At 32.5% G+C, this 72,089-nt stretch overlaps 6 protein-coding genes across 11 annotated transcripts in view; 2 read left to right on the plus strand and 4 right to left on the minus strand.

Moving 5' to 3' along the window:
- The window catches only part of LOC123006851 (FERM domain-containing protein 5), a 3,474-nt gene extending 1,967 nt beyond the window's left edge, over positions 1-1,507 (minus strand). The window contains exons 1-6 of the mRNA XM_044401706.1: positions 1,241-1,507; positions 1,086-1,190; positions 594-1,025; positions 390-542; positions 256-344; positions 1-205 (exon numbers count right to left, since the gene is read on the minus strand). The exon at positions 1-205 is cut by the window's left edge and continues 10 nt beyond it. Of these exons, the coding sequence (XP_044257641.1) occupies positions 1-205; positions 256-344; positions 390-542; positions 594-1,025; positions 1,086-1,190; positions 1,241-1,336 (1,080 nt within the window). The 5' untranslated portion in view covers positions 1,337-1,507. The remainder of the gene's footprint in view (positions 206-255; positions 345-389; positions 543-593; positions 1,026-1,085; positions 1,191-1,240) is intronic.
- A 2,103-nt stretch (positions 1,508-3,610) lies between these two features.
- Positions 3,611-18,264, plus strand: LOC123006761 (sodium channel protein para-like). Of its 5 annotated transcripts, none has more exons than XM_044401508.1 (28): positions 3,611-3,870; positions 4,838-5,014; positions 6,171-6,203; positions 7,127-7,282; positions 7,338-7,543; positions 7,601-7,729; positions 8,300-8,391; positions 8,443-8,655; positions 8,707-8,915; positions 8,963-9,127; positions 9,184-9,468; positions 9,895-10,135; positions 10,188-10,387; positions 10,452-10,548; positions 10,597-10,659; positions 11,326-11,618; positions 11,674-11,847; positions 11,903-12,065; positions 12,125-12,312; positions 12,375-12,579; positions 12,635-12,763; positions 12,818-13,506; positions 13,564-13,686; positions 13,741-13,863; positions 13,925-14,119; positions 14,172-14,417; positions 14,462-15,037; positions 15,095-18,264. In XM_044401508.1, the coding sequence occupies exons 2-28, from the start codon at positions 4,868-4,870 to the stop codon at positions 15,908-15,910; spliced, it is 6,156 nt and encodes a 2,051-aa protein (XP_044257443.1). In that variant the 5' UTR covers positions 3,611-3,870; positions 4,838-4,867; the 3' UTR covers positions 15,911-18,264. The 5 variants fall into 5 exon arrangements, with proteins under 5 accessions (XP_044257443.1, XP_044257444.1, XP_044257442.1 ...); XM_044401509.1 differs by having other exon boundaries at positions 9,184-9,414; XM_044401507.1 differs by having other exon boundaries at positions 12,635-13,506.
- A 520-nt stretch (positions 18,265-18,784) lies between these two features.
- Positions 18,785-27,961, minus strand: LOC123006762 (calcium/calmodulin-dependent protein kinase type 1). The gene is made up of 9 exons (XM_044401512.1): positions 27,390-27,961; positions 27,192-27,326; positions 21,561-21,635; positions 21,367-21,505; positions 21,192-21,315; positions 20,999-21,139; positions 20,816-20,942; positions 20,675-20,762; positions 18,785-20,619 (listed from the first exon to the last, which is right to left on the minus strand). Exons 1-9 carry the CDS (start codon positions 27,491-27,493, stop codon positions 20,473-20,475), a joined length of 1,080 nt encoding a protein of 359 aa, XP_044257447.1. The 5' UTR covers positions 27,494-27,961; the 3' UTR covers positions 18,785-20,472.
- Positions 27,962-28,535: 574 nt separating this feature from the next.
- Positions 28,536-35,439, minus strand: LOC123006617 (OTU domain-containing protein 5-B). Its single transcript, XM_044401232.1, has 8 exons — positions 35,257-35,439; positions 34,896-34,984; positions 34,353-34,845; positions 34,146-34,302; positions 33,876-34,090; positions 31,795-32,056; positions 31,495-31,749; positions 28,536-29,115 (listed from the first exon to the last, which is right to left on the minus strand). Exons 1-8 carry the CDS (start codon positions 35,323-35,325, stop codon positions 28,988-28,990), a joined length of 1,668 nt encoding a protein of 555 aa, XP_044257167.1. The 5' UTR covers positions 35,326-35,439; the 3' UTR covers positions 28,536-28,987.
- Positions 35,440-35,536: 97 nt separating this feature from the next.
- LOC123006873 (cytoplasmic FMR1-interacting protein) lies at positions 35,537-40,716 on the minus strand. Of its 2 annotated transcripts, none has more exons than XM_044401761.1 (14): positions 40,556-40,716; positions 40,238-40,500; positions 40,002-40,181; positions 39,442-39,954; positions 38,525-39,135; positions 38,173-38,471; positions 38,037-38,119; positions 37,670-37,986; positions 37,048-37,616; positions 36,804-36,995; positions 36,456-36,754; positions 36,166-36,404; positions 35,966-36,113; positions 35,537-35,913 (listed from the first exon to the last, which is right to left on the minus strand). In XM_044401761.1, exons 2-14 carry the CDS (start codon positions 40,448-40,450, stop codon positions 35,716-35,718), a joined length of 3,861 nt encoding a protein of 1,286 aa, XP_044257696.1. In that variant the 5' UTR covers positions 40,451-40,500; positions 40,556-40,716; the 3' UTR covers positions 35,537-35,715. The 2 variants fall into 2 exon arrangements, with proteins under 2 accessions (XP_044257696.1, XP_044257697.1); XM_044401762.1 differs by having other exon boundaries at positions 40,238-40,476; positions 40,556-40,703.
- Positions 40,717-50,415: 9,699 nt separating this feature from the next.
- The window catches only part of LOC123006176 (ephrin-B2-like), a 50,689-nt gene continuing 29,015 nt past the window's right edge, over positions 50,416-72,089 (plus strand). The window contains exon 1 of the mRNA XM_044400453.1: positions 50,416-51,052. Coding sequence (XP_044256388.1) covers positions 50,892-51,052 — 161 coding nt within the window. The 5' untranslated portion in view covers positions 50,416-50,891. The remainder of the gene's footprint in view (positions 51,053-72,089) is intronic.

Consider the following 72,089-nt stretch of genomic DNA (forward strand, 5'->3'; position numbering starts at 1 on the left):
TTGAAGGGGAGTTGAAGGAGTTGCAGGTACACTAGAGGCTTTACGTCTCAAACTCGACGTGCGTTGAATACTTGGTTCTTCTCGTGTTGGTGAACCACTATCTTCCAGGATTTCCTTTTCAGTACGCCCTGTATATTTGAACTTTGTACCCCATGAAAAAAAACCACCACCAGTCACAGTCGGAGCGTCCGAACTCGCCGGCAAGCTAACAACAACCAAATTTTATATAACCATTTTTACAAAATTAAAACTTACGTGAAAAATAGCATTTGCTCGACTGCACATTTCCAAACATGGCGACAGGCGGCGCCGGTGAGGCATTTAAAACCAACCGTATGCTTTTTCTACACTCTCATTTAGTAACTTTTTTTACAATTAAACATACTCACATCATTATAATTTAGGTGGATTATAAACATTTTTCCCTCATAGTTGATTTTCTGAATGTCCGGCCACCGGAAATGGTGCGTTTTTCTACTACCCTGAATTGTCAAAATTCCAGCATAGTTTATGCCTAAATACAGCTGAGCCCCTTTATGGTCCTAAAAAAAAATAATAAATGCGAGTTTAATTTAAAATGGTGAACTATTAACCTTGACTGGGTGCAGATCAACTCCGTAGGTGTCTAGTTGAGAGGCAAGTTTGAGGAAAGTGTTTTCCACTTGTGAAGAACTTTGGCCTTTGAGTTGCTTCTGATGAATTTCCATTGATTTTTCCTCTATGATTTCAGTCTGTTTGAGTAGTATTTTTAATTCGCTCATATAATTTCCCACGTGAATTTCTGGGTCATAATCGCCCAATTCACCTTGTAAGATGAGAGCTGCCAACATTGCGGCTTCATTCGTGGCGCAATATAATCGTCCATGTAGTAGATCTCTTTTTAATTGCAAAAATATTTGGTAACGTGTTATTTCTTCTTTAAGGCGAAATGGATCAGGAGGATAAAATTTAACACGAAAACTAAATAAAACCGGATCCAAGTCTTTGACTTGTTTACAAATTGATTTTCCTAAGTCCAGCCAATGCTACGAACATGATGTTTAGTTTGTTAGTTAAGATTTACTTAATTATTATCAATGACTTACTCTTTGGTCTTGAATATCAACATAGCGAAGTCCTAAGTAGTCTTGTTCTACTAAATTCAACTGTTGACATACATATTCCAACAAGTATTTACCCTTATGGTGGGGCTATAATTTTAAATGTAAGTTAAATACTAATTAATAAATTATTTATTTACCTTATATTCACATTCTAGGATTTCCGTATCTTCCAATAATCGCACCGTGCATTTGTAAACAATATTACTGTCATGTTTTGAACCAAACTTTAACATTTTCCACTTTTAACATATGTCTAGTTCATTTATAACTTGTAACTTTTTATAAAATTTATAATTTCATTTTACAACAGACAATTATTTATATTAATAAAATAAGAAACAGCATTTGACACATATTTTTGACAGAAGGTTGAATACTGGGTGAAGCGGTGAAGCTGCTATGTGGTGAAGTATGACGTTGATGAAGTTAGCTGCACATGAACAACATCGAAAATTCCCACAACGAATTACTTTACATCGAAAAACATTGGGCTTAAAATTACAAAACCGATTTTTATCCAAAAACAAAAAATACAATTTTTATTTACTTTCCTAAAACAATCAACAAATCTACATTATTTCTCTTCCACTACAAATTCCATTCATTTTGGCGCATCGTTCAACTGTTGGGCGGAGTCACATTAGTGAGAATATTTCCGTTAACCAACTTTCTACATTACATTCATTCTCTGTTGTTCTGTGTACATCACAAAATACCCCAATTCGCAGTTTCGCAAAAAGTTAGAAAGGCAATTTATATTAAAGTCAATTGTCCGAATTGGGAAATAAATTTAATTGAAATTTTCGAAACTAATAAGTAATAAACTATGGTACTTATAATAAATTTCGTCGGAGAATGACGGAGTTAAATCGACTCTCCCAACGAAAACTATAGTAACTCATAAAATTGTTTTTTGAGTACGATGGCTTATGTAGGGCCCAAAATACAAAAACAATGAGAATTTTTTTTTTTTTAATAAACAGTATTATTACCAAAATATAGACCCATAGCAATTTTCAATAATATTAAACAGTTCCTTGATTTTTTATTAACAATCAAAGATTTAATGCAATTTTTCTCAAAATTGTAATTTTTATGTTACTATAGTTTTCATTGGGAGTGTCAAAATGTAAACAAACTATAATAAAGTACATACATTTATATCTAATAATATTTTCTGCTATTCTGATGAGTATATTGTATTTTGTCAATATTCACATATTTTATGTTGTGTATGAGTAGAAGTTTGGTTGAAAACATTCTCATGTTTACAATATCAAATATAGAGTGGATATTTTGTTTGAAATAATAAATTTTACAGTATGTAAAATATGTACATATGTATGTATGTACATACTCTGTATCGTCATTTATTTACAGATAGCACAAAAAACATGAGCATGTATATATAAACTATAAAGAAATAAAAACGTAGGTATATGTATGTGTATATTAAATAGGAATAACCGCTCTAGCGTTTTTTAAAAGAAATCTGATGGTCGCATTTAAAACAATAATATTATTAATAACTTGAATCAATTAAAAAGTTTATATCCACATGTGTTACAACATACGTGACTTACGTATAAAACGTAAAAATAAAAAATATTTTTAAGTCGATTAAATTTAAGCGTAATTTTATGAAAACAAAATATCGTAAATTCATCGTAAAAATCTAAAAATGTTATGCAAATGAAGAAGTATTGACACGATTAGCTACCTAAGCGCAACTAATGCAAGATTTAAGTAAAAAGGTTGCCTGATAACTTGGAGTGAGAGACACTAAAAAGCGAGTAAGATGGTTATATGTTTACAACCTCTTCAGCGAGAAAAATTCAAGAAAAATACTGGAAACTAGCAGGTTATGTCACCTACATGACAGAACATTTATAAATGTCAAAAGTCCAGTAGACCAGCTAGGTATTTATTGAAAGTTTTGGGCAAATTGGGATTTTTTTTCGTAACCTATCAACGGGTATAATATTTCAATCACACCTTGAGGTGCCCTTCTGGAATTTAAGAGTCTTATGCAAGCAAAAATTTTGACGACCTATTGCTGCCGGCATTTGACATTTTTTTTGGGGCGCGAGTTCTGGTTCACTCTGTATAATTTTATATAATTGTATAATAATTTAAGGGGCCACAGATTCAGAAGCACTTAGTTCGTACATATACAAATTGTTTTATATATTTTATTTTTGTTAGGTCTATAGTTTGTAAAATTTTTCTATAATGTTATTCATTTCGCCAAATAAACTTAATCCTTTCATAAATTAAAAAAAATACAGTATAGATTTGTCAAGTTGTCTATTTATATGGTATTATTGATGATGTAATAAAATATTAAGTAGATTTTTGTTTTGATAGGTAAGTATAGGTATACAAATCGAAAGTGCAGAGTGAATGTTGTTGACCATAGAGGGCGTATGAGTCGGTGCCGTGATTGTGGACATGGTATGTATCTGCGATGGTTATGCGGCGCCTATATGCGACGCCAGGCGTCGTGACGCGAGGGGAGTAGAGAGAACATGGCGGTCGCGTGAGCAAGGTTGAACGAACTGTTTTAACAAACTAAAAGAGTTTGAAATTAAACCCTCGTCTAAAAACCCACGACTTTGTGTTAATTTAAATCTAAGTCAAGTGCCAACCACCACACTGTTTAATTTTTTAGTGCGTATTGGTATAAATATGATCAAACTTGTACAAGGTTGGGAAACAAACGCATCCAGTCAGAAACTTAAAGCAATGTTAATTAACGAATCAAACAGTTAAGTACTAACCCTAATTATATATTTTTTATATTTAATTTGAGTGAATTTTATTAAACCAAAGACTATAATAAAGTTAAAATAACACCAAAATTGTGTCATTGAAGGTGGTTCAAGTGCTAAATCTCCAATTAAACAAGTATAGTTATGATGATGTTTCACGAATTGGCAAAGGAATGATTGTTGTGAACCATTTGAATGAAGCTTCCATCAATACTAAGCACATTGATTTTAATTGATGACATCGAGAACTCAAAATGAGGTAGAAGCATTTTTTTGATACCCTTTTATAGGTTGGCATTTAAATTGCACTATAGTAAATATTTTTTAGTTTTAGTCTAGAAGGAGATTTTTCTTTTTTAATTGCATTTATTGTATTTACTGCTTTCTTTAAATCTCCTTTTAGTCTAATACACAATTTTCCTCTTAGATCACATTAAGCAAATAATTAAACAAAACGCAGAATGAAACAAACTTATATGCAATTTATATGCTAGAAAAAGATAAACATACTACTGCAGGAGACCCGCACAATTACATTTATCCCTGTCTCACTTTCCTTGAGAAGGCGAATGGAAATAATCAATTTTCGTTTCATCTCTCTCTTGCATCAGAGAATTACAGAGTTTACGTTTAACAGGACAAGGACAATACGGCATGATAAAAACATACGTATTTAAAAAGTAAATATCATTTCTTAAAAATTTTACAGCGAATATTGTGTAACATTTTTAAAATTCTTCTAAACCATTTCACACTTCTGTACTACTTTATCAAAAATCTATACCTACTGAAGAAATTTGCCAACCTTGGGTCAAATAATAAGAACAAGCTTCAAATGCGCTTAATTTTTTGATTGTTAATTTAGAAAAATAATGGAAACAAATTGTTTTCAAAGCTCGATTTTTTGTTATTGGTAAAAAATATGTGTCAAGTGAAAATTTGTTTACATATGAGTGGTTTTAGGGTATCGTGGGGGCCTAGGCGCGAGGAGACATGTCCGACGCCTCTGACTTATCGTCCGAGGAGGAGCGCAGCCTATTCCGTCCATTTACGCGCGAGTCGCTTGCGACCATCGAGGCTCGAATTGCAGAAGAACATGCTAAACAGAAGGAGTTGGAAAAGAAAAGAGCTGAAGGAGAGGTAGATACTTAATTCATTCTACTTTTTCCATGATCTCATTATCACATTATCAAACCGAAATCATTGCTGACAAAGTTGAGACATATCTACCTACAATAAATACATTTATCTTCTTTGTATATAAGTATCCGTATATCTGTTTTGTATTATTTCTCACGATTCTTATTACCTATGTATGGAAACATGCATGACTTTAATGTATTTATATATTTATTTATATTTGTATTATTCATATCGAAATCTTTAAATTTAGCCTCGTCGAAAGACTAACTTTCGAATTTCAAAGTGGCATTGCTTTTCTGGTTTAGAGTACCTCATTAGCATGCTACTGACTTATTGATGCAAAAAATAATAAGGCATTATTTTCAAACATTCTTCTAAACACATAATATACTTCTAGTGCTTTCCAGAAAAATCCAAACACCTAAAATTAAAGCGTCACGGAAATGAATAAATAGATCAATATTTTACTGCTTATGCTGTTAGCGTGTAGAAATGATTAAAATTTGATGAGAAAAGAAATCCTGCTTTTCTGTGCTCTTTTTTTGGTATTTACGTCACAATTTCTTTGCTGTTACCAGTGGCGGTTCGTGGATAAATATTTTATAATGGGAAGTAGATATTCCAAGAATCGCCATTGAATAATAATCTTACTGCTCTGTTTAAGTGTTGACATTTTTATGTTTTAATAAAATGATTTTTATTAGTTATTTTGTTTTAATTTTTACGTTTTAATAAAATATGTTTGTTGACTTTGATATGTTTTGTTTTATTTATTTTCATCCCATAATACATATTGAAAATGTCGCAAATATAAATATAAATATTTCAGCGATAAGGTAGAAGGTAGAGGGAAGAAGGCAATCAATATCGTAAAAGTCTGCATATCCCTTTCTTGTTGATGATTTACAATAATTTTCAGACGTGGCATTTTTTAATAATTATTTAAATCGCACATTTCATGTCATATCACGTGTGGTGCTTTGTTACCGTGAGGAAAACAAGGTTAAGCACCATAAAAAAAATAAAAAATTGAGGGTTGTGGCGATTGATAATCCCTCTCATGATGACTAATCACCACAGAAATTGTGTGATGTAGTGTAGCAAAGCGATGTTATGTGCTTATCGATGTTAAATTGTATAACCTTTATTGCAGACCGGTTTTGGACGCAGGAAAAAGAAAAAAGAAGTAAGATTTCCTCATTAAAAATTCTCAAAAGAGTTGCTTTTTAGGTAATTAATGCCTCTGACGATTTTTCAAAATTTTCATGGATAACGCCAGGATATGGCTCACAAACCACTGTTTCCTCTGTTTCCTTTCTCTTCTATATCGTCAGTTGCATCTGAATAAGTGCTTCATTTTGTTAATGCTTGATTAGATAATTTTAATGCATTTCCATCAAATGTGTGCATTCTTATACTTTTTAACGTAACACAATAAACAATCAAAACACTACACGACAAAATATTTGAAACACACTAGCCACAATCAGTTCAAGCATGCTTATAATATTAGTTGAATGAATTGAATTGCCCGGAACTGGATAAACCCTTTAGTTCACTTTCTAATTCTTTCAACCAATATAAAAAATAGTGGAAGTTTTAGCTACAACACTGCTTTAGTTATGATTGTCACAATTAAACACAACGCCACAACACCAAAAAGAGAGTGTCAAAATAATTTTGACGGTCTTTTTATAGAAGCTATCAACACAATTGAATATCTAATTTTAAAACACACCACAACAGCTTAAGAAGCTTGAATTTGTAGTTGATCAACTTGATTGATTGCAATTCAAATGTATACTTGACAAGTGCATGTTATAGGTATGTGTTGCAAATTTCTTCTCTTTAGTAGATATTTCTTTTATCAATACACGATAAATGAACACCTGAGGATCCGAAAAAAAAAAAGAAAATTCTTATGAGCCTTGTTTTTTTTTATAATTATTGACTGGAAGAGTTGCAAACGATTCATTTGTTCCACATGACACGTGCTATATTTTACACACCACTTTAGCAATTATGCCGATGTACCGCTGCGTTATGGTAAATCTGCAAAATGTGAAAATCTGTCTTTTGAGAGAGTGTTAAGTTTGGTTGTCGATTCAGATTCGGTATGAAGACGAGGACGAAGATGAAGGCCCCCAACCTGACCCAACTCTGGAGCAAGGGTTACCCATACCAGTTCGTCTTCAGGGTGGGTTTCCTCCGGAATTGGCCAGCACACCACTTGAAGACATCGATCCTTTTTACAGCAACCAAAGAGTAAGAACGAACCAAAGCCGACACTGAGGTACCAACCAATGAAATATGTTTTCAGACTTTTGTAGTAGTTAGTAAAGGCAAGGACATATTCCGATTTAGTGCAACCAATGCTCTGTGGATACTCGATCCTTTCAATCCAATCCGTCGAGTAGCCATTTATATATTAGTGCATCCTTTGTTTTCTCTCTTTATCATTACCACCATCCTCGTCAATTGTATCCTCATGATTATGCCCACCACACCCACCGTAGAATCAACTGAGTAAGTCCTTTTGAGCTCTACTTTGGACAAGATAATATCAAATTTGACATATTTTAGAGTAATTTTCACTGGCATCTACACGTTTGAATCAGCTGTGAAGGTGATGGCCAGAGGTTTTATTCTTCAACCGTTCACCTACCTTAGAGATGCATGGAATTGGCTCGACTTCGTAGTCATAGCTTTAGCGTGAGTAGCTTAGACCTAGACTTAGTTATATTCTAGACTAGTAATTCTGTCATCAGAATAATTACTTCAATTGCGACACAAAAATTTTCGACATCTGTTTCTATGGATAAAATATATTTAATTTTGCTTCACTTTATCATTCAATAATGGAACTTTTTCAAAAATCTCATTTTTTGCAACCCTTCTCCACGCCTGAATTAATATATTTTATTGGCTTAAAAGTGTAATTTTGGGTAATTGCAATTAAAAATATTACAAGTGAGTTTATTGTGACTGCTATTACTATCTCCACCAGAGTAGAAAACAAGTAGTTTTTTTTTTTAGAAATTTGTTCTAAAATATAGAATCCCAGCAAACATCTAGAATAGAATTAGATTAATTTCAACTAGACCTGAATCGATATATACTTACTTATTTTTGTAGTGTTAATTTTAGACTGTTAAACTAGTAAATAATTTCAAGCATTATGGCGTAATCTGCGTTGTTTAGTACAAATGGAAGAAGGCTTTTAGCAAAATTAGAATGAATCAACCTGTTGGTAGACAATCCACTCAATGAAAAATTTTACAGTTATGTTACCATGGGTATAGACCTTGGAAATCTTGCTGCCTTGAGAACATTTAGGGTACTACGAGCTCTAAAAACTGTTGCCATTGTGCCAGGTATAGAAATTTTAGGAAATCATAAAACATTCTAAATTTTTATATCATTAGGTTTGAAGACTATCGTGGGAGCTGTAATAGAATCTGTAAAAAATCTCCGAGATGTGATAATTTTAACGATGTTTTCACTGTCAGTGTTTGCACTGATGGGTTTACAGATTTACATGGGGGTTCTGACACAAAAATGTATCAAAAATTTCCCTATGGACGGCTCCTGGGGAAATCTCACTGATGAAAATTGGGAAAGATTTGTAAGCAACAAAAGTAAGTATCATGTTGCAATGCAATTAGTTCGCCTAAAAAACTCCTCTTAAGCGAATTGGTATTGGGATGAAGAAAAAGGGGATAGACCTTTATGTGGAAACTCCTCTGGAGCTGGCACATGTAAGCCTGGTTATACATGTTTACAAGGCTATGGTGCAAATCCAAATTATGGATATACAAGTTTTGATACATTTGGTTGGGCCTTCCTTTCTGCCTTTAGACTAATGACTCAGGATTATTGGGAAAATTTATATCAATTGGTAATTTTATAAAGCTCGTATTCGCAAAACTCATTGCTGAGTTTAAGGTTTTGAGATCTGCAGGACCTTGGCACATGTTATTTTTTATCGTTATCATTTTCTTAGGCTCGTTTTATTTAGTTAATTTAATTTTGGCCATCGTCGCTATGTCTTATGATGAATTACAAAAAAAGGCTCAGGATGAAGAAGAAGCTGAAGCCGAAGCTATCCGAGTAAATTTCTGGTGAATACCTAATGGTAAATTTGTATATAATTTGTGAATTTGTAGGAAGCTGAAGAGAAAGCAAAGGAGAAACAAGACCGAGCAGACGCGCGAGCGTTAGCAGCAGTGGAGGCAGCTGCAGCTGCAGAAGCAGCTGCTAGTGGTGGAGGTCACGAGATCGTTAAATCTTCCTCGGACTATTCCTGTCATAGCTATGAGAGTTTCGTAGGACAAGCAAGCGGCCAGGATGATAACAACAAAGAAAAAATAAGCATACGATCTGAAGGATTAGATTCCGTGAGTGAACACAGAAGAGTTCCTAATCTCAGCAAGATACGGAAAGTCAGCGCTGTAAGTGTCTTGATATTTGAAAGCGATTGACTTTAAAACGGAAACGATGTTGCTTTCAAAAAATACTTCAGTTGATGTCAAAGTAAAAAATCATGACAATTATAGTGTTTAGACTCTCTTCCAACATTGTCTTAAAGCTATAGCACTTTATTTTCTGCTTTGTCTTTACTTCCATCATTCTTATGCAAATAAATTAAATCTCTTTGTCGGCACGAATAAGGAAAATGATTCTTATAGGTACACGCTTATTTTCACACATACTTAGGTACACATCACGCATGTTCCGTATTCAATTGACATCAATCAAATCAGCCCTAGAGCGGGAAAAAGTAACATTATCAGTTATTATTTCTCGGTCTTGGATTTTCTATATGAAAGCTAGAACATGAACATGAACATGAACATGAACTTCATGTGGCTATTTAGGCAAGTCTTAGTCTTCCGGGATCTCCGTTCAATCTTCGCCGGGGCTCACGAGGCAGTCATCAGTTTACCATTAGAAACAACAGGCATATGGTGGGCGGTCCCTGCGACCGCAAACCTTTAGTACTCTCGACTTATCTCGATGCTCAAGAACATCTTCCCTATGCTGACGACTCCAACGCTGTTACTCCCATGAGCGAGGAGAATGGAGCCATGGTGTTCCCCATGTACTACGCCAATTTGGGTATGCATCAATCATTTCTAACACATAATCAAATTCCAAATGTTGGACACAGGGTCACGTCACTCATCATACAATTCCCATGCTGCGCGGATGTCTTATACATCCCACGGGGACCTCCTTGGAGGCCTTGTAGGTAGTGGCAAAAATATGACAAAGGAGAGTCAACTCCGATGTCGTTCCATGAGAAACGCACCACCAACCACAACAAATTCCTTCTTTGAAATTACTCACAAAGCACACAGAGGTGATTATGTAAGTGATATAAACTCGTACTTTTATAAAAATCTGAATTGAAATTGTGATTTTTCTTACGTAGGATGGTCCCACAGGCCAACTTTGTGAATCTAAATTAAAACAGTTGGATAGTTCCTTTATTGATAACAATCAAAGACAAACAGTTGTAGATATGAAAGGTACGTAATGTGTCAAATTTGGCTAAAATTTATTTATACTTTATTCAGATGTAAAAGTCCTCAACGATATTATTGAGCAAGCAGCTGCAAGTGGAGGAAGTGAGCATGGAGGTATGTTAAAAAAAAATTAGTCCCCAAAGTTCACTCCCGTCACACGAAACATTGTGCTTTAATTAATTAAAACACTAGCCAAAGCACTGCTAGACCATTCAAACTAATACGTGTTTATTTACTACAAATTAACAATACGGAGGGATTTTGAACAAGAACATTTCTTAGGTAAATAATAAAATAATAAGAATCAGCAATGTTGAGCACTAAATATATCCATTCTGTATTGAAGCACCACCAAAACTAATTGGTTAGTTAGAAATCATCTAGACCCTTGTTTGGCTATTCCTGGTGTTGCAGCACCGACATCAATATGTATTTTCAGTGACAATTTCACAAATCATGTTATATGTTAGAGAAGCTAGTTTAGATTGGTGCAAATAGGAGAAATAGATATTCGATGTTGAACTTAGTACCTAATTGAAAAACGCAAATGTTTCATTTCATTGGCATGAGCTTTTAGTGCGTTTTTTTTTTTTGGCCCTCATTCTTAACCGAAACTCTGACAAACAACATTAAGTATTTCCCAAATTGCTTTGAGCGGAAATAAAAACGGAACAAGACTTAACCAGTGGTTAAGACCAACGCTCTTCTATCGCATTGCACAAAACCTCTTTTCCCAAAAAAAGAGTGTGTCAAAATCACCATTACTAATACTTGCTTCAGTTTCTGTTTATATTTTCTCAGCCACTAATAATGATGAGAATGACGAAGAAGAGGAAGAACCCACCGTCGGAGAACGCATGCTGGCCTACACACTAAAAATAATAGACATACTTTGCGTTTGGGATTGTTGTCATTGCTGGATCGTCATCCAGAAATTCGTCAGTTTAATAGTATTTGATCCGTTCGTTGAGCTTTTCATCACGCTTTGCATCGTTGTTAACACCTTGTTCATGGCACTTGACCATCACGACATGGACAAAGACCTGGAAAAGGCCTTAAAAAGTGGAAACTACGTAAGTTAATTCCAATATAAACCCACATAATCGATCGGTATTTACCTAATTTTAGTTCTTCACTGCTACATTTATGATCGAAGCTACGATGAAATTAATTGCGATGAGTCCAAAATATTACTTTCAAGAAGGCTGGAACATCTTTGATTTCATAATAGTGGCACTATCATTGCTAGAACTTGGGCTTGAAGGAGTCCAGGGATTGTCTGTTTTGAGATCATTTCGATTGGTGGGTACATACATTTAAAAAAAAATCTATCTTTCTTATTGTAAATTTATTTTAGTTGAGGGTGTTTAAACTGGCAAAATCATGGCCAACTTTGAATTTACTTATTTCCATTATGGGTAGGACTATGGGTGCTTTAGGGAATCTAACGTTTGTCTTATGTATCATTATATTCATATTTGCCGTAATGGGGATGCAATTATTTGGAAAAAATTATACAGGTATCTATCAATCACATTTTTTATTATAACAACAAAATCATCCCAATATCAAATTCTAGACAACGTTGATAGATTTCCTGCCGGTGAACTTCCAAGATGGAACTTTACCGATTTTATGCATTCCTTTATGATAGTGTTTAGAGTATTGTGTGGAGAATGGATAGAATCTATGTGGGATTGCATGTTAGTAGGTGATGTGTCTTGTATTCCATTTTTCCTAGCAACTGTTGTAATTGGTAATCTTGTGGTATGTATCTTCTAAATATTTAATTACACACGTTGATTACATGAGATATCCACTTATTTCAGGTACTTAACCTCTTCTTGGCTTTGCTTTTGAGCAATTTTGGATCTTCAAACCTTTCAGCACCGACTGCCGACAACGATACTAATAAAATAGCAGAGGCCTTTGAGAGAATAGGTCGTTTTATAAGATGGATAAAGGGTAGTGTTTTAGATATAGTAAAAATCGTCCGATTTAAATTAACTAATCAGATATCAGACCAGCCTTCAGGTAAAAATAATAGATTCATTTACAGTTATAAATTTATTGTCAATGTCAATTTTAGATGAAAGAGAATGTGCATTAGAAATATCAGACGACGAAATATTGGCAAACGGTTTAATGAAGAAAAATCCTAAAGATCGAGTTGAAGTAACAATAGGTATTGGGACCGGTATGGACCTTACAGTTCATGGTATAAATAGCAACTATCAAAAAGTCGGTTTAATGGTTTCATTTAAAATTTTAGGTGATTCAAAAACTAATTTAAAACGAGACAAAAACAGTTTAAGTAAAAGCAAAACTATTGGAAATTCAATTTTAGACCACAGTGATTTTATTAGTCACTTAGATGATGACGAAATTAGTAATAATTCATACGGGAGTCACACTTACAGATTTAAAGACGAGAGTCATAAAGGTAGTGCCAATGTGTTGGAAGATAACGAGGAGCAAGAAGAGAAACGAGATGCCAGTAAAGAAGAGTTAGGTATTGTTGAAGATACGGAAGAAGAAGGCTGTGAATGCAAAGAAATTTTAAATGAAGATTTGGTTGATGCAAACACTGAAGACATTATCGATGAGTATTCGGCTGATTGTTGTCCCGAATCATGTTATAAAAAATTTCCATTTTTGGCCGGCGATGAAGAATCGCCATTTTGGCAAGGTTGGGCAAATTTGCGTTATAAAACATTTCGGCTTATAGAAAACAAATATTTTGAAACGGCGGTTATTACGATGATTTTGCTGAGTAGTCTTGCATTAGCTTTGGAAGATGTACATCTTTCGAAACGTCCGATTTTGCAAGATATTTTATACTATATGGATCGAATATTTACAGTGATTTTCTTTTTCGAAATGTTGATAAAATGGTTAGCTTTAGGGTTTCAAAAATACTTTACAAATGCATGGTGCTGGCTAGATTTTATTATCGTAATGGTAAGTCTTAGTATACCTATCATTGGAAAAAATCTTCTAACATTGCTTCATCACTAGGTATCGTTAATTAATTTTATTGCCTCTCTTTGTGGTGCTGGTGGTATTCAAGCGTTTAAAACCATGAGAACACTTCGAGCTCTAAGACCTCTCCGTGCTATGTCGCGGATGCAAGGAATGAGGGTAATTTATGACGAAGTTTCTCATTTTTTCAATTTTAATTTGTGATATTTTCAGGTTGTAGTAAATGCGCTTGTACAAGCTATACCATCTATCTTCAATGTGCTGCTAGTGTGCTTAATCTTTTGGTTAATTTTTGCTATAATGGGTGTACAGTTATTTGCTGGTAAATACTTTAAGGTATAACTGTATTTTTATTATTTGTGTTTGTTTTGTATAACCCTTGCTCGTTTTATTACAGTGCGTAGACGCAAATAAAACAACATTAAGCTATGAAATTATTCCTGATTACAACGCCTGTATTGCCGAAAATTACACTTGGGAGAATTCTAGAATGAATTTTGATCATGTTGGTAAAGCGTACCTTTGTTTGTTTCAAGTTGCTACTTTTAAAGGATGGATACAAATTATGAACGATGCTATAGATTCCAGAGAAGTAATAAAGAAAAATATAAAGTACCTATTTAATTCTAAAAGTTATCTTGTAGATTAATAAACAACCAATAAGAGAGACAAATATTTATATGTATTTATATTTCGTCTTCTTTATTATTTTTGGATCATTCTTTACTTTAAATCTGTTTATTGGTGTGATTATTGATAACTTTAATGCACAAAAGAAGAAAGCAGGAGGTTCGTTAGAAATGTTCATGACTGAGGATCAAAAAAAGTACTATAATGCGATGAAAAAAATGGGTTCGAAGAAACCTATGAAAGCTATCCCACGACCGAGGGTAAGTTAGTACTGTTAAAAATAAATCCTAATTAATAATTGTAGTGGAAACCTCAAGCTATCGTATTTGAAATAGTAACAAATAAGAAATTTGACATGATAATCATGTTGTTTATTGGTTTGAACATGTTGACAATGACGATGGACCATTACCAACAGAAAGAAACATTTACGCAAGTGTTAGACTACCTCAACATGATTTTCATAGTTATATTTAGTACCGAGTGCCTCATGAAAATGTTTGCGTTACGATATCATTATTTCACGGAACCTTGGAATCTCTTCGATTTGGTAGTTGTGATACTATCAATTTTGGGTTTAGTTTTGAGTGATATCATCGAAAAATATTTTGTATCACCAACACTGTTAAGAGTGGTACGTGTGGCAAAAGTTGGAAGAGTACTCCGTTTAGTAAAAGGAGCAAAAGGCATCCGCACACTGCTTTTCGCATTAGCCATGTCACTGCCTGCACTATTCAACATCTGTTTACTGTTGTTCTTGGTGATGTTTATCTTTGCCATTTTTGGGATGTCCTTCTTTATGCACGTCAAAGACAAAAGCGGATTGGATGACGTCTACAACTTTAAAACTTTTGCCCAGTCCATGATCCTCTTATTTCAGGTAGATGATGTTGTTATTAATTTTTTGAAAAAATATTTAGATCGATTTGTGTTGTAGATGTCGACTTCGGCCGGATGGGATGGCGTTTTGGATGGTATTATAAACGAAGAGGATTGCAAATTGCCGAATAATGAAATAGGAGAGACGGGAAATTGTGGAAATTCAACAATAGGCATCGCCTTTTTACTTAGCTACCTCGTGATTTCTTTCTTGATCGTCATCAACATGTACATCGCTGTGATTTTGGAAAATTACTCCCAGGCTACTGAAGATGTACAGGAAGGTTTAACCGATGACGATTATGACATGTACTACGAAATTTGGCAACAGTTCGATCCTGATGGCACACAGTACATTCGCTACGATCAACTATCGGACTTCCTCGATGTACTGGAGCCTCCTTTACAAATCCACAAACCTAACAAATATAAGATAGTTTCAATGGACATTACCATATGCAAGGGTGATCTCATGTTTTGTGTAGATATTTTAGATGCGCTAACAAAAGACTTCTTTGCTCGTAAGGGCAATCCGATTGAAGAGACAGCTGAACTCAGTGAAGTGCAAACTCACCCGAACGAACCGGGATATGAACCAGTGAGTTCTACTCTGTGGAGGCAGCGCGAGGAGTACTGTGCACGCCTAATCCAGAACGCCTGGCGTAAGCACAAACAACAGCGGCGCAACAGCAGCAGTGGCGGCGTCCTTGAGCCTTCCGTCGAAGGAGGAGAACTCGATGACAAAGACAGTGAGTTGGAAGCACACCAAACGGCCGTTTTGGTGGAAAACGATGGCTTTGCGACCAAAAACGGGCACAAAGTGGTGTTGCACAGTCGCACGCCCAGCGTCAGCTCCAGATCTGCGGACGTCTGAGAATGGCCCTGCCCCTCCTTGACATCACCATAGTGGACGCTATGTACGAAATTTTTATCTCGGCTGCTCTCCAGACATATCCTCTTATTACATGCATCGAATTACGTTTTTCGGCCGATTTGCGGTGGCCATTGTTAACTGGATGATCTTCCGAGATAAAAACGTGCGGCGACCAAATATGTTCTGTGTAGTTTGATGAAGAAAGTATCCTACATATTATTGGATCAAACAAATAGAATGACTAGTATTTAAAAACCAACCAAAAGTACTCGTAACAACAATGTCCCAGCATTAGTTGCTACTTGACATAGTCGCATACAAAAACAGAAAAGAGTCCTTTTATTCGAACTAGCATGATTTATTCCATATCCTTGCGCAAAATTTTCAAAATCAAAACTTTGCGCTTTACTAGTAACTCTATGCAGTTTGAATTAATTGGACACATCATTTAATAAATAATATATTGTCACACTTAAGACACAAACTCATATTTTCTTTTGCCAAGTCATTCGCAAGCAACCAAAATTTTGAATTAATTTTTAATGCTCAGAAAATTTGTCATTTTTGGGAGCATTATTCCCAAGTGCGTCCCAAAAACGATCCAGGAACAATTCCACATATTCAAAAGAGTAATTTGTAAAAATGGTGCTTTCTTCAGTACAATATTCAAGCTATATGGACCGTATTGGAGGAGGGGCAAATGGGTCAAAAAAGAAAAAAAAATTTCGTATGCCTCATACAATGTCTATTGTAAATTTGTATGTGTGACATTTTTTCAAAAAGAAAACACTTTTTAACAAGCAATATAGCACAAGCTGTACTATTTTTTAAAATATGTGCTTGAATAAAATTAGCTTAAAGTTTATTTTATTTCCACACAATAACAGCATTTTAAGACTTATTGATCGCACGACTTATTGTATAAATTATAATATAACGTTAGTTATTTAAATATTAATTTTTTTTATTATGGCTGGACCATTGGAGGTATTTTTTTGTCAAAAATGTCACCCATACCGTTGGAAATATTTTATTCGATAGAGATTCAGATTTAACTATAGAAACACAGTTGACAAACTGTCGTTCTACGTTATAAAAATATGCTGTTATCTACGTTTTATTGGTTGATTGGATAATTATTGTTAAGATTTTATATGAATATTACGGATTTGGTTAGTGTTTGTTGACGTGGTTAATATTAGATTTTTTCGACCCATTAAACCGACTGTTATTCCCAGACAGTGATTTCAATGGGCAAATGCAAAACTAGGCCTTTATTTTTTTACACATCTAGCCATGACAAATAAAATTTTCCTTAAATTTCCTTATTATTATTTTGAGAATTCCATAACTATCGACAACCAAAGCTCATTCAAACACTCACCATTGACGGAACGAAGTGATAATTGACAACTACAGTCTGTTTTATTCGTTTGAAGATGATTCAAATCCGGTACAATGAAACACACTACACTATATGTATGTATATTTACATTGGCAATCGCTAATATACGAAATGATTTTTATTTAAGCTCCATTGCTTCTTTTCAATAGTAGACTCAAGATTTAACGAAATCTCTGATCTAGTGTGCAACATTTTAATCTAATAATACGCACACATTGTTATTGTGATAGTGAAATAGATTAACTGATTTTGACAATACACTGTATATAGAGGTACGTACGTAGTTCCAAAACAATATTCCATTTAAAAAAATTAATTTTGTTATTAGAAAAATTAAAACAGTAATGTTATAATATGAAAAGCAGGTGTATTGTAAATCAGTTGCTTTTCCGCTTTCATACTCCACCATTTGTTTTTTAATGTGAGTGATTCAAGGAGCAATTTTACTTATTCACAAAATAAAGGTTGAAAATTTTTGCACATGTTTGTTATCTGGCGTAAGAAATTGCACAATCTGCTTGTATACCTAGGCTAGGTACAGTTCCAGCACTGAGCGAATATCTTCATACATTTCAATTGTTCACTTTTTTACGCTGGATATGATATGCTTAATATTTTGCGATTTGATTTTTTTCCTTTCTAACGCATGTAGGTACATGTAACATACACTTTGGATAATTGTGTTCGGTACATCGTATCTACATTTTGACAAGCCATTCATGTAATATAATGAATAATCATAGTATTACAACATATTATATACATATAATTTTTCTAAGCAATCGTTGTTTTTAGGGTAGTTATTGATAAGGTTTAGTTTGTAAGCTTTGCGAAAAATTAAAGCGAACTCGATTTATATTGGATATTATTATTGTCCATATAGATAATTACCATTTTGTTATAACTTTTGTTATTTTATTATTAATTACAAATTCAAATAAAAATCACATAACGCCTACTTTTGTTTATTATTCAAATATTTGAATTAAACCAGATCCCTTAATTCGGCGCCATCTTTAATACATGTATCGATTTATTTTCATTGCAGACGGGGATTTGTGAGGTAATTTCAAAAACATAGGTAAATTGTTAAATTTTCTATTTTTAAACCCATCATATAGTTAACAATAGAACATTACAAAATATATTAATCATGGTAGAAACAAAATATTATTAACAATAATTAAGATTGAAAATATTTCAACACTGCATTCCAATGAATATTTTTATGTTTAGAGGCTAAAATAAAAAAAAACACAAGATTAAAGCGACGTTATAGCTTTGTTCTAATCTTCATAAACCAATTATAAAATTACAAAAAAGCTATTTTCTGCATAAAACTACATTGCCTTTTTAGTGGTCATTTTACAATTGCTTAAATTAGTATTTACATCTGACTTAAAACACCATCGCAATTTTTATAACTGTTAAAGATTAACAAAAATAGTGTTTAGAGTTTGATCGATGTATGTTTTTTTTTTTGTTTTTTTTTATCCAAACTGAATGTAGTTATTTCTTTTAAATAAATGCATATTAAGTAAACGATAATTGGAATGTGAAGAAATGTTCCATGAAATTATCCTATAATTGCTCACTACCTGTAAGTTTTTATTTCCCGTCATAAATTATATGCTTTCAATCAAATAACGTAGTAGTGTCTTCAATTACTCACAAAAATTCAATTACTTTATGAGGATAATAAAAACTCACTCCTATGATTTAGGAAGATAAGTGTATAATAAATGTCTTACTGTATAACATCACAGTATTGTTGAACTAAAAAATTACATAGAATGTTTTAAGAAATATACATACACCTGATAAACCAGTTGTAGCAGTTTGTACATTTAGTAAAAATATAAAACTAAATATCTATTTTATGCTACACAGGCGTTTATATATGCAGTGCAAAAACAACAAATTCCTAAAAATATACACTGAAACTCTACTTAGTTCGTTTATACAATGTACATCTTATAAGGAAATAAATAAAATAGATACGAAATATAGTACATATCACATGTTGTGAGTTTAGAAAAAAATAACTACATTTATGTATATCATGTTCAATATTCAAGGCCAATTTTACAAAATCACATTTCAACATAATCCAAAGGACGGATATAATATCATTTCAAAATGGCCGATCAATAGGCTTTCATGTAGGCCACTGTTTGTATAATAATCATCAAAAAATACTTTTTGTTAAGTGGTTAAATTAAGTTTCTGACGACCAATTTATTGATAAATAATGTTGAACATGATATACTTGTCAATTAGTAATAACATATACAAAAATAAAACAAAAAAATCTAATAAACCTCAGACAGAATAATACATTTATATCTTAAGCAAGCATATGTGTTTTAGAAGGTAGTGTATTTCTCTTCTTAGTTTTAATACTACTAACATTTCTAACATTTAATATTGCTTGGAACAATAACAACATAACAAAATAAATTATTCTTTTTCAGTTCTGAACAGTTCTGTAATGTCATGATGAAAATCTACAATTCCGCGCTATAGTTACAAACAAAAACGTAATATGCAAGATTTATGTGTCACATAGCAATAACATTTGCTTTCTATTAATATTATTATTATTATTCATACATTATTATTGATATTCAACATTTATTTTGTATGATTTATAATCTTATATTATACACTAAGTAATTACGGAACTTTTTTTAGAATATAATCATAATACCGTTAACTATCAAAAACCAGAAATAAAATAAAATTTTGTGCATAAAACAAATAGTAAATAAGTAACTAAACCTAAATCAAAAATAAGTATATTTGAAAAATAAAGAGAGCTTTCATAACAAAAAATTCATATAAAAAAAAAAAACAAGTAAAAAAATAAAAAAATATACACAACAAACTTTAGATCTGCAAAGCAAAATAACAGATATGCCATTAGATTGTTGGATAATTTTTACACACTGTTACGTTTGCATGATACATACATCACATAATTATTTTGTTTTGGAAGTCTTCTCTTAAGTGAGCTGGCCTTCTGACCATAATAGCTTATAACTAAATAACTAATTCTTCAACTTCCATAAAAATAAGAAATTTTAAGAACATGTTTCAATCCCAATTCAAAATGAATATATAGCAGAAATAAATGAACGATAGTTACAGAATTTGATTACTTATCTTGGGCACCATTTAGGCTCCCACATGGTTCACCAGTGGAGATACTACGTTGAGGTATCGGACTACGTCCCCCACTACCACCACTACTTAGCGCCATTCGTTGCATTTGTCGAATCACCGTCGTGGCATGATATGCTTGCTAAAATATAATCATTAACAAAAAAAAATATATATATACAAAATTGCCACCATACCTTCCAACGCGATTTTGCAAAATTCTTTTTAAGTTGTTCAGATACAGTACCATGAATGTTCTTATTACTGGCTGCATTTCCGGATATCCTAAAAAACAAACACAACACCAATAAAAACCACACGCACAACCTAGAACATACCAAGGATGAGCCAAAGCCTGGCGACAAGTAAAACGCTTCTCGACATTAACACACATCAATTTCCGAATAAAGTCTTTCGCAGAATCACTGATTTCATCCCAATATGGCGAATCAAACTCAAATTCGCCTTAAATAAACCATTTATTTTGATTTCCTTTCCATTCCAAGACGTAAAAAACTTACCTTTGAGAATTTGTGCAAATAAATTTGCGTCGTTTTCGTCATAAAAAGGAGGATAACCACAAAGGAGGATGTAGGATATGACGCCTATGCTCCAGACATCAACCGCTTTGCCGTACGGTTTCTGTGCAAGGACTTCTGGAGCTACAATAAATCGGTTAGAAAACAACGATTTTGAGGGAACTTCCAATCATACCGACGTAACCTGGAGTCCCACAAGCAGTAGCCATGATCCCAGAATCTTCCATTTTTGATAAACCGAAATCACTAATCATTATTTTGCTATCTTCGTCTGGACTATAATAAAGCAGGTTTTCAGGCTACAAAAATTACACTTGAAATTAGTACTTTTCAAACACTTTTCTAATTACCTTTAAATCACGATGGACTACACCTTGTTCATGCATATAGTCTACAGCCTCTAGAACTTGTCGTATGAGATCAGCCGCGTCTTTTTCTGTATATGAACCTTTCTCAACAATACGATCAAATAATTCGCCACCCGTTACTCTAAAAAAAAACACAACACAACAATTTTCGTTCGTAAAATTTATGCAAAACTTACAATTCCATTATCAAATAAACTTTCGATTTATCTTCGAACGTTTCTAATAACTGTACAATATTAGGATGAGTTAATCTGGAAAAAAAAACTCGTATAAATCAAGCAAATTTCCACCTACTTAAACAAACATTTTGTAACAGTCGTAAAATTCTTTAAACAAGTCACTCCAAATAAACTGAAATGTATTTATTATTTAACATCACACACAATTCGTATTTATCGACAGATTTTTGCCAAAGTTATCACACCTATCCCGGCTTTTATAATTTTGATTATTCCCGCAAGCGACACATTCATTTTAATTAACCGATAGCGACAGACGTATCAATTTTTCATAAATAAATACGTTAATTAAAAAACCTACTAGACCAACCTGTGTATATAAAGTTTTATTTGTGGTGTCGACCTTTCGGTTATCAATTTTACGGATGGGCGTAAAACAGCTATTTGCTATTATTTAAAACAAGGGAATACCATTTTCCTCAAGGTTATAAAACTATTAACATATGTTTTTTCCAGGTGGATCCAATTAGACAATTATTGAATAGTTTCAGCTTTGAATGTCTCAAAAGAATTAAAGCAAATAAAAATCATAAGTCATGATGACCATAATATTTATTGACCAAAACGATTTATACCTGTAAGCTTCCTAGTGTTATATCTAATTGCAAAATTCACCTTTATGCTGATGATATCCAGGGTCTACCACTCATTTTATCCGCGTAATGCCCTAATGAAATAAATGCACTAAATATAAATTTAGCCAATTTATGATGGACTGATTATTAATGCTTATAAAACAGCTGCTATAGTCTTTGGTCGAAAAAACGAAATTAAGCAATCTGTTCAAAATCTTGATTTACATTTTGACTAATTAATTAAAACTATTCTGTGTGAAGCTTTGGTGCTCTCAAAATTCAATTTTTGTGATTCGGTTTATTGATGCAGCTGACAATCACAGAATACAAGTTATTCAAAATTCTTGTTTGCGTTTAATTTTTGGCATCCGAAGAAGACAAAACATTTCTCATAAACTTAATGAAATTGGATGGTTAAATATGGAAAATCGCCGGTTTCTTCACAAAATCATTCTTTTAAAGACACCTATTTATTTGTACCAAAAAAATTAGTTTTAGATTGGATGTTCACAACCTAAATATTAGCTTTAAAGGTTCACTTACCCCTCTACTCCACTCCACTCCACTGAGGTCTTTCTCTTATCAAATTACTAAATTATACAACAGTTTACCTCATTCGTTTAAAAACCTAAACTCTGCTAAATTTAAACAAACGTTGAAAAAAATACTTGTATCCAACCAAGCTTTTAACATTCTTTTTGAATGTTTAGATGTGCAACATGATTAGTAAACATGTCTTTTCTTTTTCTGTTTCAATTTTTATTTTTATTTAAAAAAAAAAGCCACACTGTATCTGTTAATTTTGTTTTTGCTTAGCTTAAGATGAAACATAGGGGGTGTTCAGTTTTATTTTTTTGTATTTTATTTTATTATTTATTTTTTTGTATATAATAAAGACCTTTTCATTATTATTATTACAAAACTAGTAAACATTCGGGCTTATTTCAAAGTTTTAGTTTATTCAAAACTAGCAACGAGTGGATGACATGTTATAATAGCGATTAGTGACACCAATAAATATTTATAATTAGATTAATCAGTTCTAATTATAAAATATTTTCAGTTTTGTGTGGAAAAAATACTGCTATCGGTAGCAACAACACAAAAATATTTTAATATAAGATGAAACAAACGTGAAATGTATAATTTCTGAACACGAATTATGAAATTTCAGAGCGTGAATTAGGTACGTAGGTACAAACAATTCAAGTCGCACTTCCGTTTCAGTCATCTGATAACTGTCACTAATATTTCGTTTAAGTTCAGGTCAAGGCACTGTTCTTATTGATCTTGTTGAGTTACATATTTTAAATTAAGTATTTAATGTGGTAATGAATTTATTTGTGGTTTTTATCGAAACCAAAACATTTTCTTTCTCCTAATTTCGTTAATTAGGACAATGGAAATATCGTTCGTAAAGTTGAAATTTGATCATCAAAAATAATAGACTATCGACACTTTATTCTCATGAGAGAAACCACACTTTATTGTGAACTTAATACCGAGGGAAATACAAAAATACGAACACAAAAACCTTTACTGAGATAAAAAAGAAAAACAAAATACTAAAACGCTTATTTACGGAAGAATCGTTTCAAACTGTTGCATCAATATATAAATCGTACACTTCTATTTGTGTGTTTTCTGGGATTTGCGACTGGTGCATGGTAAATATTTTCCGTTAACAATCTGAATAAAAAATAAACATTCAACTAAAAAATTACAAGCAAATGTTTTAAATTTGGTTTTCGTTAAACAAAAGTTGCAGAAAATAATCAAATATAATAAAAATTAAGTGCGGTCATATTTTTTATATAACTATAGTAAACATTTTTAGCTTAATAAAAAACAAGATAAAACGAAAAATTCGTAAAAATTATTGATTCAAATTCAGATAAGTCAATTATTATTAAAAAAAATAAAAATTTGGCGTCTTTTGACATTCCACAACTTGCATATTAATTCAATGTTGTAATTATACAATCAAAAAAATACTTTACGTAATTTTAGACATGTAACAATGAATAATATTCAGCTTCTGCTATTTGTATACAACGTGTAATTTTTTTTAATAATTCATAAGCTACTGTTTTTATCAATGAAAATTTGAATACGACAAATGAGTGATAAATTTTCCACCGGCTATCTTTTTAAAACTAAATTATTACAGGTACCTATCTATTAAACTACTATAAGAAAAAAAAAAAATTTTTGTTCTCAATAAATTTTAAATCAGTTATTTACTAATAAATTTTAATAAATACTTCAGAGCAGTGGGTGTATTTCTTTAATGCGTATTTGTCATGTCAATTAAAAAAAAATCTTCTCCTTATTATTAATATTCAGTTTGATATATTTTGTGGTTGGTATTATGATAGATAATTGATATGCATATATGGTAGTGTAATAGCTCCAAGGAGTGCCAATTTTCGCTTCGATACGAAAGCCATTAATCTCATAGGCGGCAAAAGTTGAAACAAGTTTTTCCCAAATTTTTTTCTCTCTTATTAATCTCATTAATTATTATACAGAGGATGTTGCGTTTTTATTGTTACAAATTTAAACAGGTGATAGAATATTCAAATCCAAAAGAAAAATTTCCGATGAACATGTATCGAAAAATACTTTGTAAGGGACCTGAAAAGGGTGCGTTTTTTCAAGGGTTTTTCCCATTGTTTCAGAATAGATAAAATTACAAAATTTGGTACAGTTGATAACCTTTATACACCTAAACGAACATGAAGATAAAATATCGAAAATTTTAATCAGAGGCGTCCTAAACTGAAAGAGTATAAGGGTACAGTATAGCTGTACCAAATTTTGTAATTTTACCTATAATGGTTTCTAAAATATTGTAAAAATACATTAAAAAGACGCATGTTTTTTATGGGTGCAGCTCCCTTACATAGTATTTTTCGATTCATGTTTATAGGAAACTTTTGTCTTAAAATTGAATATTTTATCACCTCTTTAAATTTGTAACAATAAAAACGGGACATCCTGTATAATAAATACCTCAGAGATTTACGTAACGGTTTGTAATGAGGTGCCGTAGATGCGGGTTAGTCTTGAAAAAAAATTCAACAAGTTATCTTAACTTAAGAGAATATCGAGTACCAATTCAAAGCGCACAAAGTGAACAAAGCGCGCGTGTAATAGACTAAATACTTCATTAATTTGAAGCTGGTGATATTTTTTACCCCGAAGAAAATACGAGTACGTGCTAATATCAGATTTAAGCGCGGCTAAATCTCTAATCACAATAAGTTAGTTTTCTCTTAAAATAAAGGTGCGATTTAATTACGTCAATTTGCAGCACAATATATTATCCCTTTTCAATCAACATATGAAAAATTAATTATTCCAACGCGACGTAGGCGCATGCGTTTAATTTTCCCACTGGTTAACTTATAACCGCTATCCTAATAAACAACACCTTGGGGTACTTAATTACACCACCAAGATTATTCTACATTTTATACCCATTTGCTTCATGTAGACAGATAATTTTATACTTAAACCACCATATTACGGTATTAATTTCAAAATTAACAGCTTATGTGAACTAGTTTCATTTCGGTTTTTATTTATCATGACCAACACAGCTACGCATTTTTTTCTAAGTTGATGTAAAAAATCAAATAATTCGATAATAGGTTTGTTTACGGTCAAAATGGATGCTTTTTGATAAGAAAGTGACCTTGACACTTCTTTCAATAGACCTACCTAATTTTTATTGTAAAGCTGAATCGTAATTATCGCAAATGTAACTACAAATATCAACATTAACGTAATTGTACTAACTAAATTGCGACATTGGAAAGTAAATCGAAAACATTTTCTTACAAAACTAAATTTGGATTTCATTCCAATTATAACAATTCCTTACATGCTTCCAGGTCGAACTTGAAACGCATATGTTGTTTTATCCTTCACTGAAATATAGTTTATTATTTTCCTAATTGGACAAATCGGATACTAAGAAAACAAAATCTTTCTTGAGACGATTTTTATTGATAGAATCAGCAAACAAGCTTGCATTCAGTACATTTTTATAATCCTCACTTTAACCTCCTAAGATTCGTTGCAATTGAAGGTTTTTCAACAAAAAGACGTTTGGCGTTAGCAATGTAACACAAAACAAACAAAACTTGAATTTTTTTTTGGTCGATTTTTTTTTAATAAATAACACCAACTGTTGAATAAAAAATTGAATTATACCATTGCCTTTACGCGATTAATCACAATGTCAAAACTAAAATTGCTAAAATTACTCCCAAACACATAAAACCATTCCGGATGAAGACAATGGTCCATAAACGTCACCGCCAACGCAACTAAATAAAAATAATATATTGCTTTGTATCAAAACGGGTATCAATAGTTGCATGTTGATTCGCTTGTAATTGTCAACTGGGTTACGAATTTTGAGCGTTTTGCAATGATAATTGCAAAATAAAATGGTAATCCGAATATTTAAATACTTGGATGCGATCCGTTATTATGAAAAAATAAAGTTTAATAGGGAAAATTATAACGGGTGTTTTATCAGTGCCGATTCCCCAAATTATACATAATTATACATGTACATAAAACCATCGCACTATGGTGACAATATATGTACATGAAACAATACGGTATTATCGCCAATTGAATCATTACCATTATAATTATGAATTACATTCTGTGACAGACAAGTTGTACAATAAACGCGATTCCAATTAGTTTGAATAAAATCAGGATATTTAATCCAGGACAATAAATATTTTTCAGAAGTTGGATCACTAAATATACTTTTATGGGTACTTGTAAATTTAATGAATCTACTAATAATAATTTAATCGCCGCTCTTGCAAGTAGATAAAAATCAAGTGAAATAGAAGTATTTGTTTTGATTGATAGTGTGGGCGCTTATTATTTGTTGATTTTAGGTAAAATCAACAATTTATGAGTAAAAAATCTGAAAATAACTAACATACTTTGGTGGGCTTACCTTCGTAGCACCTTAATTTCATTTTCGAGCGAATCTTCTTTACCTTTTAAAGCTTTTTTGTCGATTATTTTGACGGCGTACATCTGACCTGGCTTTTCCTTACTTTCGGCTAACCTGACAACGGAAAATGCGCCCCTTTTAAACGGAAAAACAAATAGAGGTTAGAGTAATGTCAACAGATGAACAACAAAAACTTACGTGCCAAGTAATTCTTTTAAGTAATATTTGTCTTCAAGTGAAGGTTGTTTATCTGAATCTTTCCCATCTTTTTTGGCTTTTTTCTCTTTACCAAACAGAGGCATTTTTCTAGTTTTCCTTATTTAATTCGAGCTCCTAACATAAATGTTGCACTTTTACACGCATGAGACACCACCAAACATTACTATACACTCGTGCGCATTATTCACCTGCTCGAAACGTTTATTATGTTCATATAATTGCTATATTTCTTATCAAGTTATCACAGTTAAACTGCGATAAAATTGTACATTGATAGCCTAGCTGCCACACAACCGTAACCGTCCGTCAAAATTACGTCTGTCTTAACGTCTTAACGGTCTTAACGACTACTGCTACCAACAACAAACCGAACTCTAATATCAAAGGTCTTCGCTCCGAGCTCTCTAAACACCTTCATATCACACATTTACTTAAATAAATGCATGTCAAACCACCACTAAACTCCACCAAACGATATTCTTCTCATTTTTGCTCAAAATCACTGCCTGCACAACAACAACTGGCAACAACGCCTTCGACAGGTCTGGACTCCATACATTTGCCCCACCATTAAATAATTACAAGATAGGGCTATCCTACGTCATGTAAACAAAATTAAAAGCGACGCAAATAACTAAATAAACGCATGAAATGGGGCAAATGTCACCTAAATAATAAGATAATTATTTTTTCAAATTAATCTAAATTGTAAGAAATTAAAGTGACTAAAAAATTGCCATAACGCACGCTTGCGCAAAATTAAAACACTCACATGTTAGATAAATTCAATCTAGACCCCTCCTAAGTCCGTTCCTGTTAATAATACAAATAATATTTTTCTTATTCTTAGAGAATTTTCTCTTTTGGCATTGTAATTAAGTAATCCAAGCACACCATAGTACATTACGATGTTGCTAAATATTTTCTTCCTAATATGCATACAATTAGCATCCGGTTTAATTGGTCTGTTTTGAAACCAAAATAAATAAAGCTATTAGAAATTTTACCATAAGTGACGAAATATCTATAATTTGATATATAACCTTGACTATTTTAGTTTTTTGGGTGTGACCATGATTTGTCCAATTATGTCAATCAAAAGGGTCGTCAAATAAAACATGAAAATATCACAACAATTTTATTCGAACGAAACTGAAATACATGGAACTCATAAGTACTTATACTTAGATATCTCAAAACATAAATAAAATACTTTTTGACACTGAAACTTCTTGAAAGCACGAAATTTACTATTCGTATTTGAAGCAGTGTCCCCAAAATATAACATTTTGAATTTTTTTCCAACAAACGACCCTCCTATACTATGCATGCAAAATCAAAAACTATGTTACAAAACGTTAAAATATTACAACTCTTATTCCAAAAATAATATTAATTTATATGTAAAGGAAGGTCGTTTTAACAAAAAACCATTAAAATATACTAATACAATTTTACAAAGTTTGCCTTTTAAATAACAAAACAAAGCAGTAGCATACAAACAAGAAACCTTAATTTAAAAAAATTAAACAAATGTATGAACATCAACTGAATTAATTTATAATTTAGTATTTAAACTAGGATGAAGTAGATGGTCCCGGAGATCCATGACGCTTCTTGGATCGCTGTTTAAGTTCAGCTAAGTAAGTTTTGCGCGACTCGGCCAGCACTTGAGCCATGATTTCCTGATCATAATCGTCGTAATCTGTAAAAATAAAATTATGCTAAATCAATTGAATTTATGATTTTGAAACAAAAAAATTAAATATACAACAAAAACAAACGAAATAAACATGTCTGTCCTATATTTGAGTTAGGAAGTACATTTTATACAGGGTTATTCATAAATATGAAGCAATATTTAAACCTCAAAAATGAGCTATAAAATGATGTTAATTTAAATAATAACTCGTGTCCTATCTCTACTGATTAGAATTTTACACCCCTCGGAATGTGAATATGAAAATTTGTTTTTTTTTTGTAATAACTTCGGAACCATTTGACCAAATATTATAAAACTTGGAATGGTTACTTGCGAGAATATACCTTTTAAACTAGTAATTACGAATACCGGATACATCTACTCAATTTCCAGTTTCAGCAATTGCAGGTCATTCATTTTCTGTGTGTTTTCGTTTTTTGGCCTCTTAATATTTATTTTTTTTTGGTCAAAACAATAGAGTAATCAATTTTGAATAAAAAAAACGTATAACCTTTAATACCTCTAAAATAGACCGTTTTAAAGATATTTTAATTTAAAGTGAGAACTACACAACACTGAAAGCAAAAAGTATGAATTTTGAATGAGTGATATCCACGGCAACAAATGGCATCTGTCAACTTGGAGGAATATTAGACGATTAATCGAAAATATTTAATAAAAGAGTAAACATAACTTAGAATAAATGCATTTTGTAGCATTTAATTCATAAAAAAAATCACAAAGATTTATCGTCAAAGTTAACAGATGCCTGGCAGGGATTTATGTGACTATGGTCATTGGTTGCCGTGGATACCACTTATTCAAAATTCATATTTTTCATTTTCACCGTTGTGCAGTCCTCACTTTAAATATCTTAACGGTCCATTTTAGTGGTATAAAAGGTTATGCGTTTTTTAATCGAAATTGATTACTCTTTAGATTTAAGCAATAAAAAATTAGTGTTAAGAGACCAAAAAAACGAAAAAACACAGAAAATGTGACCTGCAACTGCTGAAACTGGAAATTGAGTAAATGTATCCGGTTTTCATAATTACTAGCCTAAAGGATATGTTCTCGCAAGTAACCATTCCAAATTTTATAATATTTGGTCAAATGGTTCTGAAGTTATTACAAAAAAAAACAAATTTCCATACCCACATTTCGAGGGCTGTAAAATTCTTATCAGTAGAGATAGGACACGAGTTATTATTTAAATTAACATCATTTTATAGCTCGTTTTTGAGGTTCAAATATTGCTTCATATTTATGAATAACCCTGTATGTTCATATATTCACATTCACATAAGATGACCGTTACAAATATAAAACAAAACACAAAATACATTATCACATGTAAATAATTATATGTAGAGTGTATTTTGTGTTGCATTTTATTTTTGTAATTACATATTTACTTTCACTAGTGCACTAAAAATATGAAAAACCTATTTTATCTAAATAATAATAAATAATTATAAACCTGCGACAATTGCATATCGTATTTTTTTAAAAACACTGTCCAACACAGAATGCAAATTTGGAATTCGTTTAATTTTTTATCCAAGGATTTAAAAAAAAATCACAGTTGAAGTTCTTTCTTCAGCTGTATTTCAGTGTTTTTATTGGCAACTTTAATAAACGAATTATTTTTTTAATCTATAATACAGAGTGTGAAAAAAAAACGTTGAAAGATTTTTGGGGATGGTTCCCGAGGTCAAAATAAGACAATAAGTTCCTATTAGATCTGTGTCCGAAATGGCTTTTGGAGGAAGCAAAAGACTTGCGACATAAATTTATAAAAGTCTGCATCAGGAGTAATTTTATGACGCTGTATCTAATTAGGAGGACGAAGGCATTGAGGCATCTTACCTTACATGGCTTAAAAAAAAAAAAAACAAAGAATTTTTGAAGTCCCATCAGTATTTAAGTCGATATAAGGGTATAAGTTAGGTGATTATATAAGTATGTAATTTCTGTGTTTTTTATTCTATTTCGACATATTGAGTCAACATCGAGAAACATCAAATTATTGTAATATAACTAATAAGTATAATATGTATATTTAAAAAATGTAATTATTCAATGTAATTTTATCAAAATCCCTCCAATAAAAACATAAACAAATATCAAATTCACATTCACCACTCCAAAAACACGAAATATAGTCCCTTGTGTCAAATCCAAAAAATGATAGAGGAATGCGGTTTTGACCAAAATAAAATAAAATAAATTGTGTTCAAAAATATGTAATTCGTTTTTTCTAACCCTTTTGATTTCAAAGATCTCATATATGAAAAGCAAAAATACGCCACCCTACACGACGCTACTTCGGCCGCCATCTTGTTCAAAACTCAAAAAATAAAATAAAATAAAAAATCTAACCTAAATCAGCCCGGTGTGATGGTCCAGCTGCCTGATCCGAATCACTAGTATCAAAATCAAATTTAAAATCCTCGGAGAAGTTCTCGTCGTAGTCCGGGTGATTAATATCCTCAGCTGGTGGCTCAGCACGACGCGGAGAGAATTTCGGAAATTCCTCCGGAGGTCCACCGCAGGCTCCAGCAACATCACCTCCATTTCCATCGCCTTCGTATCTGCTAGTCGATGGGGAAGAAATACTGGCACTTCTGGGGCTTGCTGCAAAAAAATGTTAAGAAACGCCAACGACTCACGTTTGAATACCTAATGGCGTCGTCTTTGGCGAATTCGGTCCTTTGGGAGATTGAGATCCCTTAGGTGAAACCGAACCTTTCCTTGATGAGCGCGAGCTGGACATTGTTGCTGATGTTATTGTTGAACTGCTACCACAAGAGTGCCCTTGGTTCTTCAAACGGCGTTCTGAGTCGCGAAAATACTGGATATAAGATTCGCGAGCGACTTGTTCTTCAATGGCTTCGTTAGTGGCTTCGAAGTCTGTTGCCTTCAACTTGTCTTCTAACATGGTCTAGAAAAAATTTGATTAGTCAACGCTATTATCTAATCAGCCAATCAGAGGCCAAAATTACGGTTTTTAAAAATTGCGCCTTAGTCGGTCCAACACAGCGGTAATAATGACAAGCGAAAAAAATTTAATAAACTTTGTAATCGAAAACTACTAGTTAGTAATTAATAACAACACTTATCTCCATATATAAATCACGACAGAAAAATTTAATCTCGCAAATATTTCCTCGAGTATTTCCCATGAAGGCCACTCAAGAGCCAATCGGCGCTGGTGGTGTTTTAGCGCCATCTAGTAGCTACTTACTTCTCATGAAATTTACAACGATAAAAATTTCTATTTTATAAATTTTGAATAAAAATGTATACAAAGACCTCATTTTATCATTGTTATTGTATTTGATTTCAAAATTTTCATAGGCATAATGTGGTTACTAGTTTTTCAAAGTTGGCAAATCCAATTTGGTGGTGTGGTAGCACTGCTCTACAACAAGTAATTTTAAATATTGTTATTAACATTTGTGCATTAATTAACTTTGTGGCAATCAAAATTATATTTAAAATGGGAAAACACAAGAATATTGAAGACAAAACAACAATCCCAGGTTGTAAATTTATCGATAAAATGGTATGCATAACCTCACATTAGTAAACTAAGCTAATGCGCTGAAATTTGATTTATAAATGGCTTTAGTAGAGAGAAATTTTTGAATGTATTTAAGAATTATTGTGACTCTTTGCCCTTGTATAGTATATTATAGTGCACTTGCCTAAAAATTTCAGTTTCTGTTTCTGACTTCTCATGTAAAATTGTATAATTATGTTGTTAAATTTTTTCCGATAAGTTGTTGAAAACAGCCTGTATAAAAGCTAATAATAAGTCACAAACCCATTTTTTACAAACACATCAACACCAAATTATTTAAAATTTATGAAACAAATGAGGGCATTTTTTTTATCAGCGTTACGACCTAGCCGAAATAATTTGTAGAAACCTATAGAGTTAAAAATGTTATAAAATGAAACTCCCTCCTTGTTACGCTACTGCCTTATGACCCCCTTCCTTTGTGTACGTACTCCTGCAGCTGCGCTCCGCCCATCAGAGGGCAAACCCCACGCTTAAGTTTCATTATCTAACTATTTTGTATCTTTCAACAAAAGAGGGGGCATTAGATAAGTGGCCTTACCACCGTATCTTACCTGGTGCGCAACATGAGGTTTTTCAGTGGCGTAACAAAAACACGAAAAATAAATATTTATTAACAAAAACTAATTGTGATTTCGCCTATGATTTCATTCGAGTAAAATTTTATTTTATTCATTTTTACGTTCCATATTTAAAATTTCATTGTGAAAAATAAAATTTGTGCCAAATCTTGTGAGGAAGCGATTCCGACTGGGCCCTTTGCGCGATTCTACAAAAAAAAACAAAATAATTGATTAGAGAATGACAAAAACGATTGATTATACCATCGAAATCTACAAAATATGAGTTTCATAACCGGCTTGTAGTGTGTGTGTGTGTGTGTGTTTTTTTTTCTTTTTTTAATAAAATTACAGTGGTATTAATCATACAAATGAAAAACTGATGATTAAATCACCGCGTGTTGTTTTTTCAATCCGTTTATTGGCGGAAAATAAAAAACGAACAGATTTTTGTTTTGGTACGCCACTGTATATGGTGAGTAGGTAATGACACCCATACTGGTACAGTTACTGTCAGAAGCTTTAGCAACATTCTTATGAAAAATGACAGTGACTGTTGACTGTATTATTATAAACATAAATTTTATATAAATAGAAATAATTTTTGATTGGTTTACCTGTTCAATTAGCAACTCATCACTAGCACGAAGAGCGTCATTGAATCTTCTTCTGTCAATATCAACGGTATGGTAATTAGGTAAACCTAAACCTACCCCTACTGATGGTTTATTTGGGTTACTAATAGAATTATAATGACACATCCTGTGGTACGACAATCTAATAGGCTCATATGAATTTATTAATCTTGAACCATTGAATATATTGATTGGTGCTGGAAATTTAGGATTAGTTAAAAAAAATCCAGACAGAAAAGGCATAAAAGTTACTTATTTGGTAGCAATAAACTTCGATTGTCCTGTTATATAACTCGCTCATTGCTTGAATTTCTAAATGATTTCCATGTACGTTCCATATACGTTTTCGTGCAACGTATTTATCAAAATCCTCCGTCACATAAGGTTCAAAATAGTCACGATTTTGAACCTTCCAAAAATACAAATTTAAAAAAAAACCTAATTTTGTAAAATACTCACAATATAGTTCATACAATCCTGCCTGACTTGATAATGGAATTCTTGGTCGCCGTACACTTGGTCTGCTATAGAGCGGAAGAGACAAGCTCCATCTTCATTCATTTGTTTGATTTCAAAACCAAGGTTGGACATGCCGCGTGAAAATAAAACATCTCTTTTTTGCCACTCTTCATCTGGTATGTTTCGCTCTTTAAGGAGTCCTTGATCGTCATATTCATCCTCGCTGTTAAATCCCGTGTAATCTTCCTTATTAGCAGTCCCAGGTTCGTTGTTATTGCAAGTGGGTTCAACAACAACAGAGTCAACAACTGAATTATTTGCATTATTGTCATGTAAAGGTTCATTTGAGATATCGCGTTTAGCAACTCTTTCCCGTTTTTGTTCTCTCCTAACTTCCCGTTTTTGTTCACGTTCGCGTTCCCGATCTCGCGGTCGATCTGGTTCTTTATATCGTTTCCTCAAACGTTCTTTCCGTTCAGTTGTTGATTTGACACTGGAAAAAACTTGTTTTTTTTTTTATTTGATTAAGGGTGAAAATCTTACTAAGGGAATTGAGATCGTCGATTTGAAGGGCTTGCCTCATTTAAAGAACTTATGTCATCTCTCCTACGCACAGTTCGCTCGGAATTTCCCTAAAAAAAGTCTTGCCTTGATTATTTCTAACAAAGGAAACCAATCTGGACAGCTTCTTAAGCTGGTATTATTGGGAAGCAATCTATTACCTACCTATTTTACATTATTACATTATTAAACCTATCTAATTACACAATCGTGTACAAAATTTCAAGATCAAGTAAAGATTTCGCTAGTCCAATACGCTGACAATAAAGATAACACGATTTATGATTATGGAGTTTCTCCTTAAAAAAAGATCAAAAATGACAAGTTTAACATATCTACTCACATTTTGTTGGCTATTGTCGCTTTTCTCCTCAGGATTCGCCGAAGGTCTTTTAGTTGGTAAAATTGTCATTGTCAAAATTTTTCAAAATACAGAAAATACTACAAAATTATTGAATTATTTTCTATAGTTTGACAAATCTTTCTTCAACTTCTGTCAACCATAGCTATCAACACACTACAAACAGCTGCTATCAACTGTTACCAACACAACGGAAAAAAAATCTCTCGCAAAGTTGGTGGCACTAAATGTAAAATGGCGCGCGAAATGAAACAAACTTAAGCAGGCATCGAAAATTTTATTATGAAAAAATTAAAGCAATACCATAAGGCCGATAATAAATGAAGGTGGGCGATACATTTGTAATGGAGATTTACACATGTAGTAAGACTAATAAATATAAAAGATTATAAAACGTTGAAAAGCTTCATTTCAACAAATGTATAAAGTAAAAAACGTGCTTTAACACTGGCGTAGATGTTCAGGTGCATGATAATGCTGTTGGGGATTCATAGGGTAGACCGGTGGCGGAAAACAACGTACGTGTTCAACTGACAATTCATCGTTTTCACTCGACTTCAAAAACTTGTTCAAAATCGCAAAGATTTGCGAATTAAGCACTTGAAAACGTCTAATTCTATCCACCATCCTTTTCAGACTCTGTGAAAAACACAAATTTGTATAAAAATAATAAATAATTTGGCTAACATACAATGCCTTTGACAATTTCATCCTTCATATCAACTCTTTGTACTCTTAAAATGTGGTAACAAAAATCGAGAGCTTCAAATCGCCTTTGCTGATCGAGAAGCACAATCATTGTACATCCTGCCCAATGCAAACCTTCACCAAACATTTCTCTGTAATTCAAATAAGTAAAAACGAAACGAAATAATAAGTTGAAAAACATACTCGACAGTATATTCATTCTCGCTGACTGGAATACAATAAACAAATTGAAGAGCTGACCATAAGCGATGGAACTCAGTACATTCATCGACATTCATGACACCATTAGCAGGAGGTGGTCCAACCCAAACCGAATCATCCAAGAAAGTCCTTAATCGATTTAGAACAACTTCAAAAATCGAAAGACCGCAGCACAACCTTTCTCGTGTTAATAAATCACCTTCTTTTGATATCAAAGATTGCTACAAATGAAAGAAATAAAAACTGTTTAAATATAAATAGTTGATAAACACCTTTGCAGTTCCTAACTTTTCTATATTTGGTACAATTTGCAAGGCGGCATATTTGGCTTCAAGTCTTTTTTGTTTCGTTTCTGGCTTCTCTCCTTCTTTGCAATACGGCCGTGGAAGGATATTCTGAAATGGAGCCGCTTGCAACAAATCACACACTTCCTCCTGTGATAAAGCTTGTTCCATCAATAAACAAAATAAAATAATGTTCCCAAATTCTCGGAAATTGTGGAACAATTCAGTTCTTGCATCGGGGTATTGAACAATATCGTTTAATTGGGCATGATAGTAACTCAAAACTCCTAAAATTCAGTGTTTTATTTACACAAAAGTAAATAAATAATCAAATACCCGGTGAACCGTAGTCGTAACGTGGCAATTTACACTGCTTTGGCATGACTTCCATTAGAGTCTTTGTGAACTGGAGGAGGTTTCCTTGAATCAGACTTTTGACAATTTTAAGAAGTTCCTCCATAACAACTGCAATGCCTTGATAACCCAAAAGTTTACACATTGTGTGAAAATGTTGAGGTCCAACAAAACCTAAATCGTAAATGTTCAATCCAAATTAAAATCGTAAGGTATATATATTTACCAGAATATTGACCATATTGAATCGTGTAGGCAAGATTTAGTTGTTTGCTCCCCCACATGTAATGATGCGACATTTGCGGCGGCTTATCTCTATGGACAGCCCCCGTAAAAGCGATCTGTCCTCTATATTTAGTAAATCTGTTCGTCGCCGCATTGTAGACATAATTAGGCAAGAAATCATAATTCAACTCCCAAAATACATGCAAAGTAATTCGGCCATATGGAGCCAAAACATTATGATTAGCTTCACGATACATTGAATCGAAATCATCAAGTGCAAGCCATTTGCTCAGCAATTTATGACACAATCGATTCACTTGTAACAAACCTTCCAATTCCATAACACCGGTTATGTCACCTCCTTCAAATTTACTTATGGCTAAATCGAGACTTTTTTGCATATCGGTGTTAATCCTTTGAGTGATTAACTTGTTCAAATCGATAGATCGGCCCAACAACTGAACGTGTCTTTGTTTTAGTAAGGTTTCATAACGATTTGCTCGCGGATACGGAAGTAGGTAAGCCCCTAACGCGGCACATTCCACTCTGAAGCGTTTATCAAGAAAAATACTAAAAAAACTCACTGAAAAAACAACGTTCCAAAGAAATTTTTTGTTTAATACCTAGCCGCAAGTTGTTTATAATAAGCAAAAATTTGCTCGCTTAATTTATAAACAAACTGATCAAAACATAAATTAACTTCAGCTTCGACCTCATCGTATAAAAATTGCTTTCGGAATATCGTCAATGCGTAAAGAGCGCTGTCATTGTATAAATCAAGTGGGTACAAAACGTATTCCATCATTGACGGTTCTTTTGTTTTCAAAATGTGATCAGTCAAAATCCATGGCATTGACATGTCGATTGGAAATTGTATACGTTTTTCCATTGTGATCAAATCGTTACATTCTTCATTATGATTATGACGTACAGTACATTTCTATAAAATTTTAAACAAAACTTAAGTACAGTTTTAAGTCATTTACTTACGTTTATTCTTCGTCCCATTGTCATTTCGAGATAAAACTCTCTGTACCACAATTGTGACAAGTCACAACATTGTTGCAACGATTCTAAATAAAAATTAAATTTAGATTTCGATTCGAATAAATTAATAGGTACATACCACTGAAACTTAAAAGATAATTCCAGTAGAAGGAAGTTTTGTGGAACTGATCAATCTGCATTAAATATTGACCGTCTATGTCCTTCCTCAAGGTTCTTTTCCCGCCTGACTTATCGGCAATTAGAGACTCCAACATTGTCCTAACCATGTAAAGTTGAGTCGAAGAAGGACCAACATTTCTCCTTGGAACTTTAACATTAAATCCGTTATCATCTTTTTTGCCTCTTAAAGCCGGATCTTGTGTCGGTTCAACACCTCTTTGCCAATCAGCACAAGTTTCACGCACCGACATAATGATACTAAAAAATTGTGATAGATAAATCTATATTCACAGACACAAAAAATAGACTACCTTCTGATAAGATCTTTTTTATTTTTGATTGCTTTTCTCAACGGTTCCCTCAAAATAATCTGTACGAAATCTTGCAATTCGGCATAAATATTTCGCCTAATCGCGTCGGTAAACACCGTTTCCATTCTAGCCATCAACACTTGCAATCCCTTAATCATCGCAATGACTTCAATTAAAGCGAATTTTTCTTCATCACTGTAATTATACCGTGTCGCCCTTTCGTATTCCTCGGCTTCTTGTGGACATTCTTTATTTTGATGATGGTCAGTTGGATGTAAAAGCTTCCATGAATACAATTCCGTTACAACACTTGTCCATTCAGACAGTAATTGTAATCCTCGGAGTGCAAGTTCGGCTGTTTCTTTATTTTCACCGTCAGTACCGCTTTCTTTGTATGTTGTCGTGACTTCGTTACTGTATCGCGCCAACTCGCTTATGTATTTAACATGATCGTCACGAATTTGAGGTAAATGTACCATTAAATCGGCTTGGGGAGAAGGAGTATTGCTACTTGATAAAGGCCATTTGCTTGGATCGAAATGTTTGCTTCGCTTTATGTAGTTGAAAGGAGCTATTTGCATGTCTCCGAATAAAGGAACAACCTCCAAGTTCTACGAAAAAAAACTGCCTCACCACAAGCACAATACTGTCTTTTATTTCATATTATTGATAACAACACTAGACAAATAAAATTGTTGGATTTTTTTAAAATATATTTTCAGCGTTTGTTTTAATTGAAACTACAAAAACACGCAAACTTTTTTTAAAATTCTATATTACAATTTTTTAAATCCCAGATGTTTTGCTTTTCCAGTTTAGACTAGAATTATCATAAAACAAAAATTGCAGTTAAAAATAAAATAAATTTTAAATTGTTAGATTTTTCCTTTTGAATAAAGTATGTGGCTACTACTCACTTTGAAGATCCGATCAATGCGATCCAGCCTTAGTTTTTTCTTCTGGTCTAGCTTATTAATATTGCACAATTCGCTGTCCATCAAAAAAAGTCCAAACCCCATAACTTTGACAAGCATGTGTTTTTCACTGGGTGTGAGATACATTTTTGTTTCAAACATGTGTACACATATGTTGACAACATCAGCAAGTAATTCTTCATAGCCACTGATTCTTTCTAAATTTTCTTTAACAGCATCTCTAATTTTATTTTGTGTAGCTAAGAACATTGATAAGTTTTGCGATTCTTGAAGCGTTTGTGAATCAGACATGACTTTTAGAAATTGTGCTGCTCTTCTGTATGTGGAATAGTCGTTTTTTACACTTGATTTCATGTTTTTTAACTCATCCAAGACAGCAAACATGTTTATGAACTTTCCTAAAGTGAGAAGATACGCTTCTGACACAAAATCCTTCCTCTTTTCTGTATGACATAATCGTTTTACTTCTTCAAAAAAACGTTCGATTGCTTTTTTCTGGAAAAATAAAGTAAGTCTTAATTTGGTTAAAATTTGGACCTTACTTGAAAATACATAAAATTCAAAAGTTTGTTAACTTCAGGGGCAAGTACTTCAACGGTTTTCTCATAAATTTCAACTCGATTTGGTTGTTCGTTAGATTTGGGTTGGGGTATGGCTCTAGAGCAGCACCTCCACGTATAAAGCATAACAGCATGTTCCTGCCCTTCTTCTAATAATTCATTCTATAAATGACATCATCATTGAAACAGGGGACACACATGGCCTATTTAATAATTACAAGACTTGCATGTACTGTTGCCTCTTCGATATATTTAGCAATTCCTGTCACAAATCCATTCCGATCTTCAAAATTTGTATCAAAATTCGCCTGATAAACAACTGAACAAGGTTGGGCTTCAATACATGGTTGTTCATCAGGCAATGGGAGCTCATCTAGTACATCAACATTGGATAACGCATCACTTAACGAAACTCGATCAGTTCCAGCCATTTCAAGAACTCTACTTGCAATTTTTACTGAAAGAAAATAATTTATTCAATCTAGAAAAAAAATCAACATTGACACATCATTCAATAAAATCATAGAAAAACACACATTTTCAAACATGGCCCAGAATGTAGCAATTTTTTCTTAACAACAAACTTAACTAATTTTGTGCTATTTTAGAATTATTTAACATTTTTAGGTGCGGCATTAGACAAGTAAACAAATGACAAATATAAAACTAGAATGTCAACAACCCCATGTAATAAAAGTTACTAGGATTGTCGACATATTTCCGGTCGGGTTAGTTTAATTCAGAAGTGACAGATGGCGCATCAATACAATTTATCCCAAGGCCATCTGAATCAAAAAGCTGCTCTTATAAGGCCGTTTCATTCTCCATGATAACTGTTTCTGCAGAGTGGCCATAAAAACAAAAAATTCAGAACCTTATTGTGCGCCCTCGGTGGCCGATTAACGAATAAACATTGGCGGCAATTTAAAACAATGCCCTTCAATTTTACAAAATAATGGTATAAAATGGTAAAAACCGTGTTTCATTTGTGGGGCAAAAAGTGTTCGATTATTTGAAATTCTGAGCAATATGCAACAAAGGCAAAAATGGTGCGAAACTTTTGAAACGTTTTGCGGTAAGCAAATTTATGCAGACAATGATAAGGACAACCTTTTACTTTGTTTTTGTAATTTTAAAGACACTACAAAAATTACGGATTACTCAACAAACAAACCACTTTGCAGAAAAATATTGAAGTTATAAATTGTTCTAACCTACATCGTGTTATGATTTCATGTTTTATTGTAATTCTAATTTATTAGTATTTTGCTAGTCCAGAATGTACCTAAAATAAGCTCGGATCTTGGATATTTTATAGCATTCATGTTTTAATTGATGTTTTAAGCACTTAACCTAAAAATAAAAAGTCTAAAAACTCTCGATCGACTGCGATGGAAATCGGTAGATGGAGCGCAATAAGGTACTGACGCCCGAAATGTCACAGAAACAAAGTTTATATGGAAAAATCGAAAATTGAAACGGCCTTATAAGCGTAGCTTGTTGATTCAGATGGCCTTGATTTATCCAAACATAAAGTTGACAATAATTTTATTTAACTTGTAAAAAATAACAAATTCTAATTATTTTAACGCTAGTTTTATTATTATATCACATCTAAAAGTTAAAAGCAAATTAAAAAAAATAAAAAAGTTTCTTAATACCAATGAGATGAATAATAAATAAAACCTAATGTGCAGTCCAATTTTGAGCTCTTAAGCTTGTTATGTTTATAATTTCAAAATTCTTAGCGTTTCTTGTTCTTATTCGAATTTATCTATCTAGTGATTAAAAAAAATCTATCTTGGTGAAACATTCGTGACATTTGACGGTTTCGCTGTAAGCGGTCGCTCTTTATACCCGTTTATAATAAAATCGATCATTTATATTAAATAAATTTATATTTGTAGATTTTATTTATAATAAACCAAAAACATTTAATATTATTGAATGTATTTAATTTTGAACTGTTCAACATACCAGGTGAATAAAAAGTATGGAACGAAGCGTTTTCTAATCAGTACTTTTTTTTAAATAAATTGTTAAAGTTGCGTTCCGAGCCCATCACGAAGATTTTCCGAACTTGAACGAGGGAGTCGTTTCATGACTGGTCGTTGGAGAGCCGGGTTTTTGGTGCAGGTGCTTTGGGGTGGTTCCGGATGGATCAAAAAATGGAAAAACAAATCATTTTCTACTATTTTTAGTCCATTCGAAACCACCCCAAAGCACATGCATAGAAATCAGCGCTCTCCCATGATGAAAAGCATGAAACAACCACTTCGGTTAAGTTCGGAAAATCTTCGTGATGAGCTCGGAACGCAACTTTAACAATTAATTTAAAAAAAAGTACTGGCTAAAAAACAATTTTATTTAATTAAAGGTCATTTTTAGATCATAATCTTTAATTAAAAAAAATATCATGGTGGGTTGCCATTTAAAAAAAAAAAATTTTTTTCTAAAACCCGAAAACTAAAAAAAATTTCGAAAAATGTTATTCTTGATAAATGGTCACATTTTAATTTTTTTTTTTTGTAAAGTGGTTAGTTTACGAGAAAAACGCTTCGTTCCATACTTTTTATTCACCTGGTATGTCATTTACTCAGTTTATTTAAATATCTCTATTTATTTCACAATTTATATATGCAATTGCTTATTAATTTATAATTGACAATTTAAAAAAAATCAAAATAAGACATTTTTGAGACAAATTTTGATATCAGTAAATTATTGGACTGAATTTATTAATTAAAAAAACATATAAACTAATTAGCCGGTTTATTCTGTTATACTACGTTTGTTTTTATTTGAATTCCAATTTGCAGGAGGTAATTTATCACAAATAATGTTAGTTTTGTAGTAAAATGTCGAATTAAAAAAAAGAATTTTTTAACGCGAAATTACGTAAACATTTAGATTATTCCATTGTTAAAATAGATGTACTTACTTGTAATTTAAATAAACGTGAAATAATTCTTGGAATAATTTTCAAAAATAAATATTTATACTAAGTAGGTATACCTAATAAAAAATACGTTTCGTATTTTACATTCCAATTTGGCTGGTTCAGAAGTAACATTTACATAACTACTAATGCGAGGCCATATTTTGGAACCGCTAACTATTAATTCAGAATTGATTGCTACTGGATGTTGTATTTCAATGCACGCAGAAAGGAAGATGGAAATTAATAAAACACGTTGCAAGAGCGACAGATGTACGAACTTATATTGACATTTCGAACGGGTTCATTCAAAATATTTAATATAATTTAGTAATTTGATATGGCAGTGTAGTGTCAAACGGTCAATTGAAAGTAAAAAGGGACTCCAAACAAAAACCCTGTCGTTTTTCATCCGGAATTAAACCGAAAATTTTAGAAAATGTTTTGTTAACTCTCCTGTGCAGAAGCATTCATTTATATTTTTTATATTTCAAATAAAATCTATCACAACCGAAAACTTTCTGCTAAAATGGCTCTTCTATTTTCTATTTGAACGTCAATTTGTGTCTACATTATTAAAATGTTAAATGTTTTTTGTCGGAGAAGAAATCAAGTCGTTCCATGTGAAAGGAAAGCAAAGCCGAGTAGTATATGAGGCAAAAGCGGTAGACGCGAAAACAAGTGTCAAATTATAACACGCTTGATTCAATTCTACTCGCTTGGAATGACGGACTGTCACTGACACATTGCTGGTATTAAGTTCCTATAAGCTCCAAAAAAACGCCTCAACGCACCAACACGTCCACACTTGACCACATACATACATACATATTCCAAAAACACGCATATGACAAGACAGAGTTTTTTTTTTAATATCACAATCAATCAAATTATAGGTTTTGTCATTTATTTACAGGACTAAAACTCCATCAAGTACACGTAAATATACCAAAAAACGAAGTTAATTGAATATCGATTTAGAATTAGGACCTGTGCAAACCCATTTCTGGATATAACTGCCGTTTTTTTATAGAATTTGCCAACTACGACCTTTTTATAAAGACGTTAGATATCACTTCATGGAGGTACACCGGATCTAAATTGTCCTACGAGCACTTTACAAAAACCATTTCCCATTTTTTTTTCGTTTTGTAATGGAATTAGGAGATTTGGACTGAAATTAATCTATTTTGGTCTTTGAATGTATTCAGTGTTTAGATTATTTAGTGTCGAGGTGCTGCAGAAATGAATGCAATTAAATTACTTAAACTCAGGTGATGGTGAATAATGCCACACACTTTGAAAGAACTTCATTTTTTGAGTGGCATTTAATATACCGTAAATCAGAATTACTTTGTTTCGGGATGATGAGTTTTAACCATTGGCAATTTCTTTTGTTAAAAATCCAGCAATCTAATCGACTGGTCATAGTTATTTATTCTTAAAATGTGTTGCTGTTACAAATTTTTCTTTTTGGTTGTTTGAACAAAAAACATTTTTTTTAATTTGAAAGATTGAACAAAACTAAATGTTCAATCATTATTTTGAGCTGCAAACTCTTGTATAGGTACATTTTACATTTTATTTTTTTTTGTATCTCAAAAATTATCTGCAAATAATTTACTAAAATGACATATCTATACAAAGTGTTGCATAAATCAACTGCCATTTTCTTAGGAATAGTAAAGGTAGCCAGAAGGATTCAAAAGCTAGTGTTAAATTTTCCCCATCTTGCCTCTTGTTGGAATAATATTTTTACTTGACAAAAAGATATATTAATTTTATTCTCTTTTATTTTTATCATTTTTGTTTATTTTACTCTTTATCTATTTTAATCTTTGTTATAACCTAAAACTTAAAATACTTTTAATGTTATAAAATAAAATATTAAACTAAATAGGAAAATATGACTATGTACAATAAATTGTAACACATTTGAGTTTTATAATAAAAGAAAAATTTACGAAATTCGCATTACTCTTAACTATTATTTTACTTTCAATTTTAAATTTTTAATCTTTTTGTAATTTGTAATTAGAGTAATAATTGTAATATATGGAATTTGATTTGGGGTGAATTGTAAATGGCCTAGCTAGTGAGTCCTTGTCTAATGTTTGTTTGTTTGTTTACATAACATAGGCGCCGGGAATTTCTACAACTTGTGGTATGTAACTTTTAAAGAGATCATAAACAAACCGAAATAACTGAGATGTGGTTAAATTAAATGTGTTTCTTTGTTGCGCTGTTGTTACGTTGTTAATTTAAGCAATTTATGCGTTTTGTATTTCAGATTGTAAATTATCTGCTAATTTATAGTGAAGTTGATGAATTGAATGATTATTATCCGCTTTTCCCTATGTGGTCGAGTAGCGGCGTTGATTGGTTGAGAAATGTGTCTAAAACATTCGATTAAAAAATTCATTCGATAAGATCAAATCAAGCCAAAGCGGCATAATTATTTTCATGGGGACGTGCGATTTTTTACATATTTTTAGCGAATATAAAATTTCTCGAAGGTTAAAATCTTTTGGTGTGAAGTTTGCCCTGCTGCAAAATGGACCATAAAAAACATTGATGAAACAAGATACGTTCTGCTTATAGTCCGTGTCAACGTATAAATATTTAAAATTGTCATTTTTATAACAGATTCTATTACTTTTTACATGTTTACATGTCATAGTTAAAATTTTTGAAAAAATGCAAGTGTTCTATTAAATTGGGTAATTTTAGAATTGTTTGTTGGTTTGGCTCGTAAAGGTGTCTTTTATGCGGCGTATTTTATTGGTTAACATAGTCAATTTAAGGTAATTAATTAGATTTTTTCAAGTCTAGCGAACTCACACTATAAGAACTTTTCATTTAGGGCTACCGAAGTTTAAGTCCGATGTTATCATATTACATCTTGATTGAAGCAAAACATAAACAAAACGATGGTGACACCGTGCAAGTGTTTGGTGTTAAAGTCGGTTAACTTTCGAAACAAGTTCACCGGTATCACTGGTAGCCAGGCGTACAACTTGTCAGATTTTTCAAATAACATTCCAAGTAGAATATAAAATGTTACTTTTGGACCAGGATATTTGGTGAATAAAAATTAATGGTTTTTGAAGGGTTTTAGGCCTTTTTCGGTTGTTGACATTTGGGAAAACAGCTAAATTTGTAAGATTCAACCTTGATTTTTAAGACGCCAAATGTCCTGGTCCAGAAGTAAAAAGCCATTTTGGGGTTTGTAAAAACAAGGTATTTTGTTAGTTTTTTAGGTTTTTAGGTTTAGTTTTTGGGCAAACAGCTAAATTTGTAAGATTCTGTCTTGTTTTTTAAGACGCCAAATATCCTGGTCCAGAAGTAACATTTTATATTCTACTATTCCATACAAAATATTGTTGAAAAAGCAAAATGTCCACCATACGTTCTGACTTAATTATTTCTATTGTTAATGTGAATTAAAGGGTGGTCTTATCGCCTTTTCTAATACAGGTAGTGAAATGAACTGATATATGAATATCCTAAAAGTAAAACCGCAAAATTTTGCACAAAAGCACCCATTATTCGTAATTTCCTGAAAGTTCAAACAATGCGTTGGACCTCTCTCTAAAGACAAAACTTTCAAACGTTATTTAGAATAAATGCAATAAATCAAACTTTACTAACAAATAAACACCAACAATAGATGAGAAATTTACACCACTTGGAAATAGGCGAAAATGTGCAACTTTAAGTAGGTAATAATGTAACTTCGTCAGAAAACCTTTTTGTACAACATAACGATTTTAGTAATGTGTCCAAATTTACTAAATTGCACTTCATTTTACCACTTAACACCGGAAGCAACTTTTCAAAAAACTTCACAAAAACTTATGTAATTGTCTTATAACAAAAGTTTTCTACAAATATTTGTCCGGAAATGTTTTATCATATTACACTACATCATCATAATTTAAGAATTAAATACTCTGCTCCACATGTAGATTATTTATTTTTATTCATAGCCATTTTAACAAAATAATTAAAATCAATTTATTGATGATCAAATTGGAGCTGAAAAAATTCAGTGTCGCCAGCAAATGTCTAACTCATAATTCATTACTTGTTAATTTGTCAATAATTAATTAATTAATTATTGACTATTACTACTTAACTACTTTTACGACTAGTGATTTCAATAATTAACTCGAATTTTTCTAATCAGCTCCGTGGAGAAATTTAAGAAATTTCTCAAAATTTTTAAGTATACATAATTTATTCAGTGGTAAGATGTGCAATTACTGAGCATCAATTTACTTACTCTATTTTATTTCCACTTAAAGATTGTTACTTAAGTTTTATCTGCGTAATAATTTATGGTTACATTTTATTGTGGTGTTTAGCAGGCGTTAATTTCCTGAAGTTTGTTTAGAAAACGAAGTGGAGCTCTTGTCTCCTCACTCTCCTTGCTGTGTCCATATTACTACTGTAAATGATAGTTCAAAAAAATAAATATTTCAGCAATTCCTGTAAATAAATCTCTATCAATTATCTATCCTTGAGCCAACTGTTTATACATTAAGTCGTTTAATTTTTGTTATGTTTACATTTGCACCAGTATGGTATTTTCCTCCAAAGTTTACGGGATGAGTCATTGATGTTAGTCTCCGATTACTCTTTTCCGCTTTAATTTAGAAAAGTAATTAAAGCTACTATGTACTTCACTACAAAAATGTTCATCATAAAGTAATAATAATGTAATTTTGTAGAAACAAACCAGAAATGTGGCTGAAAAAGAAATGCAAATTAAATCGATAGACATAAAAGAGATGTAACCAATTCGCTGGAAAGAGAATTTAAATTGGAACTATGTACTTACTACTAGAACACTTTGTTTTTTTTAATTATTTTGCCCTGTTTTTAAGATATATCTTAAAATTAAGATTTTTCTAAGATTTTGGCTTAATTTTAAAGGTAAGTATATACTTACTTTAAATATTTAAAAAGTAGATATTTCAAGGATTCTGTTCTGTTTTTATAAGGTAGAAGGCATGTTATACAAACTCATGTAAATGGCGATTTTAAACCAAAATTGATAGATTTTTCCGACGGTGTAAAACACCCTGTCTGTAAAATTATTGATATAAAACTGTACCTGTTTTTAAAGCATATTAAAAAGTCTTTGTCTAATGGGGAAAAATACGAAATTGCAAACTTTTAACATATTTTTTGGCTTTGCATATGAACAAATTCGTCCATCTCGTTATTTATGAAATCACTATCTACATTTAGTCGTTTATATCAGATGAACGAAACAATTTTTTTTAACGGGGTGTATTGTAAACGCTTTTAAAACGTAATTTTGAAATTCACTTAACATGGGGGTGCTTCAGATAATAATCACAATTATTCAAAGCTTTTGTTCATTACCGCGCTTCTGCTCTTGAAGCGGGATCCTATCAACCTTTCAAATTAAGGACAATTTGTACAAAAGCATGACAATTTTTCAAAAATTTTATACATACCGAAACGAGTTCTACGTGCTTCGGTTAAACTAAATTTGCGCCTCATTAGCTCGTTGTTTATGGCTTTAAAATGATTTCAAGACGCATAGTAGATCTTGATAATAGTTATTTATGTAGTTTATTAGGAGAAAAACAATTAACAATATAAAAACGAGTGAAATTTTTTGAATACCCCTTTCTCATAAATGGCTTTTTTGAACATGTTTCAGATTATATTTAAACCTAACTTATCCGATAAGCGATAGATTTTCACGCGCTAATTAATCTCCTCTAAGCCCTCTTCTTAACTTTATTACTCAATATCTCAAAAACTACTTATCGTAGAGCATTTTAACTTGTTGAAACGCGTTCAGCGTGTAATTTTACGTAAAAAAAAATCATATTTCAAGAGTTTGTGCGACAAAAAGTTGTTTTTGTCACAATACAAAAAAATCGATTTTTTATTTCAATTCTATAACCTCTTATACGCATTTTTAAGTGTTTTACAACATTTTGGCACTTTTCTAAGTCTTTTGGACCCCTAGAAGTTTATTTGGTTTTAAAGATTTTAATTTTTTCGATTTTTATCAAAATTTTGGATTTTAGATTTTTGGCACCCGAAGCGGGTGAAATTGAAATTATTTTCGATAACTATCTTTTTTTTGTACCCTTGGAAAGTACTTTTAATTTCGTATCTCAAAAAAGAGATCATGAGAAAATCGGTGGTAAAGACAAAAATAGCAAAAAGATTAATTCGACAATAACTTTTAAACTATCAAGAATTTTACGGTTTTCTTGACACCAATCGCCTCTCCGGCACATTTGTTTATACAAGAAAATATTCAGTAATTATTGCCGTTCTAAAACAAGAAATTGTTGACGACAAGACTAGAACATACTTCTCCATAAAATATAATTATCTACTTCTTATAGCAAGGTTCAGGTATTTCTGGTCACTAAACATTTGCTTTGAAGTCTTTTCTTCGTTCCATCTAATTATGAAAGCTGCAAATGGTGCTGAATAAAAAACTTTTATTAAATGTAAACGAAATTAAAATTTTATAGATATATTAATTAAATAATTTTACTATCTGGTTTATAATTAATAATTAAAATGTAACACGTTTCAAAATCTATTATAGTTACAGTTACTCGACGTTTGTTAGATATATTTGTGGATTCATTGTGTTACATGTTTTTTTATCTCGAGGCAATTAATTTTTTCTCATAATTTGGTATTTTTAGGCTGATGTTTAGATAAATGTAGATCAACAGTCTACATCACAGATTGTTTATTAGCTAAAAACATTTAATGTTCAGATATATTCACAAACATAATTATGTATTTATCGAAATGTTTGAGATTTTTGCATCCGTAATGAGTCGGAAGGGGCAAAAGAATGGAATGGCTGAAAAGTCGGTAATTGGGAGTGAATGTTATTATAGTCCCTAGAGTAAATAACCGAAGTCCTTATGCATTTTATTATTCTTATTACTACTTTATTATTAAATGTTTTAGAATCAACAGCATAGATTATTACATTTTCTTTTATAATTTTAACTCTAGTAAGTACCTACAATAAAAGTAAAACTTCTTTACTATTCCTTGCAATTGTTTCTTGTGTTTCTTAAAATGTATTTATTGGTATTTGATATTTTTTATTATTGGTATTTGAGTTGGCAAGTGAAATGTGCAAATTCAAATTCAAGTTTCTCAGTTAGGCTAGTTGAAGTGTTGAAAAAATGAAATAAAAAACGGCGGTTGTCTGTGGGGGGTTGAGCCGAGGGCAGAGTTAGGGTATCGCGGATCGCAGGCAGCAGATGGCCGGTCCGATGGTTTCACGTCTCAGGACGCGCTTGGGGGCTAATTAATGGTGATCAGTTATTATCGAGATATTTGGCGTTTGGCATATATGTATGCCGTCCCCATAAACAAGCTCGCATTCTGATCGAATTGGCGATTGCAGCAAGCAGGATCAGCGTTTCCGTGCACTACCATCTACCTGCAGGCTTTTGGGCATCGCATCGACTCATCGAGAATCGAAAGTCATACCCGACAACCGCCACCCAACCGCCACCACTCAGCCCTCACCTGCTGATTCTTCTCGTCGATTACGATTTTCGTCGAGAAGCAACGACCGACCAACTGCTGCGTTGCCGTTCAGCGCACCACGCCGTCGTGTTCAGCCTCGAATAGAAATAGAGAGTAAAGTGTGGAGTGTGGAGAGTAGAACACGTTCGGCAGTTGCAGGAAGAAATTACATTCGACGACGACGACGACGACGACGAGAAGTCGAGAACACTTCGGGCACATCCACGTTGCGATTTGAACATGTGCCGGGACAATGAGAGTTACTGGTGGCGATCGACCGGTAATTGTTGAAGATGATGACAACTTCTCGATGGTAGGGTGGTCTTGGTCTTGGTGTTCAGTGGAAGAGTGCGTTTTGGTGATCGGTTCGCGAAATGGCCGTGTTAATAAAAAAGTGCAGTTTGATCTTGCCGGGGTTTAGAACAACCTCATGTTTGACCGTTGTATTGCTCGTCTGCATGGAGACCGTCTTCTTGTGCACACAGTCCACCTGCTCAAAAACATTCCAGGTTCACTGGAATACCAGTGATAGCATGTAAGTCTATTGTTTTATGTAGTTTAGGTTCGGGTTCCGTTGACAATCTAATTGTTAATTTCAAGTGTAGGGTGTAGGTACATAGAAATTTGCTAACTTAAATTAATATTACCTATTCTGTGGTTCGTTCTACGGAATAGTTCGTTCCATTGTTCTGGTTGTGCCTTCGAGTTGCGAAGAACAATCAGGGGAAGCGGTCAATCAAATGGGGTGTGTGGAAGGCTCCAGACTGGCAGTCGCGGAAATCGCCTTTTTACACAACCGGCGAATCTTCAAACTAAAGAACATCTTGAAAGAATGCAGGTTTTGACATCTTACAACACGTGTTTTACGGGCGACACGCAAAAAGCTGCATAGTAATGAATTCGGAGAACATCCAGGTAGCTTTTTGTCCTGGTGGCCAAGATGAAATTGAAAGTGTTGAATATCACAGTGCGGTTGAATTTCGTCGAGGATGTCTTTGTTCGAAAGTTGACTGAACTAAGAAAAACGATTCTTTCTCATTGATGACGATAAAAACGTTTTGTCAAGTGCTCATTTAATAATATAGCGCGAAATCCACTTAGATATTCAAGTTTTTCTTGTTCTCAGGCGCGACTCTGCATAATTTCGCATTTAAACGTGGCCGAATTTAATCCAATTGATGTGGGTTAGTCGATTCAATTTTCAACGTTCAAATCACGCGCTAACATCTATATTCAATTTCTCAGACTAAATTTTATTTAAATTTTTTCATCTGTCTGAATCGATGCCTCTAGTCAACCTTAATTTATACCGTACCAAAACCAAATTTGACATTTAGCTCGAAATTTACATAAATACGATAAGGAAATGTATCATTTCGGGAAATTATAACCCCACCATTTTACAATTTTGCATTAAATAAACACCGAAAACCCAATTCGCTGCCGGCTTTTTCTTATAATCACCACTCAACCCAGCCCTATTCCATGCAAATTATTCATTTCGCTAATTCTAGACGCTGTTTTACCGCAACATTTTTTTTTTTTTAATAAAACTTTTTGCGGTATTTTCAAATCACCAGCTTTCTGTTACTCAACTTACCTTTACCTGCCAATCTATTCATAATATGTACGAATACACTATTTTAAAACATTTTTGCTATTATTGTTTGGTGATTTTAGGCGATTTTAATGTTGTTTCCATATCTGAAGAAGTAATTTTAGATAATCCGAATGTTGATACCGTCACTAATGGACATTTTATAGGACCACTCCTGCGATTTTTGTCACAAATTAATATAATCTTTATGCTATTTTCGATCAGTTTATTAGTACCATAAAATAAATACTTTGACAGATAATGGATTTTCCATTCATTGCAACAAAAATCGATCTGACTACGTTTCGGCAACTTTTTTTAGATATCTTTGTTGGAGGGCCGATTTTAGAAACGTTTTATCCATTAATAATAAATAATAATTGTATTTTATGGAAGGCTGATTTCTATACCTGAATTAAAGCGATTTTTATTTTTTTATTTTAAATTCTTAACAGTAATTATCGTATCATAATTGACGAGAATAATCTCTAGAATTTGTCAATTTCTCTATTTTATCAACATATTTCTGGGAGACACATTTATTGCATTTATTTAATAAAAATATACAGCGTAAAGATTTCCTTGTAGTACAAACCACAACACGCGAGCATTACACAAAGCAATTTTTTGCCATTAAAATTATCACAATTTTATTTCTTGTTGTAACAATTGCTTTCAATTTGAATCGATTAGCGGACTAGTCTTGAAGGCGATTTTTATCAGTAGCTTAATACTTTATTATCATTTGTAAACAAATAATAGTCCGTTGTTAGTCGACTGCTTATCTCATTTATTGTAACCAATTATTAATTAAAATATTTAATTGTTGTGTTTGGGTTAACCTCGCTTTAGGATTTAGCGATGAAATATCGATTTTAAATGATCAAGTGTCGAGTGCCGATTCGTCAAATAATTTACCAGTTCGGCATCGACAGGTCGAACAACCATGAGATGTGGGTTAAACAGAGTTCGTGAGTTAGCTTTCTCCACCAAGAGCTCGGTTATCGGCAAGAGTACATTGTTGATATCTGATCAATTGCTGTCAATAATTTCGTCATTATTTAAATATAGACTTTCAAATTGCAGGGAAGTGTTCTTGTGATTTTTTACCACACGTTTAATGGCTGACTATTGTTATAATGTTTGAAGTAAAGGGAATTTGAGATATTTGCAGGTAAAATTCTTCAATTAAAATCCAAACCTGAACCAGGGAATTCCTAAATACTCGAACGGAACACGCAGATAATTATTATATTAAATTTCCGTTTATTATTCAGGTAAATAAAGAGCAACGTGGACTATAAAATTTACTCTATAATTTCGAATTCTAACCACAATAAATTTCTAAAATTATCAAATTAGGATTATTATATAGAGAGTGATCCTCAATAACGTTTTCAGTGAATTGAAACCCGACATGAAACATTTAATATCTCCCAACCGTTGAATTTACCTCATAATTAAAATTAAATTACTACCTGATGGCAACAGAAATTAGGCCGAATACGAGACAAAATCCCCGGAAACTGCCAACAATCTGAAAAACATAATTCAACTGATGCTGGGCATTAACAGATATTTTGAACGAGTGCTTAAATTAAATAAAAACTCTCTATACAATGTTGTTTGTTTCAATTCAGTCAATTAAAATTTACAAGAATTATAGCTATGCGAAATAATATATTTTTATAAAATATAGCACTGATATTTATTACAGGCAAAGTTGTTAAATACAAAATGTGAGATATGTGAAGCTTATGTTATTAGAGTTCTTTGTTCGTGTTTGCGTCTGCGGCTATAAGGCTTTCTAGGTATATATTTCTATAGTTATGACGAGTTGCAAGAGCGGTCCTTTCCAATGGAAACAACTTTCCTATGATTAATGGTATATTAATTATCTTTAACAGTTTGTAATATTAAATAAAATTTGACCGCAATGGCTCGAAAACAAAAATGTTGTCTCCAAACTTAAATGAAACGTATTATAAGCTTTGTGCTTTTTGAACCATATCAAAAATCAGTTTTATTGAATTTTTCAAGTAAAAATCGATCTGTTTCATCCATCTACAGTTAAATATAATAGGAGGAGCTTTTTGAAATTTTGGCATTTGCGATTGTCATATTCGTGATGCATTTTTGTTATACATATTATAATACCTAAGCTTAGGAGATTTAGTTTTTATTATCTTTATTTTATCTTTTATCGCCATTTGTGTATTGATTATGACAGGGAACAGCAAATGGCGTATGGTAACATAACTCTTCAACCTTTTGCAATTTTAACTTCCACTCTTAGGTTTACTGACCATCTAGTCTATTTGACCTTTCTAATAGCAAAAAGTCAAAGGTAAATTGTCACAACTACCCAGTCGTCGAGTATTTATTATATTCCTTTGAAAATATCAGGCGTTTTAAATGAATTCATAAAGTTCGAAAGACGCTTTTTCAGCCCGGAAATAACATAAATTGAGTAAAATTTAGAATGGAAAAAACAAATCGGTTGTTAGTCGAATAATTTTAATTGTTGAGCATTTGTTGAGTAGTCATATGTATTATACGGAGATGCTATTTTAATATGATAGAGGAGTTGTTTGCAAATCAGCTTTTGAGCTTAAATCGACCCACGATGATGCTCTAGGGAACAAACGTTTAAAAGATCTCACCTTCTAGAAATGCACACATAAATGCGAGCAAAGCGAATCGAATCGTTAAATTGTTCTTGGCCAAAAAGTTGACCGAATCGTGTTATTCGAATTGATTCAACATAAACATAAGCAAACTGCAGAGCAAAATCCGGAACATTACCGGAATAATAGAGTTTAATTTCTCATTACGAGTGGAGAAAACTCGGTTAGACCACGGCGCTGTGCGGTAATTCGGCCGGATCGGATTCACTGGCGAAGTATTTTGATCGACTGAATAAACATTGAGGCTGTAACTTACTGGGAAAACTGCAAGAAATTCTTGTTTGTTTTCAGATTCCGACGGCTGACAATTCGGAGAGACAATGACGATTTTCATCCACAAATATTTTCCTCCGTTCGGAAGAAGTGTTGAAATTATGTTTGACTTTCACATTGCGGCCTTTCCAAATATTTAATTTCATGTCGGCCCGCAATTTTTCCATTCAAAATCAATAACACACATATTTTTTTACACACACTTCCAATTTTCCCTAATAAAACTTTTTTTTTTAAATTATACTGTTATTTTCATCTAAGTGACACTCTAAATGATTTAACGTTTTATCGCTTCATTTAACCACTTTTTATCCAATTTGCATCACTGTTTCGGTCGAATACAATAACCATTTTTATACATATTATAGCTTACAGCTCGTCGATAAATTACGGTTCATTTTTAAAAAAATTAACGGATGCACAAAACAACTATTTTATATTTCCCAAGTTGCATTTTGATAAGAATAAAATAAATAATAAAAGTAAATACATATTTAGATTTTCATGTTGTGTCTAAAATTTCACTTTTCGTCTAAACTAAACGTCAAAATTTATATTTAAAAGTGAATCAAAAATAAAATGAATCATCTATTCATTACAAGTCTCTAGTTTTCTATTTGCTACGCTTTGTATGAATCAGTACATGATATGACAATACAAAATAACAATGATGTGCGGTATAATTCCAAAAGCTACGAGCTATTGTTTTAAAACAAAAATATATCTTAAAATGATTTTTGATTTACGTCATGTCAACACCTTTTATCTTAATCTCTTTTAAGCCTAACAGGAGAAAAACTTGACTTGGCATACTTTTTAAAATAAACACTAAAAGCATACGTGTATACTGTTAAGTAAGATAGATCAAAGATAATAAAAAATTTGAAATAATACTTGTTATATTATTATTATTATTAGTTCAGATAACTCCAAAAAGATAAAAGTTAACTAATATCGAGTGGGATAAATGTAGTTTTGAGGTGAGTGGAATGGTAGAGAAAATTTTCATTTTATGAAAAGTTGTTCAAAGAGAGGGTGTATACAAAGATATCTTATACATCTTAGACACACATCAGAGCTAGCGGTGTTTCATGTATTTTAAAAAGGAAGTGATGCTTATGGTAGGTAATTACAGTGGAGATATGTAGAAGTAATTTAATTAAGTGGAGAATTATAAGCTTTCCATCTTTGAGGTGGTCAAGCGTCGATTATTGGCTAATAGGTGAAATTTAGTTTAATAATATATTGAGTAAAATATTTAATTATTCTATTAGTCTTTATTGACAACCGAAAAAAAAAATAGTGGAACTGTATATAAGCCAAGTTGATGGTGCATTATTGGGCTTGCATTAAATATGAAATTTCGAATGACTTGGTGGTAGAATAAAATATTGACCAGTTCTGGATTATCGACTGGGGTATGTCAGCTTGGTTAAGTTATTTATTTAGAGCAAGTGAGGCATTTGTATTAGACTAGAAATAGCGGTAGTATCAAATACTAAAAGTAAAAGAGACTAACAATAAAGAATTTGGAACAGTTGCGTGTATTTAATCTTGCAGGTAATATGTCTAACAATGTTCCGCGATAAAACTTTTCGTATCGTGATTGAACATTATAATAATTATGTCGACTATTATTAATTTATTATGCTCTTTTTATGCAATATTTCTCTAACACATTAATTTCGTTTCAACTAATTTGATTATTCGAAAGTGGAAAGAGTATCAGTTTCTAATGTGAGACTGGGGTTGAAACATAAAATAATGAGAATGGAAGCAGTAACTCGAACTCGAGTCAATTTCCTCAAACACGAACGGTTAAAAAGCAATCTGTTTTATTAAATCGTATACGTAATCTTTTACCCTCGCTATCTGCTCCAGCATTTATGTCCAGGTCGTCGATTTCTCGATTTGGATAGAACGACGAAGAAGAACGCGTTGGTGTTGGTGTTGGTGTGATGGCAAGCTGGCAATTACTTGTACATAAATGCAAACCCCCAGGTGCGATTGATTCTGGATTATGGATGAGGCTCTTGAAGGGGGTTCGCGTGGCCAGTGTGCGTGTAGAAGAGGCAATAGTATCAACTGACGGGATGTTTTAAACCCCACAAACCAGCGGAAGCCCCGATAGTACAAGCCTAAACCCTCCTCAACCTCAGATTACAACTATGTATGTATGTACATCATCCGCATCATTCACCCTTACTAAAGGCGACAAGGATAGATTCTGCTTCTGTTTATTTATTTAAAAGCACCCATATACCAGATTCAATATCCCAATTATCTCAGAGGCAAGATTTCTACACATTGTTGCAACTTTTGTTCAGGCATCTTGCTTTTTTTACTCGTATTGAAGAGCGCTATCGTGAAATGGCCGACAATAACTCATGTTATAATCTCAAATTTATGAATCATTTTGAAGTCACGAATGCTGGATGCCCGACTGGGACCGCTCTTGTACCGCTCGAACTAACTACACGACCCTTTAGATTATGTATTTAAATTTTGTACATATTTTCTTTGATTATTGGTATTTATGACTTTACTCTTTTATACTACTATATAAAGGAAAAAATATTACCGCTACATTCATTGCCTCATACCAACATTCTCAAATCGATGGCCAACTAAATTATTACCAAATATTAATAACTAGAATTATTACACCATTCTTCACAAGACAGTAAACACTATTTTTAGGATTTCAATATGTATAACTAAATCCCTTATTTCAGTTCTCAAATATTACAATTTCTTCTTAGTACGTAATAAGAGTCATTTACGGGAAAATTACCGGAATATACCTACTCGTACCTATTTATTATTCTTGTCATATATTTATGGGGTATTAAAATTATTGATTGAATTAATTTTAATTATCCTTGTAGGTTGTAGGACGACATAGTGTCCTACTCTCGTGTAATTGCTAGTTTAATTAAATACGCACCGAATAATTTACGAATAAATGGTTTGAAAGGTCAAACGAGGGGAGGTGTAGGGGATTTGTATATTCTTAGATGTTCAAGTCACCTTATTTTAAATTCAAAGTAACAAATTTAGTGTCGGTAAATGTCAACAAATTCTACTAATCTCTACATATAAAGCGCGATAATTATAGTAGGTAGGTAGGTATAGAAAGATATAATTTACTGTGTGGAACAGAATTTGGAAGTAACGGGATTGAAAGAGATTTTTGATTGGTGCATATACTATACTATGTGTTTGCTGATGAAATGCAGTTTTACGCTCGCTTGTGAAAATTTGGCAGAACAGCAAATATTTGTTTTTTCATCACCTAATAAGGCAATCTGCGTATTTACTTCAAAACAGAATTGCATCGCAACTTCTTCCTTGTTTTGTCAGTGATTTACTAATTAATGCATTGTAATAGATTGTTTTTCACTTGAGAGTTAGAAATTCTACAGTGAATTTATCCCAGATCATCCTGAATGCTTGTTTATTACTTATTATAATTGTGTTTTATGTTTGTTCTGTTTTTGGAAGTTGTACATTTGCATGTTATAATTAATTATGGCAGTTCTGCTATAATATGGTCCGTATTATAATGCATGTGATGTTTGGTGGCCTCCATTATTTATCCTCAAGTAGATAGTGTGGCTTGAAGATGTATGACAAGCCCTGTACTTTCCGGCATGTAACGAGTAAACAGAACTGTTTATTGCAATCAATATTTCAAACAGGTTGGAGAAGAATATCTAACAATGCATCGGGTAGCCTGTCATTACAGACGTTTATTAATAATCGGGCTCCGTAAATTAATAATTATTATAGTTAAGTAGTATTGATTTTGCGTTGTGTTCATTATTGACAATAGCCAAGTGATGCAACGTAATGAGGGTCAGGCCGAAGAATGTCGTGTCGTTTCTTAAAAAACAATCCTTTCAATAATAGCCTTTCGCATAAATCTTTCAATATCACAAAGCTTGATAGAAGTTGCTTTATGATCGCACGAAAATCGACGAATAATAACGATCTTTTGCAGAGCCAAACTTGAGTGTATCAGCCGGAATAATTTCGTCGTTTCGTTTCGTTTCTTGACTTCATTATTATTTTCGATATTTTCCCGTCAGATTTCGTGCCGTTTTTAAGTGATTTTTCTACTGTGTGACACTTTTAAACTATGCTAGTCTCTCATCAGAAATCCAGAAATTTTTTTCTGCCACTGATTTTTACAATTTTTTTGTTTCTATGACAGCAAATTCAATCATAACTGCTCTTTGCTGGATTTTTTCTATCTTTATTGGTGCATTTCTCGCTGCTCTGGAAATAAAAAATATAATATCTACATAGGTGTAGGAATTTGTTCGAATCTATTTGTGATTGCCTAATTATTGGCGATGAATGGGGTTATTAGTTGGTAATACATTTATCACTTGCATTTCTGACAGTGATGTTGATCGCTTCGGATTCAATATGTGTAATTAATAACTTGCATACCTACCTATTCTCTAATCTTAATTTCTTCAAGATATATTACCGCAGAACAATAAGATGAAAAAGGTGTAGTAGTTTTTTTAACTGTAATTAAAGTGTATTATAAGTATCGAGACGGAGTAAAAAATCTTCAAACTCATTATAATTATTGTTGTGGCAAGAATAAGGCATCTACATTATCAAATATAATTACTACTAATTGTATTGCCACTCAGCAAGATATTTTATTCTCTCAGTTGGAACTTGATCGTGAGTTCTATTTATAATATTTAATACTTTTGTATCTGTGTTGATTGATACCAACATATTATTACCGACATATGGTGTAGGAATTATTATTCTTATAATGAAAAAAAAAAAAAAACGCCTGGTTAGTTCGCTTGTTCTTTAATGAATTAATATTGTTAGATTTACAGATCGATTTATTAATTAGGTGATTTTCTAATGAAACGATTCCATTTCATTTCTGATGGCCCATCAGCGGGTCCATTTGTGGCGAGCGTCATTTGGTTTTTATGATGTGACAGTCTTCGAGCGCTAAGCTCCTTGTAAACATTTCACACAAGCGCGCCGTGATGTTGAAACAAAGAGGTCGGTGTGAAAACTAAACAGAAATTCTGACACTTGTCTGTAAACAACAAGTCCAGCCTCTTCGAAATATGAATACCCGGATCCTCGACCTATCCAGAAAGAAATTCGTAGAATCGCAACTAGCAACACGATGCGAGCCGCTAACAACATGAACAACACGGCTAAAACATGACGACGTGAGATCGGCCTTGTTTCCAATTTTACTGAGCTCGCTACTATTACCATACAATGGAATCGAACTGGAACTACGATTCACATCAAATCGTCTATATTATAATACGAATTATTTTGAATAACTCATAAATAAATCAGATCGTCAAAAACAAAAACATCGCTAAAAGCCAGCCGAAAGCGACGACTAACTTCGCGCCTCTAGACTTTGATATCTTCAGTCGTCTGTCATAAACAACGACAATTGTTTACTAATCAATCACGTACTCAAAGTATGGAATAAGGATGGATATTTTACACGTTTGAAAAAAAAAATTAAAAGATGGACCGATCCAACTAGTAGGCGTCTCATTTGCAAAACATTGAAATTGGCTAAACTTGTTTTGTGATAAATAAGGAAGACTTCCGAGCTGTCACTCTTTCAATTTACACCTCGGCCTAACATGCGAGAACGACATTATTACATTAGGGACTGACAAAACTAATCACTTTGATATTTACTTGTTTGTTGAGATTAAAACTTTGTGATTTTATGCAAAACTAGCTTAAGCTCTTTATTTCTAATTTATTATGGTTTGGTTTTTCGTTCTTAGGCGTCAGAGTACAAATCTGAGTTTATCTTCACGAGTTTCGAATGAAAATAACAATTCGTTTAATTTATTTTTGTCATTACTACTAATTGACTCTTTTCATGAGCCACCGCTAAGAAGTAAAGTAATTAAACTCCAAATTATATTTCGTCAAAATCACATTGTCATTATCACACTATTACCTACTATTAATAGCACATATTATTAATTATCACAGCTTTGCTGCAGATGTCGAAATGTATGTATGTACATTCATTTACCTATAGATATCGTCTTTCAAGTTCAAATACATGTGTTAAAATTTTTATCTCATAATAGTCATAATAACGGATCAGCTTGTGGAAGAAGCAGAAACAAATCCTGGTGTGAATGTTTTGAGATAGAAAATTTGCTGACTATTTAACAACGAATAATTCTTTGTAAGACTATCCAGTGTCAGAGTTCTCCTAAGACGAGTCATAACTTGTGTCAAGTTTATTTGGTTAGTGGATTTTCTGGTATAAAAAAATACTAAACGCTTCCGTAAGTTGACGGATAGAACAATTTATACCGGGTGGGGCATCGGTTACGCGCACTTGATAAATCGCGACTTCAAATTAATTAAAACTGGCGATATTTCATATACCTAACTAATTATTGATAGGGTATAAATTGAAAATTTTTCTAATTTTTTTGGATAATAAATGAGTCCGTAACAGTTTTGTGTGTTTTATGAATACTTTCTGTTAATTTACCTATAAAATTTTTACACTAAATGAATCTGTACCTGTCAGCGCATCAAACTTTGATATCACAATTTTAAATTCTGACTTGGTTAGCCAAATAATCGCTTTTTTTTTTATTTAAACACAAACCAGACCCGTGATTTATGACAAAATGGTATAATTTGCCAACAAAAGAATCATTTACTGGTAGCCGACCGCTTTAAAGGGTCTTTTTGTTGTAAACCTTGGAATCTTACACAAACTGCAGTTCCCCATTGTAACCTACAAGTAGCAGGTCAAAAATAAAAATGATTTTCAAAGTTAAGATGGAAAATTGCGTTTAATTGAAAATCTAATTGATTTTTTTTTCTGATTTTGTAAACAATTGTAGGAAGTGAATCTGCGTAGGACAGTATAAAAATTAGAATTAAATTTTTTGGGAGAAAATTACTTTTTTTTTTTTTTGGCTTTGTTTGTGAATGAAAAATTACCAAAAAATTAGAGAATGTACCTTACTAATGCCCAGGTAAGTGTGAAAAAATTCAACAATTTTATTTAATTAGAAGTGGGGATTTTCTTTTTGGGCGTAACGGATGCCCCACCCGGTATAACGCTGAGTGGTCTAATTTTGTTTGATGTGAGATATATACATAATTGTAAAAGGGAAAAGAACGAGCAGAAAACATTTTTGTTTGACATGAGATGGTAATTAAATTATTTAATAGTATATTTTATTATAAGCTCTGTCTGATATCATTAATTGTAAGTAAGCAGGTGATTAAATGAAAAAGAAACGTTCATTATTTTAATAAAAAAAAATTAAATGTTGCAAGCTATCAAATGGATTGTTAGTGAGTTTTTTTCGAGGTATTTAAGATCGAGGCATTCACTAGGTCAGTTTAATAATTTAGTCGACACACTTTGTGCAATTTTTAATCCAAAAGTAGTTAGATAAAAAGATGTATCGAAAGACCACGAATAGTAATAATGCAATTTGAAATGATTTAGGTGCATATTTTAATTTTGTTAGTACAGCACGAACAGCCACAGGTTGGAATTTCACATACATTGCCATAAATTGTTGAATTAATTAAAAAAATACATATTTCCCTTTCGATTAACATCAAGCAAGATAAAAAGTTTTAACATCGCAGAAGATAATTTGTATGTAGGTATACAGGCGAGCTTACTATACTAATTCATAACTGACAAAATAAATACACTTTTAAGCTGCCGTATTTTTTAATCGCAGCATGTGATGACAATGTAAATTAGATGGACGATTAGAATTTTCATTTAAGAAATAAATATGCTGCTCAAGAATGTTACTGGTTTATTATAATCAGAACTTTTATCTAAAAATTAACATATTTTGTTTGTATTTTATTAATGGTCTTGTGCACGTTTTAGAATTGTTGAAATATGTTACCTGCTTTTACCCCCAAAAATTTATTTCGTCATGTTGCTGCTCTAATCTAGATCTGTATAGTGTCGAAAATTCCGGACAACTACCCTTTCTTTCACCGCCTACGCGCATTTCTGTCATGCTATTGTCTTATAATAACCTACACCAGCTAAATCTCGACTGGTTTAATTCAATTCAATTAACCTAACTCTAAGAAATGACTCAAGTCGGAATAATTAGGTGCGTTCCGTTCGATCGGGAAAAGACTGATAAAATCGATATCCAGCCTCAGGGGCTCGAAATAATCATGCATTATATTATATTGTATTTTAATCATTATACATATATACTTGCATTCGAAAATTTGATATGTTTACTTTGTATGCAATTTTGAACAAATGTTTTTAATTATTAATATGGCATTGAAACAATAATGCTAAATATTTTTACCGATGCTGTTTAATCATTAATCATTTCAATAGTATAAATGCTGTTATCGTTTGCTATGACTGAACAAAAGTAAGCAACAATTTACACTCTCTCAATCGTCGTGTCGGGGGTGGACGGTTTGAAAAAACGCCATAATCAATAATTGTTTGTTAATTAAGGCAAACGTTTTGTTTGCTTTAATCACATAATTAAATAGTTTTTTTCCAATGGGTGTAATTGTTCCAAGTTCGACATTTTTTTTCACTATAAACATAATGAGCAAAAATTTATTTATCTACACTTTGGTGAACATGAAAATAGAGATCGTATACAGATGTTTTTACAGTCACACGAAATAATCCGTTTCCGTTTTAATCTTAATTTTTAATTAAGTGATTTGTAAAAGAGTACAGTTTCATTTCTACAAAAGACAATCGTTTCTTTCTCACCATCATGTCCTGATAACGTTGAATTCGATGAGAGGAATCGTTGAATAAGTAATTATATGGTCAGTGAGTGGGGAAGGGATCTCAAAGATTCGTAGGTATAGGGGTAGTCAATTTTCGGTTTAATCAAATTGGATTAAATTACCCATAAAACGTCATTGTTAAGGGTTGTGGTGAAAGTTAGGTTTACCATAAGCAAATTTTAGTTTGGGTCAAGATGAATCGAATTTTATTGTGGAAACACCAGTGCGCGCTATACGATATTTATTAATTAATAGCCTAATGAATTTATAAAACAAGAATGATTAATAATAATGAATAATAAATAAAACAGTGTTATACGTATATTAGTGGTAATATATACCTTTACGCCGTAAAATAATAATCTATAAAATACACATTTTATCGTTATTGTTATGGTTATTTATATGGACGCGTTTAATGTATTTAGGTGAGCATTGTGCAAATATTAAATATTACTTTGTTTCTGTTTTAAACACTATAATTCAATTTCGATTGTGTTGTTAATGTTACAGATGTTTGTTTCGTGGTATTTGTAAATAAATATACAATGAAACAAAATTCTAACGATTGTTTTGATTATGATCGCTATTAAAAACGGCATAAATTTTAAGAGTAACAACCTTATTACGCGATGAAAAAAACAAGAGTCAAGACATCAGATTTAACGAGTTGTCAATTTATATGCAATGCAGATGTTATTCAGTAGCCGAAATTTAACAAAGGACATAAATATTGAAAAAAAAAATATCGTCGATACTTTTGATCTTACATAAAAGCAAAATAAATGATATTATGTCAGATCAAGCATGACAATTACAGACGTATACGTTTGTAATTTATTTCGGAGCCGAGTTGGAAGGAATGATGGCAGGATGGCTCGAAACAAGCTCCAGAGGTACGAATTATTTTAAAGCATCAAGAGAATTGATATAATCTTACCAAGTTTATATAGTCATTTACTAGGCCCAATTTGGAAGGCTCTTTATTCCCACCTAATCCTAATTGCCCCACTAAACTTCCCTAAATCAAATTAGTGACGTCGTAATAATTGAATTTTAAATAAACGCTTTAATTGCATACGCAAGTCGTGGATCTGAATTCATCTAGACGTTCTACACCAATTTAATTTTTATTTTTGATTGTAATATGTTGAATGATGTCGGAAATATTTGATTTGGGAACAGTAATAGTCGAGCGAACGACATAAAATGAATTTATAACGAGAATCGTCAACGTCAATTTGCAGTGGAAACTGCTGTCCAACAGACAAGCTTCGGTATATAAACATTAGGGGAAAATTGAACGTACAACTACCGTCTAAGTAATGAAGATGAAGCTTTGTTATTAGCATTAAATCATTAATATTACCAGATCGATAACTACTTCGTACCTGGACACGTTTCTTTCACATATTCTCTCATGTAAAATGCTTCCAGCCCTCACACATCATTTCATACCTATAAAAACCAACAAAGAAATTCATTAAAAACGCGCTTCACCCCCTGTTAACTCCAGTAAGGATAAAATTTATATGTCCACCGACAATATTGATGTATGTACGAGAATATACGAAACTTTACAAAATCAACAAATATGTACTTTTGTACTTTTGTTCTCCTCATGGGTTTGGGTCCGTCTTGTGACATTTTAAAGAGCATATTTAAATAATACTCGAGAGGTTTTTGTTGACAAAATTAAAAAAACATATATTCTAGAAGAAGAGGTAATTGTTTCAATACAGGTTAGTTCGTAGAAAAGGGGTCATTATATTGGAATTACAAAAAGAAGCGTTGTGGCACCAGAAGGCTTTCATAAAATAATTCAACTATCTTGACAACCACAAAACAATGTTGCATATGCGAGTGTAATGTACCATACCTATATGTATGATAGTTGTTTTACACGTAAACATAAACATAGATTTTCGTGGTCTATTAAATCTTGTTCCAGCTTTTTGATTTAATATTCCGGTAATATTTGAATCGCTACTTAATTATATAATTAATAATAATAATAATTCTTACGGTTTGGGAAATTAATGAGTTAACGTATCAGTCGCTAGGATTCAGGGGATCAGATAAAGTTACATGTTACATACAGCGAGCTTCGGTTATTAAGCGAAATAATAATTGGCAATAGACAACATGTAGAGATATAGAATTTAGCATTATTGCAGATACTTGTGACAAGAGGCAGGTGGTTGCACGAATTATGATACTTAACACTCATTACCACATGCAGCGGTACAAAGTAAAAGTTTATCGTAAAAACACCAAATCAGAATTTGCTGGTCATTGAATAAAAGATGAACGACAAAATCAAATACTGCAACAACAAACTGGTTCAAACCTTCTCTCTCTCTTAAATCCAAAGATTTGGAGAGTTGCAATCCTGACATTAGTGATGCAGTTCAAGACAAACTTGGTAACTCGTTTCCTATACATATCAAGCGGACGTTAAAATTTCACGTGATAATGAAATTGATTGTGTTAGTCAGAATTTATATATATATATATATATATACGTTGGGTTGGTTTGAACTGGTTGTTGTCTAATTTTTCAGAAGACTTTTTAATTAAGGGTTTGAAGGATTGGATATTGGAGGCAATAAGTTGACTAAAATTCAATTAAAGTGCAGGACAGGCAATGAGGCAAAAATTAATTTAAAGAAAACAAGTTGATGTCGGAGTTGTAGGCTTCGCCACCCTGGGCGCAATTAAGTGTCAACTTGTTAGTTCGGTCTGTTGACTAATGCGACACCTCTCCTAGTTGTTTTAGTAATCAATTAATTAACTTGTCTTCCGCGAGCAAAAATCTACTTTAATTTATTTACTCTGTTGCATGTTAATCTTTCTTATTTTGCAATTATTGCAATTATTTTAAAAATCGACACTTGTGTGATTCGTTACGTTGTTTGCGCAATTTCGAATTATCTCACGCAATATTTACATAATACCAATATATTTTGAACGAACAGTGCAATTCATAACTTAACGCAACAAATAGGCCGAGAATTATTTGCATGCGTGTGAATCGATTATTTTTTTTACTTACTTATAAATATATAGAGTGGAACAATTTAATTTTTACCACAATCATGCGACTCATAAATCGAAAAGGTGAAATGGGGAAGTACTCGTATTGTTACAAAGCGGAAATGAACTACTGTTACACCAAAACCAGGCTCCAAAACTGCAAGAGGTCAACGAGAATGGTCATGAATGACCACACCATAAACTGTTGTCGTGACGGAAAGAAATAACTAAGTCCCTTTCCTTACAAGCCTAAAAATGGAAGTCAAATAATAAACAGCTAAGATAGACCAACACCAGGAACACAAAAAACAAAGACCACGGAACTATATTCTTCTACTATTTTAATTAGAAGAATAACCGAAATTAACATATTTCTCTTTCCCATTTTAATGATATCAAGTTTGTCTCACGCAAGACTGCACACCTCTCGGAAAATCTTTAATCATCATGCGAATTTTATGAAATTTTTTATAAAGACGTCAATGCAATTAAGTGATCAAGTTTAATACCACTTTTTAAAGGGTTTACGTCCTAATCACGATATCGTTAAGCAAAATAGGACAAACATTAATACATTTTAACTTTAACACTTTACACAAACACGAATTACTTAATAATAAATGTTACTTTTACGAGGGGTGTGTAGTCTTGCGTGCGACACCAGTACCTAACTTCAAATTTCATAGTTACGCACCTTAAAAACAATTATTTTGTTTAAACATGAATAATATGTGGAGAAGTTAACCAGAAATTACTGGCTTATTATCTATTAGTTTGTTTATTGTTTAAGAAAGTTGATTTATTTTTGCCTCTAATTGCCTACCCAAGTGGGATATCAACACTGGTTTTTGTGGGTTGTTTTAAATTTAGCAAATCAGGATCTGTATATTATTAGAAATTGGTTTTGGTTGTTTTTTTTTTTTATTTAGTGCTTCATTACTATTATTAAAAGTCATAGCTCTATGTATAACAAAGGTAATTTATCAAGTGTTTTCAATTACCGTCAAAACTTTATATTCCCATTCAATTTAATTATTAATTTTTTGGTAAAAGTGTCTAGAAACACTTTTTCTTCTGAACCATGTTTGTTGTTTGCAGTTAGGTTGTTATAATAGGTAACGTCAGTTGGCAATTCGAATCTGTGGTTACGTTAGAAAAATTTCCGTGTAGTAATTAAAGAAAAAGCCATCAATTAAATGAACATAAAAGTGGTGGTGTGTATGTGACTTTTAGGTCTGGGTGGAGTTTGGGTCTCGGCGTTGTAAAATAAAATTGTAATAGCTCCGGTTGGTGGAGGTTTAACTGGTGGTAAATTGGAGTTGTGAGACTAGGGCGTCCGTTTCTAGGTGTATTAATAGCAGGAGCAGTAATTATGTATCGCCCCCGTCAGGAGAATGCTATATCCAGGATCAAGGAAATACAATGCCGACGGCGTCTGACACCCTAATGTGAACATTGTCACCCTGGAACTAGCATCCCCTCCCTATGAGGCTATACATTATTTGCAGGATGTAAATAAAAGCACCCCGCGTTTATATCAATTATAAACAATACACACTCCGTCCCGGATCTTCCTTCTCACCACCGCCACCGCTCCTTTTTACACCTCTTGACGACGAGCTCGATCGGCACTTTCATTCATTGCAGTTCTCGCCCTATTCAATCCAAGTAATACCAAACAAAAGACACTGCCTCTTTAAAGATGCTGCAAATAAACGCGCCGCGTTTTACGCTTATCCATATTGTATTTTAAACGAAATATCCATTTTCCTCAAATAAAAAACAGGCCATTAACGTCGTTTTATGTTTCGCAGCCAACTTTTATCACCGTTGGCCGGTACCACGAATCGCTGTAATGTCATCTTTAATTCGTATAACTGTATTATCGACTTTACAAAAGCATTTTCTTAACTTTGCTGCTCTTTCGAATATTCAAGCTCAACAGGTGGCATGACAATGTGTGGAATCCATTTGTACTAGAAACGGTATAAATTACAGCAGGAACTTTAAAATTTCTGTTCCTACACCAAACCTTTCCATACTTCTCCATATTTTTATTAATTCATTCAATATTAACTAAACATGAAAATGCCGCTGATTGTTCGATTTTCTTCCATTACGCTTTTACCGCCTCCCAAAAACAACAAATTAGAATTAGTTAGCGCAAGCATCAAATTTATCTCAAAAAACGTACTAACTGTACAATGCAGCACACCCACCATCAAAAATATTATTATGGCGTCTTCGTCTTTTTACCTGACTACCTTAGGTATAAGCCCACTTGCAACATTTATTAATAAATTAATAACGGATAACTTCCTACATTGTGGTGAGCATCACGAGTTATTAAAATTATTCAAGTCGAAACAATGGATTTGTGGCGTTTTAAAAGAAAAAGGGAAAGCGCCGGTATTCAAATCAGACCATCATACACGCTTGGCACAGTTAATATATCGGGCTTGAGATGTAATTATTCCGCTTCTTGCATGCGCATTTAAATTTTGCAAAATGATTCAAATATGAATCAGGCACTATACCCAATGGGCGGACTGAAGGATACACTGGCGATAAATTAAAGATTAATTCAAGGTTTATGGATACTAAGTAGTGTCATGTACCTACTCGAAACATCTGGAATAATGACCACAAGTGAGAGGGATTTTGTATAAATTGCACATCGTCTAGTTTCAAAGTTTACTTAAATAAAGGAAGTCACGACGGCAGAGCACTTTGTAGTTAAATTTGGATCAGTTGTAAATTTTGAGACCATTAAGATTGTTGCTTTTAGTAGTTAAAAACACTTTTGTACGGGATTTCTCTTTTACTGGCACGTGTGCCAATAAAATAATTTTCTGGAGGGGCTTTTAATAACGAAAGAATGTGTTTTTATATTATTATTTTTAGCGTGTCTTTTACAACTTTTATAAGGAAAAAAATGTTAAATTTTTCTATAGCATCTTAAAATTAATTGCTTGTTGACGTGGTATATTGAGAATGTAATATGAAATTTAATTTAAAATAAACACGGTCCATTGTAAACTTTATAAGTTGCTGTCAAAACTCTAGATTGAGGATCCAGAATTTTAAAGGACCATACATTTTTCTGAAATAAGCGAGAATATGTTACAAACGGCGCTTATACATATACTTAGAAAAGTCAAATAGAAACTTTAACATAAACTTTCCTTATTTGTGATCATTTGGCAGTGCGTGAGGCAATTTAATCTTGTTTCTATCTACGAGATACAGAGAAAATCAGAAAACGTTGATATTAATTAAATCTCTTCACAGCTAAGAGCAAATTAATTAAGTTTATACTGGTGGAAGGAAGCTTGTACTTTCCATGATATTTATGATAGTCTGTTTTTACATCGTGATATACTAGAAGTAAGCTCTAAGTATCGAAAATACGATTCGATTACATAGTTAGTCGGAGTTAAATGAAATGGTTTAAAACTTTGTTATAAGCGAGAAGATATAAAGGATGTAAACGGAATGTTCTAATTTTTAGTTTTTTACTGTTATTAGAATTTAGAAAGGGCCGTATTTTAAAATATCTGTATGTATAATCTTGGGCACGATAAGAGTCACAAAACACAAATCATGTTAATCTGTGCTAGAAAGTTCCAAAGTTAACCCCCCGTTAAATAGGTTGTGACTGCTTCCACCAAATAAAGCGAAAATGTTGGTACGATGATAACACCTGCACCGTTTTCGGTCTCGTAAAAACATTTTTATTGCTTGTGTGTGTTTTCAGGCATGTTTCATGCTGTGTCTATTTTATTTAGGTCACCATTAGAATGTCATAAACTATGAAAGATAAAGGTGCGATTAAGGAAGATCCACTATCGAATACTTAAAAAACTTCTACATCCTACACCAAAAAGCTGGTATGCTCGAAAAAAATTTACGACTTTGGTTATAAAAGAATTGTCGTAAATACAGTGGCATATGTTGGTTGACTTTCGGCTTCTTCAGATGGTCCTTTTTGGCAGTTTCCGTTTCGAAGAGAAAATAATGACGAAAATAAAACGCTATTTATTTTCTTTCACGTTTCTTAAGCGAATTTGCAGGTCTTCCTTAATATACCTGGAGGAATAAAGGGCGTTGAAGACAGATTTTGTGATAATAGAATAAGCGGCCAGTATTGTTGGCGCGTTTGCCGTTCGTTACCTTAATCTATAATTAAACTGAATCACGCAACGTGAAATGTCTAATGAAAATGATGTAATTGTCGCTAATTGTATTTAATCGGATATGAAAAAGTCAAGGCAAGAATCATCAGTTATTAAAAGGGCCATAGTAAGTCATTTTAGCGGACGTTTTAACGAGACTGCACTTCTGAGTAAAATACCTAATCAACATTTTACTTAATCTCTGTACACATAGTTTTCTTTTTGTGTGAAATTAGTAGTTTTCCCAATGTAAAATAACATATAGGTACTCGTATTTTTTGAGAGTGGAGGAGCCTTTGCTATTGCCGTATAAGTACAACCGGTATCGGCAAAGAACGCTATCAATGCCGGCGAAACCGATAATAGGCGGCATTAGCACATACCAGAAAACTCAAGATTGCAACCATGCACTCCTATCGACACTTAAACAACGCCCATAGCGCCTACGTCGAAAACCGCACCAATTGATTTTTAAAGTGTGTCCAGAACGGCCGATTAGATCGTGAGCATGTCCATGTCCGACTACAGTCTCCTACATTTTTATTCAATTCAACTGCACTAAATTATTTTTAAATGTATTTTATATACCTACTTAGGTCTCGAACTTGAAATTCATCACAGAGTGGTATTTTGGCCTACTTATGTAATACATAACATAAAGCAAAATATTGAAAAACGGTTTTTCGTTGCATTTCATATTTTTAATTTGAAATGGAAAATTCTTTTATTAGTCGCAAAGGGTTTTTTGTGAATGCAGTTTTATTATTGTGTGAAATAAAAGCTTTACTTTTTATGACATTCAATAAAATGCCGTTTATTATATATTAAATAATGCGAAATCAGAGCTATTGTTAGGAAAATATAATATTTGATTATATTTTGACTTGAAACTCTGTGAGGAGTGGTGGATTTTTCAAATATGGAAAAACAACACTTATTATTTTTTTAGTATTTTAATATAGGGATGTTCGGAATTCTGTTGGGTTAAAG

This window comes from Tribolium madens, unplaced genomic scaffold, assembly GCF_015345945.1.
Source record: "Tribolium madens isolate multiple individuals breed KSU strain unplaced genomic scaffold, Tmad_KSU_1.1 Scaffold_2;HRSCAF=44;Tcas5.2_LGX, whole genome shotgun sequence".
NCBI classification, from domain to species: Eukaryota; Metazoa; Arthropoda; class Insecta; order Coleoptera; family Tenebrionidae; genus Tribolium; species Tribolium madens.

Coding starts and splice junctions, on each gene's coding strand:
- LOC123006761 (XM_044401507.1), top strand. CDS start 4,868: ATGTCCGACGCCTCTGACTTATCGTCCGAGGAGGAGCGCAGCCTATTC. Junction 12,066..12,124: donor ATTTGGAAAAAATTATACAG/GTATCTATCAAT, acceptor ATCAAATTCTAG/ACAACGTTGATAGATTTCCT. Junction 13,507..13,563: donor TAGATTTTATTATCGTAATG/GTAAGTCTTAGT, acceptor CTTCATCACTAG/GTATCGTTAATTAATTTTAT.
- LOC123006762 (XM_044401512.1), bottom strand. CDS start 27,493: ATGCCTCTGTTTGGTAAAGAGAAAAAAGCCAAAAAAGATGGGAAAGAT. Junction 21,636..27,191: donor GAAATTAAGGTGCTACGAAG/GTAAGCCCACCA, acceptor TTTTTTTTCCAG/ATTAACTCATCCTAATATTG. Junction 21,140..21,191: donor TGGGACTCCAGGTTACGTCG/GTATGATTGGAA, acceptor GATTTATTGTAG/CTCCAGAAGTCCTTGCACAG.
- LOC123006617 (XM_044401232.1), bottom strand. CDS start 35,325: ATGACAATTTTACCAACTAAAAGACCTTCGGCGAATCCTGAGGAGAAA. Junction 34,985..35,256: donor GCGACAATAGCCAACAAAAT/GTGAGTAGATAT, acceptor GACTTTTTTTAG/GGAAATTCCGAGCGAACTGT. Junction 31,750..31,794: donor GCCAAAGACGACGCCATTAG/GTATTCAAACGT, acceptor ATTTTTTTGCAG/CAAGCCCCAGAAGTGCCAGT.
- LOC123006873 (XM_044401761.1), bottom strand. CDS start 40,450: ATGGCTGGAACTGATCGAGTTTCGTTAAGTGATGCGTTATCCAATGTT. Junction 40,182..40,237: donor CAACAGTACATGCAAGTCTT/GTAATTATTAAA, acceptor TGTCATTTATAG/AATGAATTATTAGAAGAAGG. Junction 36,996..37,047: donor TCAATATGGTCAATATTCTG/GTAAATATATAT, acceptor TTTACGATTTAG/GTTTTGTTGGACCTCAACAT.